Source organism: Ranitomeya imitator, chromosome 1, assembly GCF_032444005.1.
Source record: "Ranitomeya imitator isolate aRanImi1 chromosome 1, aRanImi1.pri, whole genome shotgun sequence".
Classification (NCBI taxonomy): Eukaryota; Metazoa; Chordata; class Amphibia; order Anura; family Dendrobatidae; genus Ranitomeya; species Ranitomeya imitator.
The window spans coordinates 993240651-993312739 of NC_091282.1; positions in this window are offsets into that span (position 1 = coordinate 993240651).

Here is a 72089-nt window from a genome sequence, read left to right on the forward strand (position 1 = left end):
TAAATCTGGACACAGGGTATGGTTTTGGAAAGCCTTAGTATTTCCAATTTATTCATGATGTATAAAACATGTCTGCTGTTCCTGCTGCTGAATATTCATTCCATTGCGGTAAACAGGAGATATAAAGATACATTTCAGGAAATGCCATTCTAACAGTATGCTTATTCCTCAGATGTAATGGAATATGTAGTAATAAATAGTGACACGGTAAATAAGTTGAATACATGAGTTGTGCTTGGTTTAGTTACAATTTCTAGAAAAGTCCTCTTTTTCTAATTACGACTCTCTATCCTCCTTTTCCTACAGTCTACCTGATTTAAAATCTTACTCGAGTTATGTGGAACTTTTATAGAAGTTGATGTTTCAAAACAAATAATAGAGATCCAGTAATAATATCCATTCTTTAGACAATGTGTTTGGTATATTTAATCCTTAGTCTTCAACCAAACCATTCTTTTCACGTACCAATCATTATTGGCTCTCGTCTGACTAGAATGACTACATGTATTTTCTAATGTGTCAAAATGTGACCATTACATTTACTATTTTATCTGCTGCAGATGTGCCAATTCTCTGAATACTGAGCTCTGTATAACCTCTCCCCCACACCATAGCTTTGATAGCTTTGTGTGTACACTGTGCATAGGCAGAAAGCTGCCAATCGGTGGTGGGGTAGGGTTATTCAAAGCCAGTGATATTTTATTTTTAGAAATACAGCAAGCAGCCCAATAAGTGACATTATGTTGCTCTCAGATTAGGTGGAAAACCCTGGTGACTGATTCCTTTTAAACATACATGAGCCAATCACTCCACCAATATCTGTGGGTATTACTTTTCAATGAAGGAACCAGATTCTGAGTAGAGATGAGGGAATGTTCAGGTCCCTCCTTATTCGGCAAGCTATAGCGCTTACTGAATAGACTGCAGAGTGAAACTGGCTATCTGGATCGCTCCGGCTGATTAGCTGTCCAGCACTGAAGCTGTATGTGTCGTGGCTGTTTCACTGTCACAACACATGCATGGAGACCCCAACAAACAGGCTCCCCATGCATGTGTTGTGACATTGAAAAAATACCCACTTCCACTCATCCGAGCCCTGATATGGATCCGGGAAGGTGATAAGTGAAATGCACCCGCTGTCTTACAGAACTTTATGAATTACATTTTTTCTGATATCATTGGAAGGTTTATTGCGGTATAACTTGATGACATTCTAATTTTTTCATCTGATCTGGATTTACACTATGAGCATGCTCGTTATGTTTTACAAAGACTTAGGGAAAATTTTTTGTTTGCCAAATTAGAAAAATTTACTTTCTCTGTTCAGGAAATATCATTTCTTGGGTTCATCATATCTGCTGAAGGGTTTAAAATAGATCCTGGGAAGGGTCAAGCTATAATTAATTGGGTTCATGACCTTAAAGCACTACAGCGTTTTTTAGGATTTGCCAATTAATATAGAAAATTTATTAGTGGTATTTCACAAATCACTAAACCTCTTACTGATCTCATATGTAAAGGGGCGGATCTAAAGGTTTGATTGTCAAATGCCATTGGGGCCTTTAATAGAGTAAAAGAGTGCTTCATGTCTGCTACAGTTTTGATTCAACCTGATCTTCAGAAACAGTTTATCGTAGAGGTGGATGCCTCAGAAGTAGTGGTGGGGGCTGTTTTGTCTCCAGGTTGTAAAACCGTGAAGAACTTACAGCCATGTACATTTTTTTCTGCTGAGAGAAAACTTGATGTTGGAAATCGTGAGCCTTTTTTGGAAGGAGCTAATCATCAGGTCACTGTTGTGACTGATCATAAAAATTTAGCTTATACTGAATCTGCTATTTGTTTTTCCCCTAGACAGGCCTTTTCTAAATTCAATTTTTCCATCACGTTCAGTTCGGGGTCTAAGAATGTTAGGGCTGACACTTTGTCATGCAGCCTTCATTCAGTTTCTCCTCCAGAAAAGAATTCCTCCATTCTTCCTCAGGATTTAGTAATTTCTATGATGTCCTCAAAGTTAAAGCCTGAGGTTTGTCAAGTCTAGTCTTTGGCTCCATCAGCTACTTTTGGATTTAAATTATTTGTGCCCATTTATTTCAGATTACGTAAGTTGATAGAGTTTCGGGACTCTATCTTGAGTGGCCACCTGGGTTCATTGCTATGCAGAAAGCTATATGTAGACTTTTTTGGTGACCATCTGTGCTTAATGACATTAAAGGTTTTATATCCGCTTGTGAGGTTTGCGCACAAGCTAAAGTTTGTCACAACCGGCCGGCCTGGAAATTGGCTCCATCGTCTATTCCTGAAAGACCGTGGACTCTTTTGTCCATGGATTTCATCACTAATTTGCCTTTGTCTAGTCGGAAAACTGTTAATTGGGTGGTGGTTGACCGTTTCAGTAAACAAACTCACTTTGTTCCATTATCAGGGTTACCTAATACTGAGACGCTTTCCAGGTTATTTATCAATCATGTAGTGAGATTGAATGGCATTCCTTTGAACAATGTATCCGATAGGGGGGTGCAGTTTGTCTCTAAATTCTGGAGGGCGCTACAGTGCCTTGCGAAAGTATTCGGCTCCCAGGAATTTTTCAACCTTTTCCCACATATCATGCTTCAAACATAAAGATACCAAATGTAACTTATTGGTGAAGAATCAACAACAAGTGGAACACAATTGTGAAGTTGAACAAATTTATTGGTTATTTTAAATTTTTATGGAAATTCAAAAACTGAAAAGTGGGGCGTGCGATATTATTCGGCCCCTTTAACTTAATACTTTGTTGCGCCACCTTTTGCTGCAATTACAGCTGCAAGTTGCTTGGGGTATGTCTCTGTCAGTTTTGTTCATCGAGACACGGAAATTCTTGCCCACTCTTCCTTGGCAAACAGCTCAAGCTCAGTGAGGTTTGATGGAGATCATTTGTGAACAGCAGTTTTCAGCTCTTTCCACAGATTCTCGATTGGTTTGAGATCTGGACTATGACTTGGCAATTCTAACTCCTGGATATGTTTATTTGTGAACAATTCCATTGTAGATTTAGCTTTATGTTTGGGATCATTGTCTTGTTGGAAGACAAATCTCCGTCCCAGTCTCAATTCTTTTGCCGACTCAAACAGGTTTTCTTCAAGAATGGTCCTGTATTTGGCTCCATCCATCTTCCCATCAATATTAACCAACTTCCCTGTCCCTGCAGAAGAAAAGCAGGCACGAACCATCATGCTGTCACCGCCATGTTTGACAGTGGGGATGGTGTGTTCAGGGTGATGAGCTGTGTTGCCTTTATGCCAAACATATCGTTTGGCATTGTTGCCAAAAAGTTTGATTTTGGTTTCATCTGACCAGAGCACCTTCTTCCACATGATTGATGTGTCTCCTAGGTGGCTTGTTGCAAACTTTAAATGACATTTTTTATGGATCTCTTTGAGAAATGGCTTTCTTCTTGCCACTCTTCCATAAAGGCCAGATTTGTGCAGTGTATGACTGATTGTTGTCCTATGGACAGACTGTTCCACCTGAGCTGTAGATCTCTGCAGTTCATCCAGAGTGATCATGGCCCTCTTGGCTGCGTCTCTTCTCCTTGTTTGAGATGAAAGTTTAGAGGATCTTGGTAGATTTGAAGTGGTATGATACTTTAAACTTCTCCACAAAAGTATCACGGACCTACCTGTTGTGTTTCTTGGTCTTTATGATGGTTTCTCTGCTTCAAACAGAACCCTGAGACTATCACAGAGTAGGTGCTTCTCTACGGACACTTGATTACACACAGGTGGATTATATTTATCATCATTGGGCATTTAGGACAACATTGGATTATTCAGAGATCCACAATGAACTTCTGGAGTGAGTTTGCTGCTCTGAAAGTAAAGGGGCCGAATAATATTGCACGTCTCACTTTTCAGTTTTTGAATTTCAAAAAATTTTTTAAATAACCCAAAAAATTTTAAATAACCAATAAATTTTGTTCAACTTCGTAATTGTGCTCCACTTGTTGTTGATTCTTCACCAAAAATTTACACTTTGTATCTTTATGTTTGAAGCATGATATGTGGGAAAAAGTGTAAAAGTTCAAGGGAGCCGAATACTTTCGCAAGGCACTGTGTGTCAGAGATAGGTTAATCCCCAATCGTTTTACTCTGCTTACCATCCTGAAACCAATGGTCAGACAGAGAGGACATATCAGTCGTTGGAGCAAATTCTAAGGAGTTTTCATTATGACTCAGCAGGAGGATTGGTCCTCATTCTTACCTCTTGCTGAATACACTTTTAACAGTCGGGTTAACCATTCTGCTGAAACCTCAAAACTTTTTTGTAATTATGGTTTTCATTCTCATTTTGGTGAATTTTCGAGGTTGAGCTCTGGTTGTCTGGGAAAAGAGGTTGCTATACAAAAACTAGGGGAAGTCTGAAAAGAGGTTCAGAGAAAAATTGGGGTGGCCCAGCATCACCAGAAATGGAAGGCCAATAGGAAACGTTCAGGGGTTCCCATATTCAAGGTTCATGATAAGGTCTGGCTTTCTTACAAAATATTAAATTGAAAGTGCCATCAGCAAAGTTGGGTCCTAGCTTATTGGTCCATATGAGATTTTAAATGTAGTTAACCCAGTGGCTTTCAGATTAAAACTCCCTCCATCTTTTTACATTACAAATGTATTTCATAAATCACTGATAATACAGTTTGTCCCTTCTGTTTGGGCTGCTTCATCTCCACCTCCATCGGTTTCTGTCAATAACAGTTTGTAGTTTCTCTCCAGTACCTCATTAATTGGAGAGGTCACGGACTGGAGGCGAGATCTTGGTTCCCTGCTCTAGCTGTAAATACTGATTGTCTGGTCAGGCCTTCCATCACAGGTTTCCTGGGAAACCTGGAGGTCCAATGGCCACCACAGAAGAGGGGGTACTGTCATGATTCCTCCGCTCAATGAATGATTGCTATACTGTTCTGTGGAAGCTATCTTGCTGAGCTTTCTGTGTCTTGATTAACAGCTTGGCAGTCCAATACTGTGATGGGCTTGCTGGGCTGTCTTGTGCTGATTGATAACTCTGCTCTTCAATCTGTGACTGGGACGTGGGGAACTTTCTTCAGGTGTTCAATGTTCTGGTGATTGCCCAGCTACTTAACTGAGCTGTCTGCCCCTGATCCCTGCCTGACATAGTTTGTGCTTCTTGGTGAGTGTTAGCCTAATACTGTTGCTCTGAGTTCTGATCTGCTGCAGCCTTACCCTTTGGACCATCCCTTTGTCTTGTCCTTCAGCTTTTGATCTGCTATCTCTTGTTATTGAGCCTGAACTGTGACCTGACTTATGCCTTCATCATGTCCCTTGCTTATTTACGTACTCTCTAGGTATTGACTCTTCTGCCTCACGGCCTGTCCGTGAGTAGTGACTAGCGTCACATTTCTGTTTTTCGCTCCCCTTCTTCCCAGAGCCATAACTTTTTATTTTTCCATCAATATGGCTGTGTGAGGGTTTGATTTTTGTGGAGGAAGTTGTACTTTTGAATAACACCATTGGTTTTACCATATCGTGTACTGGAAGTGCAGTGAGATTGTCAAAAAAAGTGCAATTCCACAACGGTTTTTTGGATTTTTTTTACCATGGTCACCAAAGGCTAAAACTGACCTGCCATTATGATTCTCCAAGTCATTATAAGTTCACAGATACCAAACGTGTATAGGTTCTTTTTTATTTAAGTGGTGAAAAAAATCCAGTTTGTTAAAAAAAAAATAGAATTGCGTCATTTTATGAGACCTGCAGTGTCTCCATTTTTCATGATCTGGGGCTGGTTGAGGGCTTTTTTTTGCGTGCTGAGTTGACGTTTGGCAATGATACCATTTTGGTATTGACATGATCTTTTGATTGCCCGTTATTGCATTTTAATGCAATGTTGCAGCGACCAAAAAAACCTAATTCTGGCATTTTAACTTTTTTTCACTACGCCATTTACCGATTGGATTCTTTTTAAATCTTGGTATATTGGGCTATTCTGAATGCTGTGATACCAAATATGTGTATTTTTTATTTTCTTTTAAATATTTTATTTTGAATGGGGCAAATGGGAGATGATTTGAACTTTTATATTTTTTAAATATTTTTTAAAACATTTTTTTTTACTTTACTCCATGGGAGAATAGGAGCTACAATAATCTGATCGCCTGTGTGTAGTAGAAATGCTCGCTTGCTATGAGTGCCGACCTCTTGGTGTCGCTCATAGCAATATGGCAATGACATCAACAGGGGTCTGCTGCAGACCCTGGGTTGTCATGTCAACATGCCTACCCATTGGCGACGTGACACGGGCACAGGTAGGCGGGATTAGTTACACGCTTCCAGTGTGATCACATTAAATCAATCTCTGACAGTGGCATTTAAAAGGTTAACAGCCGCAGGTGGAATGTGATTCCACTTGCGGTTGTTAGGGGCACATGTCAGCTGTTCAAAACAGCTGACATGTACTGGGAAAGATGTGGAATCACTGCCGGAGCCCACATCAAAGGGAGGGACACAACATGTGCAGTACATGTACGGTGCATGTCAGGAAGGGGTTAAAAATAAAAAAAATAAAACATTTTGTCTTAGGAAAAGCTCAACATCCAGGTTCCTACCCTATGAAGTTTCTCAAGACTTCTCAATTTATTTTGTAAGGCCTGCTTTGTGCAAAAATCGTTTCTACTACGCTACAGACACAATACCAATTGTAATGTTCATTTTTAATGAGAGAATGTCTAGAGGAGACTTATTCATCCAAACAACAATGAACCCTGACTCTCCTGTCATGGTAGATTATTTCCTTGTGCTGTCATATCTGTCTTCTACCTAGTGGAATTTAGGTCTCTGTCCCACACACAGGCTGAAAATGGTTGAGGAATGTTTGCCTTAATGCTCGAAGCCATGACTCAAGAATAGAATATCAAGTTGCAACCTTTCATCTGGATTGAATTTGGTTCATTATATCGGTACTTTATATTAAAGAAAGCACACCAGTGTGAAAATATGAAGAAAAAACAGTGAATAACTATTGGATAACCTGGAAATGATTAGAGTTAAAAGCTTGTAGGTCAAAAGGCACAACGTTGTGTTATTGAAAGAATATGGTGATGTTTAAGTATGTAACCTTTGTAGGTCTTTGAAAGCACCTGCAATGCTAATAGGTTTCACAAACTGATAATGATCCCAGCAACAGCTCCAAAAGGTTGTGCTTTATTGGTTAGCGGTAATATTTGTTTCTTACTTCACCTCGTAGTGTTATTAAATAAGGATCATTACATAGTATTCAGACCATTGCAAATTAAAATACATATTTTTAATATCTTGAATCGCAATTCTTATTTTGTAATGAAAAGTAGCAAGTGAGATGTTTCATGCTTACACCACAGTTATCACTGTTGCAACCACTATTGGTGGAAATGGTATAAACAATGCAATAATGTGTTGTCATAAGCGGGGTGTGTTAATGATCACAACTTAAAAGATTATGTATAAATGATTGTTCTTGTGAAACTTTCTCCAACATATGAACTAGGGCTGGGCAATTTACTATATAGCCAATTGACATTTCTATCCATATAAAAGGACCCATAGCAGTCCTAAAATGCTGTAATTTTATTGTTGCGCTTTTCTTTCAATAATAAAACTTAAACAACAAATGAGTTGTATTTGTGACGCTAATCACTTGTCACTGCCAGGGATTCAAGCTTGAGGAGGCTAATTTGCATATTCCAGGTGCCTTCTGGGAAAAGCGAAGAGTCTCCCTAAGCTAGAAGATCGTTGGGTACAGCCGGGACCAGCTGCTTGGAAAGAATCACCAAACCAGGGATTCAAGCTTGAGGAGGCTAATTTGCATATTCCAGGTGCCTTCTGGGAAAAGCGAAGAGTCTCCCTAAGCTAGAAGATCGTTGGGTACAGCCGGGACCAGCTGCTTGGAAAGAATCACCAAACCAGGGATTCAAGCTTGAGGAGGCTAATTTGCATATTCCAGGTGCCTTCTGGGAAAAGCGAAGAGTCTCCCTAAGCTAGAAGATCGTTGGGTACAGCCGGGACCAGCTGCTTGGAAAGAATCACCAAACCAGGGATTCAAGCTTGAGGAGGCTAATTTGCATATTCCAGGTGCCTTCTGGGAAAAGCGAAGAGTCTCCCTAAGCTAGAAGATCGTTGGGTACAGCCGGGACCAGCTGCTTGGAAAGAATCACCAAACCAGGGATTCAAGCTTGAAGAGGCTAATTTGCATATTCCAGGTGCCTTCTGGGAAAAGCGAAGAGTCTCCCTAAGCTAGAAGATCGTTGGGTACAGCCGGGACCAGCTGCTTGGAAAGAATCACCAAACCAGGGATTCAAGCTTGAGGAGGCTAATTTGCATATTCCAGGTGCCTTCTGGGAAAAGCGAAGAGTCTCCCTAAGCTAGAAGATCGTTGGGTACAGCCGGGACCAGCTGCTTGGAAAGAATCACCAAACCAGGGATTCAAGCTTGAGGAGGCTAATTTGCATATTCCAGGTGCCTTCTGGGAAAAGCGAAGAGTCTCCCTATGCTAGAAGATCGTTGGGTACAGCCGGGACCAGCTGCTTGGAAAGAATCACCAAACCAGGGATTCAAGCTTGAGGAGGCTTATTTGCATATTCCAGGTGCCTTCTGGGAAAAGCGAAGAGTCTCCCTAAGCTAGAAGATCGTTGGGTACAGCCGGGACCAGCTGCTTGGAAAGAATCACCAAACCAGGGATTCAAGCTTGAGGAGGCTAATTTGCATATTCCAGGTGCCTTCTGGGAAAAGCGAAGAGTCTCCCTAAGCTAGAAGATCGTTGGGTACAGCCGGGACCAGCTGCTTGGAAAGAATCACCAAACCAGGGATTCAAGCTTGAGGAGGCTAATTTGCATATTCCAGGTGCCTTCTGGGAAAAGCGAAGAGTCTCCCTAAGCTAGAAGATCGTTGGGTACAGCCGGGACCAGCTGCTTGGAAAGAATCACCAAACCAGGGATTCAAGCTTGAGGAGGCTAATTTGCATATTCCAGGTGCCTTCTGGGAAAAGCGAAGAGTCTCCCTAAGCTAGAAGATCGTTGGGTACAGCCGGGACCAGCTGCTTGGAAAGAATCACCAAACCAGGGATTCAAGCTTGAGGAGGCTAATTTGCATATTCCAGGTGCCTTCTGGGAAAAGCGAAGAGTCTCCCTAAGCTAGAAGATCGTTGGGTACAGCCGGGACCAGCTGCTTGGAAAGAATCACCAAACCAGGGATTCAAGCTTGAGGAGGCTAATTTGCATATTCCAGGTGCCTTCTGGGAAAAGCGAAGAGTCTCCCTAAGCTAGAAGATCGTTGGGTACAGCCGGGACCAGCTGCTTGGAAAGAATCACCAAACCAGGGATTCAAGCTTGAGGAGGCTAATTTGCATATTCCAGGTGCCTTCTGGGAAAAGCGAAGAGTCTCCCTAAGCTAGAAGATCGTTGGGTACAGCCGGGACCAGCTGCTTGGAAAGAATCACCAAACCAGGGATTCAAGCTTGAGGAGGCTAATTTGCATATTCCAGGTGCCTTCTGGGAAAAGCGAAGAGTCTCCCTAAGCTAGAAGATCGTTGGGTACAGCCGGGACCAGCTGCTTGGAAAGAATCACCAAACCAGGGATTCAAGCTTGAGGAGGCTAATTTGCATATTCCAGGTGCCTTCTGGGAAAAGCGAAGAGTCTCCCTAAGCTAGAAGATCGTTGGGTACAGCCGGGACCAGCTGCTTGGAAAGAATCACCAAACCAGGGATTCAAGCTTGAGGAGGCTAATTTGCATATTCCAGGTGCCTTCTGGGAAAAGCGAAGAGTCTCCCTAAGCTAGAAGATCGTTGGGTACAGCCGGGACCAGCTGCTTGGAAAGAATCACCAAACCAGGGATTCAAGCTTGAGGAGGCTAATTTGCATATTCCAGGTGCCTTCTGGGAAAAGCGAAGAGTCTCCCTAAGCTAGAAGATCGTTGGGTACAGCCGGGACCAGCTGCTTGGAAAGAATCACCAAACCAGGGATTCAAGCTTGAGGAGGCTAATTTGCATATTCCAGGTGCCTTCTGGGAAAAGCGAAGAGTCTCCCTAAGCTAGAAGATCGTTGGGTACAGCCGGGACCAGCTGCTTGGAAAGAATCACCAAACCAGGGATTCAAGCTTGAGGAGGCTAATTTGCATATTCCAGGTGCCTTCTGGGAAAAGCGAAGAGTCTCCCTAAGCTAGAAGATCGTTGGGTACAGCCGGGACCAGCTGCTTGGAAAGAATCACCAAACCAGGGATTCAAGCTTGAGGAGGCTAGTTTGCATATTCCAGGTGCCTTCTGGGAAAAGCGAAGAGTCTCCCTAAGCTAGAAGATCGTTGGGTACAGCCGGGACCAGCTGCTTGGAAAGAATCACCAAACCAGGGATTCAAGCTTGAGGAGGCTAATTTGCATATTCCAGGTGCCTTCTGGGAAAAGCGAAGAGTCTCCCTAAGCTAGAAGATCGTTGGGTACAGCCGGGACCAGCTGCTTGGAAAGAATCACCAAACCAGGGATTCAAGCTTGAGGAGGCTAATTTGCATATTCCAGGTGCCTTCTGGGAAAAGCGAAGAGTCTCCCTAAGCTAGAAGATCGTTGGGTACAGCCGGGACCAGCTGCTTGGAAAGAATCACCAAACCAGGGATTCAAGCTTGAGGAGGCTAATTTGCATATTCCAGGTGCCTTCTGGGAAAAGCGAAGAGTCTCCCTAAGCTAGAAGATCGTTGGGTACAGCCGGGACCAGCTGCTTGGAAAGAATCACCAAACCAGGGATTCAAGCTTGAGGAGGCTAATTTGCATATTCCAGGTGCCTTCTGGGAAAAGCGAAGAGTCTCCCTAAGCTAGAAGATCGTTGGGTACAGCCGGGACCAGCTGCTTGGAAAGAATCACCAAACCAGGGATTCAAGCTTGAGGAGGCTTATTTGCATATTCCAGGTGCCTTCTGGGAAAAGCGAAGAGTCTCCCTAAGCTAGAAGATCGTTGGGTACAGCCGGGACCAGCTGCTTGGAAAGAATCACCAAACCAGGGATTCAAGCTTGAGGAGGCTAATTTGCATATTCCAGGTGCCTTCTGGGAAAAGCGAAGAGTCTCCCTAAGCTAGAAGATCGTTGGGTACAGCCGGGACCAGCTGCTTGGAAAGAATCACCAAACCAGGGATTCAAGCTTGAGGAGGCTAATTTGCATATTCCAGGTGCCTTCTGGGAAAAGCGAAGAGTCTCCCTAAGCTAGAAGATCGTTGGGTACAGCCGGGACCAGCTGCTTGGAAAGAATCACCAAACCAGGGATTCAAGCTTGAGGAGGCTAATTTGCATATTCCAGGTGCCTTCTGGGAAAAGCGAAGAGTCTCCCTAAGCTAGAAGATCGTTGGGTACAGCCGGGACCAGCTGCTTGGAAAGAATCACCAAACCAGGGATTCAAGCTTGAGGAGGCTAATTTGCATATTCCAGGTGCCTTCTGGGAAAAGCGAAGAGTCTCCCTAAGCTAGAAGATCGTTGGGTACAGCCGGGACCAGCTGCTTGGAAAGAATCACCAAACCAGGGATTCAAGCTTGAGGAGGCTAATTTGCATATTCCAGGTGCCTTCTGGGAAAAGCGAAGAGTCTCCCTATGCTAGAAGATCGTTGGGTACAGCCGGGACCAGCTGCTTGGAAAGAATCACCAAACCAGGGATTCAAGCTTGAGGAGGCTAATTTGCATATTCCAGGTGCCTTCTGGGAAAAGCGAAGAGTCTCCCTAAGCTAGAAGATCGTTGGGTACAGCCGGGACCAGCTGCTTGGAAAGAATCACCAAACCAGGGATTCAAGCTTGAGGAGGCTAATTTGCATATTCCAGGTGCCTTCTGGGAAAAGCGAAGAGTCTCCCTAAGCTAGAAGATCGTTGGGTACAGCCGGGACCAGCTGCTTGGAAAGAATCACCAAACCAGGGATTCAAGCTTGAGGAGGCTAATTTGCATATTCCAGGTGCCTTCTGGGAAAAGCGAAGAGTCTCCCTAAGCTAGAAGATCGTTGGGTACAGCCGGGACCAGCTGCTTGGAAAGAATCACCAAACCAGGGATTCAAGCTTGAGGAGGCTAATTTGCATATTCCAGGTGCCTTCTGGGAAAAGCGAAGAGTCTCCCTAAGCTAGAAGATCGTTGGGTACAGCCGGGACCAGCTGCTTGGAAAGAATCACCAAACCAGGGATTCAAGCTTGAGGAGGCTAATTTGCATATTCCAGGTGCCTTCTGGGAAAAGCGAAGAGTCTCCCTAAGCTAGAAGATCGTTGGGTACAGCCGGGACCAGCTGCTTGGAAAGAATCACCAAACCAGGGATTCAAGCTTGAGGAGGCTAATTTGCATATTCCAGGTGCCTTCTGGGAAAAGCGAAGAGTCTCCCTAAGCTAGAAGATCGTTGGGTACAGCCGGGACCAGCTGCTTGGAAAGAATCACCAAACCAGGGATTCAAGCTTGAGGAGGCTAATTTGCATATTCCAGGTGCCTTCTGGGAAAAGCGAAGAGTCTCCCTAAGCTAGAAGATCGTTGGGTACAGCCGGGACCAGCTGCTTGGAAAGAATCACCAAACCAGGGATTCAAGCTTGAGGAGGCTAATTTGCATATTCCAAGTGCCTTCTGGGAAAAGCGAAGAGTCTCCCTAAGCTAGAAGATCGTTGGGTACAGCCGGGACCAGCTGCTTGGAAAGCATCACCAAACCGCGTGCCTGTAGGACATTATTGCAAGAGAGCTTGGCTGAGTAGATTACACAAGAAGGAAAACACATAGCAAGTCAGCAGGATCTAGGAGCAACATGGCAGATGTGACAACCTACATGGTGAGCTGCAGCATGTGCTACATGTTCACAGATCGACCAGAAGAAGAATCAAATTTCACCTGTCAGAAGTGTAGACTAGTGGCCCTTTTAGAAGAAAAAGTGCGGGGTCTGGAAGAAAGAATAGCAACTTTGAAACTCATCAAAGAGAATGAAGACTTTCTAGACAGAACAGAAGCATCTCTACTGGTCACAGAAGGTGAAAAAAGTGTCAGAGAACCTCCAAAAGCAGATGAGTGGAAGCATGTGACCAAAAGAAGCAAGAAGACCATGGAGAAATCACCAACCACACAACTGAAGAACCGATATCAAATCTTTGTAGAGGATGAAGATGGCACACCTAAGGATGAAGCAATACCAGCAAGCAAAAAAGAAAAGGGCACACAGCAACAAGTGACAGCAAAAAGTACAGCCAAGAAGCAACGAAGAGTGGTGGTGGTGGGAGACTCACTACTGAGAGGCACAGAAGCAGCCATCTGCAGACCGGACATAACTGCAAGAGAAGTATGCTGCCTTCCAGGTGCGATGATCAAGGATGTGACCGATAGGATACCAAAGCTCTTCAGCTCCAAGGACGTCCACCCATTTCTTCTGATACATGTTGGCACCAATGACACGGCAAGGAAGGACCTACCGACAATCTGCAAAGACTTTGAAGAGTTGGGGAAGAAAGTAAAGGAACTGGATGCACAGGTAGTTTTTTCTTCTATCCTTCCAGTAGATGGGCATGGCACCAGGAGATGGAACAGGATCCTTGATGCAAACAACTGGCTAAGACGATGGTGCACACAACAAGGATTCGGATTCCTGGACCACGGTGTGAATTACTTGTACGATGGACTCCTCGCCAGAGACGGACTACACCTCAACAAACCTGGGAAACACACATTCGCCAGAATACTCGCTACACTCATCAGGAGGGCGTTAAACTAGAAGAAGAGGGGACGGGAAGAAAAACATTAGACTCGAACAAAGAAGAACCAGGAAAACATACTCAGAAGGGAGGTAAGAACATTTCTAAAACAATCCACAGCGAGGAGATTGGAACAAAACAAAATCCTCTAAACTGCATGCTCGCAAACGCCAGAAGCCTGACAAACAAGATGGAAGAACTAGAAGCAGAAATATCTACAGGTAACTTTGACATAGTGGGAATAACCGAGACATGGTTAGATGAAAGCTATGACTGGGCAGTTAACTTACAGGGTTACAGTCTGTTTAGAAAGGATCGTAAAAATCGGAGAGGAGGAGGGGTTTGTCTCTATGTAAAGTCTTGTCTAAAGTCCACTTTAAGGGAGGATACTAGCGAAGGAAATGAGGATGTCGAGTCCATATGGGTCGAAATTCATGGAGGGAAAAATGGTAAAAAAAAATTCTCATTGGGGTCTGTTACAAACCCCCAAATATAACAGAAACCATGGAAAGTCTACTTCTAAAGCAGATAGATGAAGCTGCAACCCATAATGAGGTCCTGGTTATGGGGGACTTTAACTACCCGGATATTAACTGGGAAACAGAAACCTGTGAAACCCATAAAGGCAACAGGTTTCTGCTAATAACCAAGAAAAATTATCTTTCACAATTGGTGCAGAATCCAACCAGAGGAGCAGCACTTTTAGACCTAATACTATCTAATAGACCTGACAGAATAACAAATCTGCAGGTGGTCGGGCATCTAGGAAATAGCGACCACAATATTGTACAGTTTCACCTGTCTTTCACTAGGGGGACTTGTCAGGGAGTCACAAAAACACTGAACTTTAGGAAGGCAAAGTTTGACCAGCTTAGAGATGCCCTTAATCTGGTAGACTGGGACAATGTCCTCAGAAATAAGAATACAGATAATAAATGGGAAATGTTTAAGAACATCCTAAATAGGCAGTGTAAGCGGTTTATACCTTGTGGGAATAAAAGGACTAGAAATAGGAAAAACGCAATGTGGCTAAACAAAGAAGTAAGACAGGCAATTAACAGTAAAAAGAAAGCATTTGCACTACTAAAGCAGGATGGCACCATTGAAGCTCTAAAAAACTATAGGGAGAAAAATACTTTATCTAAAAAACTAATTAAAGCTGCCAAAAAGGAAACAGAGAAGCACATTGCTAAGGAGAGTAAAACTAATCCCAAACTGTTCTTCAACTATATCAATAGTAAAAGAATAAAAACTGAAAATGTAGGCCCCTTAAAAAATAGTGAGGAAAGAATGGTTGTAGATGACGAGGAAAAAGCGAACATATTAAACACCTTCTTCTCCACGGTATTCACGGTGGAAAATGAAATGCTAGGTGAAATCCCAAGAAACAATGAAAACCCTATATTAAGGGTCACCAATCTAACCCAAGAAGAGGTGCGAAACCGGCTAAATAAGATTAAAATAGATAAATCTCCGGGTCCGGATGGCATACACCCACGAGTACTAAGAGAACTAAGTAATGTACTAGATAAACCATTATTTCTTATTTTTAGGGACTCTATAGCGACAGGGTCTGTTCCGCAGGATTGGCGCATAGCAAATGTGGTGCCAATATTCAAAAAGGGCTCTAAAAGTGAACCTGGAAATTATAGGCCAGTAAGTCTAACCTCTATTGTTGGTAAAATATTTGAAGGGTTTCTGAGAGATGTTATTCTGGATTATCTCAATGAGAATAACTGTTTAACTCCATATCAGCATGGGTTTATGAGAAATCGCTCCTGTCAAACCAATCTAATCAGTTTTTATGAAGAGGTAAGCTATAGGCTGGACCACGGTGAGTCATTGGACGTGGTCTATCTCGATTTTTCCAAAGCGTTTGATACCGTGCCGCACAAGAGGTTGGTACACAAAATGAGAATGCTTGGTCTGGGGGAAAATGTGTGTAAATGGGTTAGTAACTGGCTTAGTGATAGAAAGCAGAGGGTGGTTATAAATGGTATAGTCTCTAACTGGGTCGCTGTGACCAGTGGGGTACCGCAGGGGTCAGTATTGGGACCTGTTCTCTTCAACATATTCATTAATGATCTGGTAGAAGGTTTACACAGTAAAATATCGATATTTGCAGATGATACAAAACTATGTAAAGCAGTTAATACAAGAGAAGATAGTATTCTGTTACAGATGGATCTAGATAAGTTGGAAACTTGGGCTGAAAGGTGGCAGATGAGGTTTAACAATGATAAATGTAAGGTTATACACATGGGAAGAAGGAATCAATATCACCATTACACACTGAATGGGAAACCACTGGGTAAATCTGACAGGGAGTAGGACTTGGGGATCCTAGTTAATAATAAACTTACCTGGAGCAGCCAGTGCCAGGCAGCAGCTGCCAAGGCAAACAGGATCATGGGGTGCATTAAAAGAGGTCTGGATACACATGATGAGAGCATTATACTGCCTCTGTACAAATCCCTAGTTAGACCGCACATGGAGTACTGTGTCCAGTTCTGGGCACCGCTGCTCAGGAAGGATATAATGGAACTAGAGAGAGTACAAAGGAGGGCAACAAAATTAATAAAGGGGATGGGAGAACTACAATACCCAGATAGATTAGCGAAATTAGGATTGTTTAGTCTAGAAAAAAGACGACTGAGGGGTGATCTAATAACCATGTATAAGTATATAAGGGGACAATACAAATATCTCGCTGAGGATCTGTTTATACCAAGGAAGGTGACGGGCACAAGGGGGCATTCTTTGCGTCTGGAGGAGAGAAGGTTTTTCCACCAACATAGAAGAGGATTCTTTACTGTTAGGGCAGTGAGAATCTGGAATTGCTTGCCTGAGGAGGTGGTGATGGCGAACTCAGTCGAGGGGTTCAAGAGAGGCCTGGATGTCTTCCTGGAGCAGAACAATATTGTATCATACAATTAGGTTCTGTAGAAGGACGTAGATCTGGGGATTTATTATGATGGAATATAGGCTGAACTGGATGGACAAATGTCTTTTTTCGGCCTTACTAACTATGTTACTATGTTACTATGTTACTGCCAAGCTATGAGTCAGGATAGTCAAGATGTCCAAGGTCAGAAGCTAGAAGGGTACGTCATAAACAGAAGGAAGAGACAAAAGCGTAGTCAGGTAATGTTCCGAGGTCAGAATACTAGGAGGATAGCTGATCAGAGCGGAAGGGGTTAAACAGATGGATGCTCAGCATGAGGTCCAATGTCAGGCAATGATCAACATACAGAACTTTAGGCACAGAGGAAACAAACCACACTAGCTGAATGTACATGTGTGAGGGGTCTGGAAGAAATATCTGAGTTAAGTAGCATGGCAGTCAACTGGCATAATGAACATTTGGAGATAGCCAATGCCTCCCAGTCTCAGATTGGATAGTTGAGCTGTCAATTAAAGTACTGACAGCTTCAACACGTCCCTATACCAGATTGGACATCTGAGCTGTCAGTACTGCATCCCAGGCACACAAAGGGGTGGAACCGTAAGAGTGTGGCTTTTTGTGTCATTTTATCAAATGCATATGTAACTACCTTTTTGATATATATTTATAATCATGAATAATCTATTCACTGTATTGTACAGGTTTGTTACGTTTATGTCATGATCCAGGTGGGGGTTTGCTTCTTGCTTCTCTTTCCCCAGCGTGAGCAAGGAGGGGTTAACTTTTCCTGCCTCTCTTTGGTTCTTGGATGGCTATTTATTGGTAACATAGTAACATAGTTTTTAAGGTTGAAGGAAGATTTTAAGTCCATCTAGTTCAACCCATAGCCTAACCTAACATGCCCTAACATGTTGATCAATAGTGCTATTTTAGGTAGCCTTTGTCAGTGGTAGTTCATGCTTCCAGGCTAGAGCAGCTGATCCGTATACCCTAGTGATCCTTCTGCCTCTGACTTCCAGTGTGCGTGTGAGACTTGTTCCCTATCCTTGACTCAGTGTACGTTTGGTGATTTACCTACAGTGTATGACTCGGCTTCAACTCCGAACTCCGCCTCCAGTTTTTCTGTTTCTGGTACTGTGTTCCCACGACTGGCTTTTGACCCGCTGGCTTGTACCTTGACTCATCTTTCCGTCTCACGTTTTGGATTCCGCTCTCCCATCTGGCTCTGACTTTTGGCTCAACTCTGACCTCGTGCTTTGCTGTGACCTCTGGTACTTCATCTCCCTGTTTGTTGCTGACTTCGGCCTGCCTGACTACTCTATCGCCTCCTGGTGAGGGCCTGCACTTTTCCACCGAAGTGCTTCACACTAAGTGTAACCCTTTTTCGGATAACATCGCCCCCTGGTGGTGGCTGAGCGCCACTGCCCCGCAGTTGCATTACGGTTTATAGGAAGACCGTATCTGTCCATTTTTTTTATACTGGTTAGCAACATTTATTTAATAAAATTTGATTGTTGTAGTTGTTTTTCATTTGTTTTGAAATTTTACAATACAAATTGTATCACTTTTATTGCATCTACAGTACAGACTAAAAGTTTGGACACGCCTTCTTATTTAAAGACTTTTCTGTATTTTCATGACTATGTAAATTGTAAATTCACACTGAATGCATCAAACCTATGAATTAACACATGTGGACTTATATACTTAACAAAAAAGTGTGAAACAACTGAAATTATGTCTTCTATTCTAGGTTCTTCAAAGTAGCCACCTTTTGCTTTAGAATTTAAGACATATGTTCAGTTGTTTCACACTTTTTTGTTAAGTATATAATTCCACATGTGTTAATTCATAGTTTTGATTCCCTCAGTGTGAATTTAGTCATGAAAATACAGAAAAATCTTTAAATGAGAAGGTGTGTCCAAACTTTTGGTCTGTACTGTATGTGTACCTGTAATATGTCTGCATAGATTAGGAATAGCAACATTTTATACAGCAGGAGGAGCTAAGCATATTGATAAATAGTTTTGTGAGAAAAGATTGAGTATAACCTGTGATTTAATACTTTAGTCTTATGCTTTTGCTGAGATTTTTGGTGCAGTGGGTAGTCCTATCATTGATTGACAGCTCTCTCTGTATGCACACTTATAGAAATAAATCTGTCATTCCCTAATAGGACCATAAACTGAATGAAAATCTCAGAAAGAGCCAGAGGTTTAAATGATTAAGGCGAGCTTCACACTCCCTTTTGGCAGAGCTGCGGACAGCAACCTGCTTTCTCCGTGAAGCCCCGCCCACTGCGGCGCCTCTTCCTTCAGCTCCGCCTATGTGTGCATACATTCTGCGTACCCTATCTTTAGCATTGGGTTCGCAGGCCATGCGGATGTATGCAGATGCCAGCAGCAGAACATAAACTTAACCCCTTAGTGACAGAGCCAATTTGGTAATTAATGACCGAGCCAATTTTTACAATTCTGACCACTGTCACTTTATGAGGTTATAACTCTGGAACGTTTTAACGGATCCCGCTGATTTTGAGACTGTTTTTCGTGACATATTGTACTTCATGTTAGTGGTAACATTTCTTCGATATTACTTGCGATTATTTTTGAAAAAAATGGAAATATGGCGAAAATTTTTAAAATTTTGCAATTTTCTAAATTTGTATTTTTATGCCCTTAAATCAGAGAGATATGTCACGAAAAATAGTTTAAAAATAACATTTCCCACATATCTACTTTACATCATCACAATTTTGGAAACTACATTTTTTTTTGTTAGGGAGTTATAAGGGTTAAAAGTTGACCAGCAAGTTATCATTTTTAAAACACCATTTTTTTTAGGGACCACATCTCATTTGAAGTCATTTTGAGGGGTCTATATGATAGAAAATAATGAAGTGTGACACCATTCTAAAATCTACACCCCTCAAGGTTCTCAAAACCACATTCAAGAAGTTTATTAACCCTTTACGTGCTTCACAGGAACTGAAACAATGTGGAAGGAAAAAATGAACATTTAACTTTTTTTTGCAAACATCTTAATTCAGAATCATTTTTTTATTTTCACATGTGTAAAAACAGAAATGTAACCATAAATTTTGTTATGCAATTTCTCCAGAATACGCCAATACCCCATATGTGGGGGTAAACCACTTTTTGGGCGCACCGCAGAACTTGGAAGTGAAGGAGCGCCGTTTGACTTTTTCAATGCAGAATTGGCTGGAATTGAGATCGGACGCCATGTCACGTTTAGAGAGCCCCTGATGTGCCTAAACAGTGGAAACTCCCCACTAGTGACACCATTTTGGAAACTAGACCCCGTAAGGAACTTATCTAGATGTGTGGTGAGCACTTTGAACCCCCAAGTGCTTCACGGAAGTTTATAACGTAGAGACGTGAAAATAAAAAATCGCTTTTGTTTACACAAAAATGATCTTTTCGCCCACAAATTCTTATTTTCACAAGGTTAACAGGAGAAATTAGACCACAAAAGTTGTTGTGCGATTTCTCCTGAATACGTTGATACCCCATATGTGAGGGTAAACCACTGTTTGGGCGCACCGCAGAGCTTGGAAGGGAAGGAGTGCCGTTATTCTTTTTCAATGTAGAATTGTCTGGAATTGAGATCGGACGCCATGTTGCGTTTTCAGAGCCCCTGGTGTGCCTAAACAGTGGAAACCCCCCACAAGTGACACCATTTTGGAAACTAGACCCCTTACGGAACTTATCTAGATGTGTGGTGAGCACTTTGAACCCCCATGTGCTTCACAGAAGTTTATAACGTAGAGCCGTGAAAATAAAAAATCGCATTTTTTCTACAAAAATGATCTTTTTGCCCCCAAATTTTTATTTTCACAAGGGTAACAGGAGAAATTAGACCACAAAAGTTGTTGTGCAATTTCTTCTGAGTACGTCGATACCCAATATGTGGGGGTAAACCACTGTTAGGGCGCACCGCAGAGCTTGGAATAGAAGGAGTGCCGTTTTACTTTTTCAATGTAAAATTTGCTGCAATTGAGATTAGACGCCATGTCGCGTTTGGAGAGCCCCTGATGTGCCTAAACAGTGGAAACCCCCCACAATTGACACCATTTTGGAAACTAGACCCCTTAAGGAACTTATCTAGATGTGTGGTGAGCACTTTGAACCCCCATGTGCTTCACAGACGTTTATAACGTAGAGCCGTGAAAAAAAAATCGCATTTTTTCTACAAAAATGATCTTTTTGCCCCCAAATTTTTATTTTCACGAGGGTAACAGGAGAAATTAGACCACAAAAGTTGTTGTGCGATTTCTCCTGAGTACGTTGATACCCAATATGTGGGGGTAAACCACTGTTTGGGCGCACCGCAGAGCTTGGAAGAGAAGGAGTGCCGTTTTACTTTTTCAATGTACAATTGTCTGGAATTGAGATCGGACGCCATGTCACATTTGGAGAGCCCCTGATGTGCCTAAACAGTAGAAATCCCCCACAAATGACCCCATTCTGGAAACTAGACCCCCCATGGAACTTATCTAGATGTGTGGTGAGAACTTTGAATGCCCAAGTGCTTCACAGAAGTTTAGAATGCAGAGTCGTGAAAATAAAAAATATTTTTTTTTCAACAAAAAAGATTTTTTAGCCCCCAAGTTTTTATTTTCACAAGGGTAACAAGAGAAATTGGACCCGAAAAGTTGTTGTCCAATTTGTCCCGAGTATGCTGGTACCCCATATGTGGGGGTAAACCACTGTTTGGGCGCACGACAGAGCTCGGAAGGAAGGAGCGCTGTTTTGGAATGCAGACTTTGATGGAATGGTCTGCGGGCGTTATGTTGCGTTTGCAGAGCCCCTGATGTACCTAACCAGTAGAAACCCTCCACAAGTGACCGTATTTTGGAAACTAGACCCCCCAAGGAACTTATCTAGATGTGTGGTGAGAACTTTGAATGCCCAAGTGCTTCACAGAAGTTTAGAATGCAGAGTCGTGAAAATAAAAAATATTTTTTTTTCCACAAAAAAGATATTGTAGCCCCCAAGTTTTTATTTTCACAAGGGTAACAGGAGAAATTGGACTGCAATAGTTGTTGTCCAATTTATCCCGAGTACGCTGATGCACCATATGTGAGGGTAAACCACTGTTTGGGTGCACGGCAGAGCTCGGAAGGGAAGGAGCGCCGTTTTGGAATGCAGACTTTGATAGAATGGTCTGTGGGCGTTATGTTGCGATTGCAGAGCCCCTGATGTACCTAAACAGTAGTAACCCCCCACAAGTGACCCCATTTTGGAAACTAGACCCCCAAGGAACTTATCTAGATGTGTGGTGACAACTTTGAATGCCCAAGTGCTTCACAGAAGTTTAGAATGCAGAGCCGTGAAAATAAAAAAAAAATTTTTTTCCACAAAAAAGATATTGTAGCCCCCAAGTTTTTATTTTCACAAGGGTAACAGGAGAAATTGGACTGCAATAGTTGTTGTCCAATTTATCCCGAGTACGCTGATGCACCATATGTGAGGGTAAACCACTGTTTGTGCGCACGGCAGAGCTCGGAATGGAAGGAGCGCCATTTTGGAATGCAGACTTAGATAGAATGGCCTGTGGGCATTATGTTGCGTTTGCAGAGCCCCTGATGTACCTAAACAGTAGTAACTCCCCACAAGTGACCCCGTTTTGGAAACTAGACCCCCCAAGGAACTTATATAGATGTGTGGTGAGAATTTTGAATGCCCAAGTGCTTCACAGAAGATTTTGTAGCCTCCAAGTTTTTATTTTCACAAGGGTAACAGGAGAAATTGGACCCCAGAAGTTGTTGTCCAATTTATCCCGAGTACGCTGATGCCCCATATGTGGGGGTAACCCACTGTTTGGGCGCACGGCAGAGCTCAGAAGGGAGGGAGCACCATTTGACTTTTTGAGCGCAAAATTGGCTGTCGTGTTTGGAGACCCCCTGATGTATCTAAACAGTGGAAACCCCCCAATTCTAGCTCCAACCCTAACCCCAACACACCCCTAACCCTAATCCCAACCCGATCCATAATCCTAATCACTAACCCTAACGATAATCACAACCCTTACCCCAAAACAACCCTAATGTCAACCCTAACCATAACCCTAATCAAAACCCTAAATCCAAAAGCACCCCTAATCCTAATCTCAACCCAAACCTCAAACCTAACCCTAATCCCAATACACCCCTAATCACAACCCTAACCTTAACTCTAATCCCAAACCTAACCCTGATCCCAAGCGTAACCCTAATGCCAACCCTAACCCTAATCCAAACCCTAACCCTAATCCCAACTCTAACCCTAACTTTAGCCCCAACCCTAACCCTAGCCCTAAGGCTACTTTCACACTTGCGTCATTTGGCATCCGTCGCAATCCGTCGTTTTGGACAAGAAACGGATCCTGCAAATGTACCCGCAGGATGCGTTTTTTGCCCATAGACTTGTATTGCCGACGGATCGTGACGGATGGCCACCCTCCCTGCGCGATGCTTCCCCGCACCGTCGGCAGACCGCGATCATGTTTGATCACGGTGTGCCGAGGGTTAATGTGCCGGGGGTGGTCCGTGACCGCTCCTGGCACATAATGCCGGATGTCAGCTGCGATAAGCAGCTGACACCCGGCCGCGATTTCCCCGTGAGCGCGGCCAATCACCCTGGACGTACTATTCCATTCTTGGGAAGTAGGGCCCACCCCACATGGACGGAATAGTACGTCCATTGGCAGAAAGGGGTTAAAAACGTATCAGTAATTTTTCATTTTTTCAAGGAAATTTTCAAAATTTATTTTTTTAGGGACCTATCCATGTTTGAAGTGATCTTAAGGGTCCCATATATTAGTAAATCCCCAAAAGTTATACCATTTTAAAAACAGCACCCCCTGACATATTGAAAACTTCTATCAAATAGTTTATTAACCCTTCAGGTGATTTTCAGGAATTAATGCAAAGAGGCATGACTGAAATGAAAAAGTGTATTTTTACCACCTAAATGTTGCTGACTTCTGAATAGGTTACAACAGCCATCAGACACTAAGGCCGCTATTTGGCTGTGAATTGCCAAGACAAACATTAGTACCTCACAATCATGATCTCAGAGTGCTGATGGGGATAAAGAGGAAGCCTCCACACTCTGTTAACCATTTATATGATGTAGTCACTATTGACAGCAGCATCTAAGGGGTTAAACAGATTTGGACAATGATCGTGGCTAATGCAGCAAGTTGTCAGCTATAGTGTACAGCTGACAGTTGCTGGATTGTCCCCTGTATGGGGGTGATATTCTCTTATATCTCAGGTCAGTTAAAAGGCGTATTGGCGGTCATTAAGGTTAATATTCTTCATTTAACCATACTTACCATACTTCAGCGCCTGCAAAAAAATAATAAACCGTATACTACCTGTCCGACGTAGTCCAATTAATAACGAGTGTCCCACGACGATCTCCCCTATAGAACAGTGACATCGGGTGATGTCACTGCTCTATAGGACCTTCAGTGACACACTGACAGGAGACATTGGCTCCTGCAGTGCATCACTGAGAGGTTACTAAAGTTCAAAGTCTAACTTTATGGCAATTGCTGCATGGGAAAATTTCTCACACAATGCCAAAAGTGAGACTAGTGACTATTTTTTTTTAACAGCGGTGGAGGAATTCAGTGTGGATGGATACCTTCCTCCCGTCATTGTGTTCCTAGAGAGCGGTCGCATCAGCTGATGCTGCCGTTCTCCACGGGAGATCGTCGTGGGACCCTCGTGGATTTCTACGGGTCAGGGAGTATAATGGTTGTTTGTTATTTTTATCTTTTTTACAGGTGACACTGGCTTCGGGGATCAAAATGACAAGTGACGGTGAGTATGTACTCTATGTTATATGTACTGTATGTCTGTATGTATGTATTGTATGTAATGTAGGAATGTATTGTATGTAGTATGTATGTAGTATGTATGTATGCATGTAGCATGTATGTATGTGGTATGTATGCTGTATGTAGTATGTATGTAGTATGTATGTAGTTTGTTGTATGTATGCAGTATGTTGTATGTATGTAGCATGTATGTATGTAGTATGTATGTAGTATGTATGTATGCATGTAGTATGTAAGTTTGTTGTATGTATGCTGTATGTAGTATGTATGTAGTTTGTTGTATGTATGTATGTATGTAGTATGTTGTATGTAATGTATGAATGTATTGTATGTAGTATGTATGTATGTATGTAGTATGTATGTAGTATGTATGTATGTAGTATGTATGTATGCATGTAGTATATATGTAACATAGTAACATAGTAACATAGTTAGTAAGGCCGAAAAAAGACATTTGTCCATCCAGTTCAGCCTATATTCCATCATAATAAATCCCCAGATCTACGTCCTTCTACAGAACCTAATAATTGTATGATACAATATTGTTCTGCTCCAGGAAGACATCCAGGCCTCTCTTGAACCCCTCGACTGAGTTCGCCATCACCACCTCCTCAGGCAAGCAATTCCAGATTCTCACTGCCCTAACAGTAAAGAATCCTCTTCTATGTTGGTGGAAAAACCTTCTCTCCTCCAGACGCAAAGAATGCCCCCTTGTGCCCGTCACCTTCCTTGGTATAAACAGATCCTCAGCGAGATATTTGTATTGTCCCCTTATATACTTATACATGGTTATTAGATCGCCCCTCAGTCGTCTTTTTTCTAGACTAAATAATCCTAATTTCGCTAATCTATCTGGGTATTGTAGTTCTCCCATCCCCTTTATTAATTTTGTTGCCCTCCTTTGTACTCTCTCTAGTTCCATTATATCCTTCCTGAGCAGCGGTGCCCAGAACTGGACACAGTACTCCATGTGCGGTCTAACTAGGGATTTGTACAGAGGCAGTATAATGCTCTCATCATGTGTATCCAGACCTCTTTTAATGCACCCCATGATCCTGTTTGCCTTGGCAGCTGCTGCCTGGCACTGGCTGCTCCAGGTAAGTTTATCATTAACTAGGATCCCCAAGTCCTTCTCCCTGTCAGATTTACCCAGTGGTTTCCCGTTCAGTGTGTAATGGTGATATTGATTCCTTCTTCCCATGTGTATAACCTTACATTTATCATTGTTAAACCTCATCTGCCACCTTTCAGCCCAAGTTTCCAACTTATCCAGATCCATCTGTAGCAGAATACTATCTTCTCTTGTATTAACTGCTTTACATAGTTTTGTATCATCTGCAAATATCGATATTTTACTGTGTAAACCTTCTACCAGATCATTAATGAATATGTTGAAGAGAACAGGTCCCAATACTGACCCCTGCGTTACCCCACTGGTCACAGCGACCCAGTTAGAGACTATACCATTTATAACCACCCTCTGCTTTCTATCACTAAGCCAGTTACTAACCCATTTACACACATTTTCCCCCAGACCAAGCATTCTCATTTTGTGTACCAACCTCTTGTGCGGCACGGTATCAAACGCTTTGGAAAAATCGAGATATACCACGTCCAATGACTCACCGTGGTCCAGCCTATAGCTTACCTCTACATAAAAACTGATTAGATTGGTTTGACAGGAGCGATTTCTCATAAACCCATGCTGATATGGAGTTAAACAGTTATTCTCATTGAGATAATCCAGAATAACATCCCTCAGAAACCCTTCAAATATTTTACCAACAATAGAGGTTAGACTTACTGGCCTATAATTTCCAGGTTCATGTATGTTGTATGTATGCTGTATGTAGTATGTATGTAGTTTGTTGTATGTATGTAGTATGTTGAATGTATGTAGCATGTATGTAGTATGTAAGTATTATGTAAGTAGTATGCATGTAGTATGTATGTCGTTTGTTGTATGTATGTAGTATGTGTGTAGTATGTAGTATGTATGTAGTATGTGTGTAGTATGTAAGTAGTATGTATGTAGTATGTAAGTAGTATGTATGTAGTATGTATATAGTATGTAAGTAGTATGTATGTATGTAGTATGTATGTAGTATGTATGTTGTATTTATATTGTATGTATGTATGTATGCTGTATGTATGTAGTTTGTATGAATGTATGTAGTATGTATGTTGTATGTATGTAGTATGCTGTATGTATGTTGTATGTAGTATGTAGTATTTTTTTTATTTTTTTTACATTCAACACATTAGCCGGATGATGGGACTACTACAGTCCATCATTGGCTAATGTTCCAATCACTGCCATTTTAGCAGGCATAGCCCGATGGGACTTGTAGTCCCATCGGACGATGCCTGCACACCCGCACAGACCCCCGGCAGGCCGCACAGACCCCAGAGAGGCCCGTACAGGCCCCCGGCATGCCGCACAGACCCCCGGCAGGTCGCACAGACCCCCCGGGAGTCCCGTACAGACCCCTGTCCAGTCGCACAGACCCCCGGCAGGCCGCACAGACCCCAGAGAGGCCCAAACAGACCCCTGGCAGGCCGCACAGACCCCCGGCAGGCTGCACAGACCCCCCGAGAGGCCCGTACAGACCCCCGGCAGGCCGCACAGACACCCGGCAGGCCGCACAGACCCCCGAGAGGACCGCACAGACCCCTGGCAGGCCGCACAGACCCCCGTCAGGCCACACAGACCCCACCGAGAGGCCCGTACAGACCCCAGCAGGCCACACAGACCCCCGGCAGGCCGCACAGACCCCGAGAGGCCCATACAGACCCCCGGCAGGCCGCACAGACCCCTGGCCGGCCGAATAGACCGCGAGAGGCCCGTACAGACCCCCGGCAGGCCCGCACAGACCCCCAGACGGTCACGCACAGACCCCTCCGCACACACAGATGCAGTCTCCGCCAATGCACAGCCCACACTCCATTATAGAGCATCATTGCACTATAGGAACTTCTGATTCCGGTATCCGATATCTTAAAAATATCGGAACTCAGTATCGGAAATCCGATACAGCGAATATCGGCCGTTACCCGATATTTGCAGTATCGGAATGCTCAACACTAGTTGTTACCGACATCTGGTGCGAGATTCATTTCCATAGCACCTTTAGAAATATTTATTTTATTAACTATTATTTATTTATAATATTTATATTTAAATTGGTGACATGTTCAATACTTATTTCCCCCACTGTATATTATAATGTTTTGCACATACTTCCACCATATATGCATATTGGACTACGTTACATAATGTAATATGATGACAAGGCATTGAGTGTTGATATAAATATATACAGTACTTAATTTATGTTATGTTCTAGTAGGAATGTAGGGAGGGTTCGGAGAATCTTTATTTGTTCATATATTTAAAAACACTCATAAAAAAACTGACTTTAGAAAAAATCACAGAAGTCCAATATTTTTTAGATCAAATGCATATTCAAAAGACGTTTGAACATGGTAGCAGCTATTACAGGGGAAATATATGCATCCTAATGTAAATCTTTATTTATATTAGGGTTAAATTAGACACTAGACATGCAAAATAGTCAGGGCTACAAAAGCACCTGTAAGCAGGAACCTTACCATATCTTCAATCTCTTGTAAAATCAGACATTGACATCTTTTGCGAAAGGAATTTATTTCTTAGGGAAATTAAGGTCTATTATATCATATTGTATTACAAAGACTAGCCATATCGTATTTTTAGGCTCTGCTGTTTTCTCAAGCTTTGCTAAACATTAAAGTGTTTCCACAAAGGAGAGGGGAGAAAACAACTTCTAAACACCCGCATAGGGTGGTGGCTAGAGTTGAGCGACTTTTACTTTTTTAGGATCGAGTCGGGTTTTGTGAAACCCGACTTAGTCAAAAGTCGGGTCGGGTGAAATCAGACGATTATTTCGAAAAGTCAGGGGCCGACCGAAACACGAAACCCAATGCAAGTCAATGGGGAATCAAAGTAGGCAGTGAGTGGAGGACAGGAAAACACCTACAGTGCCCATTTTAATGTAAAAAACATCAATTCCTATTCCTTAAGTGTGTCAATCTTAATTTACTTGATAATAATAGTTAGGCATTGAAAACAGGGGGTCATTTGGCTAAAGTTGTGGGGGGGTAGGGCTGGCTTCAGATTTTCGTGGGCCCAGGAAACGCGGAATACGTCACGGCGGTCACTTGGCACAGGCACAGGGCTCCTCATAGTACGGCGGTGTATTTGACAGTGGGTGGCGCCTCCCACTGGCAGAGACACTTTTGCATACTATGAGGGGCCCTGTGCCAGTGATGATGCCAACGAGTATGCCCCACCACCTGATGAAGGAACCTGCACTTTCATCTGCACCTTCCTCTTTGTCCCCATGTAAGGTGGTATAGTATGCGTGAAGGGGAACCTGAATTTCAGCAGGGTCAGATTCAGGCTGTGTAGAGTGCAAGGGGAATGTAGTGGTCTGGGTCAATGTACCAGCAGACTCATCTAGCAGTGGCTGGGCAATGGGCAGGATGAGGAGGAAACACAGATATAGGCCCAAATAATAAAGTAGGCTAAATGCAGATCAAAATTGGTAACAGGACTAAACAGGCGGCATAGCTTTGTTCAGTGGAGGACAACTGTAATGAGTGGTGCAGACACAGTTAGTAGGCCCAAAATAAAAAAAGTAGGCTAAATGCAGTTCAAAATTGGTAACAGGACTGAACAGGCGGCCTAGCTTTGTTCAGTGGAGGACAACTGTAATGAGTGGCACAGACACAGTTAGTAGGCCAAATAATAAAGTAGGCTAAATGCAGTTCAAAATTGGTAACAGGACTAAACAGGCGGCCTAGCTTTGTTCAGTGGAGGACAACTGTAATGAGTGGCGCAGACACAGTTAGTATGCCCAACTAAAAAAGTAGACTAAATGCAGTTCAAAATTGGTAACAGGACTAAACAGGCGGCATAGCTTTATTCAGTGGAGGACAACTGTAATGAGTGGCACAGACACAGTTTGTAGGCCCACAATAAAAAAGTAGGCTAAATGCAGTTCAAAATTGGTAACAGGACTAAACAGGCGGCATTGCTTTGTTCAGAGGTGGACAACTGTAATGAGTGGCACAGACACAGTTTGTAGGCCCACAATAAAAAAGTAGGCTAAATGCAGTTCAAAATTGATAACAGGACTAAAAAGGCGGCATAGCTTTGTTCAGTGGAGGACAACTGTAATGAGTGGCGCAGACACAGTTAGTAGGCCCAAAATAAAAAAGTAGGCTAAATGCAGTTCAAAATTGGTAACAGGACTAAACAGGCGGCCTAGCTTTGTTCAGTGGAGGACAACTGTAATGAGTGGCGCAGACACAGTTAGTAGGCCCAAATACAAAAGTAGGCTAAATGCAGTTCAAAATTGGTAACAGGACTAAACAGGCGGCCTAGCTTTGTTCAGTGGAGGACAACTGTAATGAGTGGCGCAGACACAGTTAGTAGGCCCAACTAAAAAAGTAGGCTAAATACAGTTCAAAATTGGTAACAGGACTAAACAGGCAGCATAGCTTTGTTCAGTGGAGGACACCTGTAATGAGTGGTGCAGACACAGTTTGTAGGCACATAATAAAAAAGTAGGCTAACTGCAGTTTAAAATTGGTAACATGACTAAACAGGCGGCATTGCTTTTTTCAGTGGAGGACAACTGTAATGAGTGGCGCAGACACAGTTTGTAGGCGCACAATAAAAAAGTAGGCTAAATGCAGTTCAAAATTGGTAACAGGACTTAACAGATGGCATTGCTTTGTTCAGTGGAGGACAACTGTAAAGAGTGGTGCAGACACAGTTTGTAGGCCCACAATAAAAAGTAGGCTAAATGCAGTTCAAAATTGTTAACAGGACTAAACAGGTGGCCTAGCTTTTTTCAGTGAAGGACAACTGTAATGAGTGGTGCAGACACGGTTAGTAGGCCCAAATACAACGTAGACTAAAAGCAGTTAAAAATTGGTAACAGGACTAAACAGGCGGCATAGCTAGGTACTGGGATGGACTCCTCTGCTGAGTAGCAGACAGTGGTAGTAGGCGCAAAGTATTAACTCGTCTAAATGGAGGCCAGGGCCCCTGTATATTTTAACTATCATCTATCATTTAAAAAAATTTGTATTGGCAGTGCCATTGAAGGATTTAACAGCACAGACTACACAGTGGTGGAGCAGGGAGAGGTAAGTATTGCAAGTGGTAGAGCACTGTTCGAGCTGGGAGGAACACTCTCTCGTGGGCGGCGGTACTGGCACAGGTCCCCTCATATTACGATGGTGTGTCTGACGTTGGTTGTGCACCACCACCGTCAGAGACACTTCATTGTACTATGAGGGACCCTGTGCCAGTGCCGTTGCCCAAGAGTGGGCGCACCCACCTGTCCAGGCAAATGACACTCGCACGGGTGCTTGTGCCAGGTGGTTACCACGGCCCTGAGGGGGGGGTCAGCCCATTTAGGGAGGTATAAAAATGGCCTTTGGTGGACATTCAGCAGCTACAAATAAAGGAATTGGAGAAGTCAGTAAGAGGAGGCCAAAAGCAAGACATTTTTCAGGCAAGCTACGTGTCAGCAGGAGAAGGTGGGGCAAAATAACTGGACAAATGCTGTCTCCGGTCACTTTGAATCAATGCAGTGGCAGAAAGTGGCTGGAAGATATATGAAAAAATACAAAGACTCTAGTACAATTTCAATCTCCCTACAATGACAGGAAAAGTATGGCAGCAATAAAAAGGACTGCTGCACACAAAAGTGTGGACAAATAAACAAGATAACTGTGCAGAAAGGAGCAACAGGATTTTTGCTTTTAAAAAAGCAGTTGGTTTGCACAGCGGCATGCAAACAGCAATGCAGCTATCAGGGAGACTTATAATGCAGCCTAAAAAGCTACAGAGCTGATGCACAAAAATATAGCCTCCACTGTCCTTGCAAACAAATGGTGGTGTTGGACAGTGGAAATCGCTACAGCACAAGCAGTTTCGGGGCTTAATCTTCCCTCCCTAACTATATCCCTTCTGATGAAGCTGTGGCAACCTCTCCATATGCTACGATCGGCAGAAGTAAGATGGCAGTCGGCGTGCACGCCCCTTTATAGCCCCTGTGATGCCGCAGAAAGCAAGCTAATCACTGTCTTGCCCTTCTCTAAGATGGTGGGGACCGAGGCCTATGTCATCACGCTGCCCACACTCTGCATCCTCCTTCATTGGCTGAAAAATGGCGCTGAAAGCGTCATACGAAACGCGACTTTGGCGCGAAGATCGCCGACCTCATGGCCGATCCCACAATAGGATCGGGTCGGGTTTCATGAAACCCGACTTTGCCGAAAGTCGGCGATTTTTGAATTTGTCCGATTTGTTTCGCGTAACCCTAGTGGTGGCTTATTTCTTGGGAGAACAAAAGGATTGGGCATTTATATTCAATCTGTCTGATCTACTCTGACATCATTGGTCATGGGACAATTGGGAGGCCCATGTACACAGTTGATGGAGAGTTCCTGACAGTATTTGTATTTCAAGATGAATTTAGTCAAAAAGTAGTTCAAAAAGTTCAAATAAAATGGCCATTAGTAGCTCACAACAGCTTTATGTTTGCACAATACAAAAAAACCTATTGTGCTGAATCTGGCCATGCCAGATAGGTTGATATTGCCCCTATGCCAACACTTGCATATGTGTCCAGTTTAGATATTTTCACTTGTTTTGCTTCTTAAACCTGAAAAGCCTTAAATTATTAAATATTTACATTAATATCAGCCAGTCAAACAAATAGAAGAATAGTTTATTTCAGTCAATATATAAACAACCTTGAACTTAAATGATTGCATTTGTTTTTGTGGTGTCTGGAAAATACCTCCATGTAGAAGTTTCAGGCACTGCTGTAAATTTAAAACGATCAGCAGCTGAATTAAATTAATGGCAACCTTCGTAGCAAACAGATGAAAACCTTATTGGGTGCCAGGGAATAGAATTTCCAGAAGCTGCTTTTTCTCAGCTTGACTACATTGGCACAATCATGTTAACCTGTTGCAGTTCAGCAATTACTTTAAAAGCCCAATTAGGTCAGAGCGTAATACAACTTTCACAAATAACTGATTAGCTGGTTGTGTATTAGAGGATAACAATCCACACAAGCAAAATACCCCAAAAAGCAAACATTTAAAATACAGTTATATGAAAAAGTTTCTTAAGCTTAATGTTTTATAAAAATTGTTTTTTTTTTGCAACAGCTATTTCAGTTTCATATATCTAATAACTGTTGGACACAGTAATGTTTCTGCCTTGAAATGAGGTTTATTGTACTAACAGAAAATGTGCAATCTGCATTCAAACAAAATTTGACAGGTGCATAAGTATGGGCACCCTTATCATTTTCTTGTTTTAAATACTCCTACCTACTTTTTACTGACTTACTAAAGCACTTTTTTTTTGGTTTTCTAACCTCATTGAGCTTTGAACTTCATAGCCAGGTGTATGCATCCATGAGAAAAGCTACTTAAAGTGGCCACTTGCAAGTTGTTCTCCTGTTTGAATCTCCTCTGAAGAGTGGCATCATGGGCTCCTCAAAACAACTGTCTAATGATCTGAAAACAAAGATTATTCAACATAGTTGTTCAGGGGAAGGATACAAAAAGCTGTCTCAGAGATTTAACCTGTCAATTTCCACTGTGAGGAACATAGTAAGGAGATGGAAGAACACAGGTACAGTTCTTGTTAAGGCCAGAAGTGGCAGGCCAAGAAAAACATCAGAAAGGCAGAGAAGAAGAATGGTGAGATCAGTCAAGGACAAACCTCAGACCACCTCCAGAGAGCTGCAGCATCAACTTGCTGCAGATGGTGTCACTGTGCATCGGTCAATTATACAACGCACTTTGCACAAGGAGAAGCTGTATGGGAGAGTGATGCGAAAGAAGCAGTTTCTGCAAGCACACCACAAACAGAGTCAGCTGTGGTATGCAAAAGCACATTTGGAGAAGCCAATTTTCTTTTTGGAAGAAGGTCCTGTGGACTGATGAAACCAAGATTGAGTTGTTTGGTCAAACAAAAAGGCGTTATGCATGGCGGCCAAAAAACACATCATTCCAAGAAAAACACTTGCTACCCACAGTAAAATTTGGTGGAGGTTCCATCATGCTTTGGGGCTGTGTGGCCAATGCCGGCACCAGGAATCTTGTTAAAGTTGAGGGACGCATGGATTCCTCTCAGTATCAGCAGATTCTTGACAATAATGTTCATGAATCAGTGACAAAGTTGAAGTTACGCAGGGGATGGAACTTTCAGCAAGACAATGATCCAAAACACCACTCCAAATCTACTCAGGCATTCATGCAGAGGAACAATTACACTGTTCTGGAATGGCCATCCCAGTCCCCAGACCTGAATATCATTGAACATCTGTGGGATCATTTGAAGAGGGTAGTCAATGCTCGGCGATCATTAAACTTAACTGAACTGGAATTGTTTTGTAAAGAGGAATGGTCAAGAATACCTTCATCCAGGATCCAGGAACTCATTAAAAGCTACAGGAAGCGACTAGAGGCTGTTATTTTTGCAAAAGGAGGATCTACTAAATATTAATGTCACTTTTCTGGTTGGGTGCCCATACTTATGCACCTGTCAAATTTTGTTTGAATGCAGATTGCACTTTTTCTGTTAGTACAATAAACCTCATTTCAAGGCAGAAACATTACTGTGTCCAACAGTTATTAGATATATGAAACTGAAATAGCTGTTGCAAAAAAAACAATTTTTATAAAACATTAAGCTTAAGATTAATAGGGGTGCCCAAACTTTTTCATATAACTGTATGTCAATAAAAAAGTATCTTAAAACTATATTTCCTAATATCAACTGAATGTATGCACTTTTAGCATGATGTTGTTTATTCACACAAAGCTAGAGGAATTCCAGATACTTTTCTTACTTTTGTATAATATAGAAGTAACATAAAAAACATGTAGGATCGCGCAAAGCAAAGGTTAGGCCATACACTTGGTATTTGGCTGTGCATGGCAAAAAAAATCTATCTCTCTATACAGACTCCCACACCGCGCACTGCCACACAGATCTTCTCTATCCAGATGACTGATGAAGGTCAGTTATTGACCAAAATGTCTCATTTATTTCTGGAATTTCTTCACTCAATAAATAAGTTCTTGAACACACCTATACAAGTGCCAAGTATTTCTACATTATATGAAGAAAAACCTGACCAGCACCTTTTAAATGCATTGGCTGCATTGCATAGACTATCCACCACCCTCGGCTCCTTCAGACAGAACCTGAAAACCCACCTCTTCAAGAAAGCCTACAACCTGCAATAACCATTCTGCCGCCTCGCCATCGCCAGAGCTGCCGCCTCGCCCCTACCTTCTGTCTCTTCCCCACTATCCCATAGAATGTAAGTCCGCAATGACAGGGTCCTCTCCCCTCTGTACCAGTCTGTCACTGTAAATTTGTTTACTGTAAACAATATCTATAACTTTATATGTAACCCCTTTCTCATGTACAGCACCATGGAATTAATGGTGTTATATAAATAAATAAATAAAAATAATAATAATAATAATAATAATAAATAGAAAAAGAAAACACAGCAACACTCTGCATAGCCAAGCTATGTGAAAACACTAAAAACATTCAATCTAGACTACGTTACTACTCAAAAAGATGTACTTACAAAAATGAAGGTTCTTAGCGCTTAAATTGACCAATTCATATGTGCTCATCAACCATGGCAAGGTGACCTTCCTTTGATGGGTTCTATTTCTAATGTACATACCACTCTTGGGATATCAGTCTACAGTTAAATGGACAAACTTTTTTTTCTTCCAGGGTATGATCCAATAATTTAAATGGGTATGTTCTGTCCTCACTAAATGAGGCAGGCTCATATATAGCTATACAGGCAGCTAAACCGCTATACCGGAGTCCAATAAGGAGACTGTGGTTGAGTCTGTGCTTTATTGAACTTAGTAGTATATTGACGTGGTGAAACTGTAAACAATCATATACATACAATCAGTGAATGGTATAGCAGAAATACATACTAAACATGTTGTACATTATGCATGAACATTTACAAGGCTAGTAACTGAACTAGGAGTACAACTGACTAAGCTAGGCTAATATTAGAGCAGAAATTACCTACAGAAAGCATAAAGATATACTAGCAATGTAATCGTAAGGGGGATGAAGCGGAAGCGTCTTTACTTGAAAGGAGACTGAAGGAAGTGAAAAGAAAATGGAGGGAGATGTAGGCTGAGCTACCATAATGCTTTGCAAAGGGGAGGAGAATCAGACATGGAAAATAGAAAAAACTGAAAATAGAACTGTGAACATGACTCTGACCGCTAGAGGGAGCCAAAACACTACAGACAAATAAAGGTATGAATATATCAATTAATGTATACTTACTGGCTACAGAGAAAACTGCAAATTATGCAAATATGCAAACAGATAATCAGAGGTAACAAATTAGATGGTGGAGACAGAACAGGGCAAGTAGAACCGATTACGATCTCCTGTAGGTCAATGGGAGGAGGGCAGAATCAGTCTGGAGACAGCACAACCTCCAATAGTTAAATATACAGAAAAACCTGACCAGCACCTCCTAAGTGTGAACAGGTGCAAGCTGCGATGGATGCATTATATAGAAAAAGAAAACACAGCAGCATAAATTAGCTAATTCATGTATGCCCATCAACAACGGCCATGTGACGTCCCTCTGACATGAAACTTCAGTTTACAGTGAAAAAATGTTAAGATACATTTTTTCCTGTATAATGACTTGTATATAACCCAAAACTTAAAAAGGATTTTTAAAAATACATACATTTAAGTAAACCAAAATTGATTCTTTTTTTTATTAAAAATAGGATTTTTGGCTTTATTGATGAAGGAACCAAGAACTGCCACAAATAAGGGACTCAGATACACCCTGTATTAGACATGAAGGAGAGCCTCATACACATTCTGCTCAAATTGTCATGTATTGGTACTCCTAGTCTCATGAAGGCTATGCACTTTTGAGTGTTATATACCAAGGAAATGTACTCCATACTAGTGATGAGCGAGCATACTCGTTGCTCGGGTTTCCCCGAGCACGCTCGGGTGACCTCCGAGTATTTATGACTGCTCAGAGATTTTGTTTTCATCGTGGAAGCTGAATTATTTACATAAGTATAGATGGAAAAGAGTAGGGGCCCCAGGATGGAGCCTTGAGGGACTCTAACAGAGAGAGGGTGGGATGAGGAGGTAGTGTGGGAGTGGGAAACGCTAAATGTGCTGTCAGATAGGTATGAGGCAGTCCAGGACAGGGCAAGGTCTTTGATGCCAAGGAAGATATAATCCGTAGCAGTAGGCAGTGGTCTACTGTGTCAAAGGCAGAGGACAGGTCGAGAAGGAGGAGGATGGAGAACTGTCTGTTAGCTTTGGCTCTGAGTAAGTCATTAGTAATTTTGGTCAGGGCAGTTTCGGTGGAGTGGTGGGGGCGGAAGCAAGATTGGAGTATACCAATCAACTTTTTGTATCCAAGAAGATGTAATACCCTATGGGTGAGGAATATGATAAAGTGACTTGAGGGTTATATACCAATGAAATGTACTTCAGATGACGGAAGAGTCTATGGATGAGCATTTAATACCAATAAAATTTTGAAAAAGTTTTTTGAGGCTTTTGCAACAACAAAATTAGCTTCAGACCATGGAATATTGTATGGGTGAGCAATTTAATACCAATAAATTTTTTAACAAGTTTTTTGAGGCTTTTATAGCAATGAAATGAACCCAAGAAGATGTAGTATCTTATGGGTGAACAATATGATACCTATAAGTTTTGAAAACATTTTTTAAAGGCCTAGATAGCAACTAAATATACCCAAGAATATGTAATAAACTAAGAATGAGCAACATAATAACAATACATTTAAAAAAAAAGTTTTTTAAAGCTTTTAAAGCAACAAAATGTATCAAAGAAGATCTAATACCTTATGGATAAGCAAAATAACACCGATAAATTTAAAACAAGTTTTTTGAGGCTTATATAGCAACTATAGGTACCCAAAATATGTAATACCCTATGGGTGGGTAATATAATACTGATAAATTTGAAACACGTTTTTGGAGTCTTATATAGCAACTAAATGTACCAAAGAAGATGTAATACCCTGTGGGTGAGCAATATAATATCAATACAAATTTGAACAAATTTTTTAGAGTTATATACCAACAAAATATACCCAAGAACATGTAATACTGTATGGCTGAGAAATGTAACTCAGCAAAATTTTTAAACATATTTTTTGAGTCTTGTATATCACAAAAATATACCCCCAGAAAAACGAATAGTGTTTGGGTAATAAATGTGAAGAAACATGCTACATTTTCAAACGCTTTTTTTCCCTGTTATATACCAAAAAAAAGTGACATAAAGCACGCAAAACTGTATGGCTGAGTAATCTAATCCTGAATTATTTTTCTACTCTTTTTGTACGTTTTACGTAACACAGTAATGCAACAATAACCATGTTAAACTAAACGGATGAGTCATTGATTCCATAACATTTTGAATGAAAATATTTTGAAAGTGTAGTTGATGTACTTATATAGTCATATAAAGGCCTTGCAGAAAGTGCAAAGCCAGACAGAAAATATCATTCGGGCCATTCATAGACCCCTGAAGGGCAAAAACTGGCAGGCCTCATTAAACATTGAACATTACAAACACTTTATGTGCTGCTGTTATCTGATGGTGTGGAAAAGTATGGGCTATTCCAGGATTTGTTCATTGTTATGAGAGTGAGCCTGTCAGCATTCACTGTAGACAGGAGAAAGCGCCTGTCAATTATGACCCCACCATCGGCAATAAAAAATGGCTCACACAAGACGCTAGCGGTAGGGAAGCACAACACCTCCAAAGCATACATGGGCAGCTCATGCCAGATGTCCAGTTTTGAGACCAAAAGTTGAAAGACGCAGTGGAATTAGGGAGTACACTGGTTTATTAGGTCAGATATTACCTGACTATCTTTAAAAATGTTTCCCTCCTTGTCAAAAGTGCCCGGTCATCTGGCCCTGGGAGCTGGGATGGAGTCATGAAATTGGTCCATGCCTTTCACAGTGTACCCCTGCCTCTGCTGTGTGCCTCTCTGGCCTCTCCTCATTGGTCGGGCAAGGAAGCTTGCCCCCTGCTTCTAGCATTGCCTGATGGGAATTTTTTCAACACATTTTCTTCAATGGCCTTCTGGTATTACACCATTTTAGGAAATGTGTCCACCTCAAGAAGAACAGAGGCAAAGTTCCACTTGTAGCATGGGTCTAGCAGAGTGAACAACCAGTACACATTTTTGCCAAGATCAATGTTAACTCTAGGGTCACGGGAAAGGCAGTGGTACATAAAGTTGGCCATATGTGCCAAGCTCCTTACAGCCAACACTTCCCTGTCTCCATCATGATGACGACTTTCCATCTCCTCCCTCTCTTCCTCCTTGTTTTCATCTTCAGCCCATCTATGTAGGAGAAATGGAATGAAGGTTGTTTGGCTACTGGCCTAGGTTGTGCTAGCCACCAGCTCCTGTTCCTCCTCTTCCTCCTTCTCAATGCCTCTTCCTCCTTGTTACCCAATCCATGCTGAGCAGATGAGATGAGGATGGGCTGGCTACAATCTCTCTGTGTTATGTCTTCCTCCATCCCCATCTGTTCTAGATGCAAAGCTTAATGTTTAATTGTGAGCAGTTACTGTTTAAGTAGGCACAGAATTGAGATAGTTGTGCTGACTATGGCATCATCGCCACTCACCATCTTTGTTGAGTACTCAAGGTTTTAGAGAACCCAACAAATGTCAGACTTCCATGCCCATTCTTTAGTTGTTATGTGTGGAGGGTAACCACAATACTAACAGGCATGTGGGAGCTTGTACTCAACTCACAAATCCTCGCAGCAAGTGAAGTGTGGAGTTCCAGTGCGTGGTGATGTTGCATACCAGTCAGTGAGCTGGCACTTGCATGCACTGCTGCAGGACGGCCAGAGCAGCGGCAGCTTTAAAAGACTTGCGGAAATAAGCGCTGATTTGGTGTACCTTGACCAGAAGCTCTGGCAAATCTGGGTGGGTTTTCAGAAACCTCGGAACTAACAAGTTGAGCACATTTGCCAAGCATGGTATGAGGGTGAGTTTGCCAAGCTTCACAGCCACCACCAGGTTGCACCCATTATCACACATGACCATGCCTGGTTGGAGGTTCAGTGGCAAAAAGCAAGAAATCTGTCTGTTCTGTTATTACTTTAAGTAACTCTGCCGCGGAGTGTGGATTGTCTCCTGGACAAATTAGCTTCATTAGTGTCTGTTGCCACTTTGCTGAGGCAGTGCTGCAGAGTTTGCAGCTTCCGTCTGATGTGGATGACATGCTCTGAGACAGCATATCGGAGATGGAGGATTAAAAGAAGCAGAAAGAGGTGCATGAACTGCTGTAGGAGGTGGAGGAAAGGCGGATAGAAGTAGAGCCAGCAATCCTTGGTGTTGGGAGCACATGTGCCATTCCACGGTATGATTCGGCCCCACCCTCCACAATGTTCACCCAGTGTGCCATTAGGAAAATGTAGCATGACTGGCCACAAGCACTTGTCCACCTATCATTTGTTAAGTGAACAATGCCAGTAAGTGTGTTAGAGCGACTCATTCGGCTGGACACAGAAGAATAACTGGAACACTGTCAACATTGTAGCACCATAAACCAAGCTGGGAAAGCATTCAGCCTGTTCACAGGCAGCAATGTCCACGATTCAGATTGAGCACACAATTTCCTGGAGTGTCCACTCTCCAGGCAACCAATGAACACTGGAAGCTCTGGCAATCAGCCATTTAAGCCCAGACCATGTGCATCCTCCATCATATGATCCATCACATGATCTTTGGGAGCGTGTCTAGCTACCAAAGGAGAAGCAATTTAAGGTTAAAGGGTATCCCCGATCAATTCTGCCTGAAGCTCTGATCCCAAAAGCCACTGAAATTTTTCGGGCCATTCTGGTTCCTACGGATCCATAAGAGATTGACATGGTGAGAGTTCACAGAGCGTTGAGGCCCAAACTGAAACCTGATGGGCCGCCTAATGATGTTCTCTGCTGCTTTCTGGACTACAGAACCAAAGACCTCCTATTAAAAAGAGCCAGAGAAGCAGATTCGATTGTTCATGGAGGAACTCCAATCCAAAACTTCCAAGACCTTTCAGCGTCTACATTGTACAAGAGATGCCTTTTAAGGCCCTTTACCTCTATCCTCCAACAAAAACACTACCCATACTGTTGGCTATTTCCTTTTGGACTATCCATTTCAGCTAAGGAATGGGAGTTTCTAATAAGATCCACTGCCGATATTAAAGATACCTGCAAGGAGCTGGAGATTCAATTGGACCAATTCCCAGTCCTGGAGACAGCTTGTGATGCCCGCTGTCTGAAGTCTCTCCCTCTTCCTCCTTGCCTACCCCAGGACTCGCCTACCTCGAAGTCTCTACGCTCTAGACATCATTCTGACAAGGTCACACCACCAAGAGATGAGGATGATGACCAAGGCGGATGAGGACTTGACTGCTTTCTATAACTTTTATATGCTTATTCTAACTTCTGTTTTAGGTTGCTTTGCTTATTTAGATTTTTGACCAACATATTGTGACATATAATTGTGTTGCGCTATTGTTGCTTCTGTTGGAGATCTTATTCTCCGGTTATCAATCACATTGAATCACTTATTTTCCCCGTTTTGATTCTTCTACCCTTCCCCATGCAATGTAGCTTGGATAAAGCTATTACGTCTATTTGTTCTTGTTTACTAATCTTAGTAGACCCTATTTACACATGTTTTTCTCATTCTAACCATCCTTTTCCTTGTCCCACCCCATTCACGCTTATTCTTTGATTTTTCTTTGATCCGATGGATGAGCCATCCTTCCTTCGAATTGTCTTCAACAGCCACCATGACATAAATTCATAAGTCTTTCCAGATTGTATCCCACAATGTACATGGTCTGAACTCCCCAATCCCAAGGTTGCAAACTTTGAACTTATTTAAAAAATGTATGATATTCTACTCTTACAAGAGACTCATTTCACCTCTTTTGAGAAATGTTTTTTGATAGATGGTATCATGCTCACTCCCCCGAGAAAGGTGCAAGAGGAGTCTCGATAGCTTTTGCTAGGGATATTCCTTCTCCTGAGCTGCTTAGCAGATCCCAAAGGTTGTTATATTTTTATTAACCCTTTAAGCTCCAAGGGTGGCTTGCACGTTAATAACGGGGCCAATTTTTACAATTCTGACCACTGTCCCTTTATGAGCTTATAACTCTGGAACGCTTCAACGGATCTTGGCGATTCTGACATTGTTTTCTCAAGACTTATTGTACTTCATGATAGTGGTAAAATTTCTTAGATATAATGTGTGTTTATTTGTAAAAAAATGGAAATTTGGCGAAAATTTTGAATATTTTGCAACTTTTCAACTTTGAATTTTTATGCCCTAAAATCACAGAGATATGTCACAAAAAATAATTAAAAAGTAACATTTCCCACATGTCTACTTTACATCAGCACAATTTTGGAACCAAATTTTTTTTTTTTGTTAGGGAGTTGTAAAGTTGACCAGCAATTTCTCATTTTTACAACACCAATATTTTTTAGGGACCATATCACATTTGAAGTCATTTTGAGGGGTCTATATAAAGAAAACAATCAAGTGTGACAACCTTCTAAAAACTGCACCCCTCAAGGTGCTCAAAATCACATTCAAGAAGTTTATTAACCCTTCAGGTGTTTTACAGGGATTTTTGGAATGTTTAAAAAAAAATAGACTTAACTTTTTTTCACAAAAAAATTATTTCAGCTCCAATTTGTTTTATTTCCCCAAGGGTAAGAAAAGAAATTGGACCCCAAAAGTTGTTGTGCCATTTGTACTGAGTACGCCGATACCCCATATGTGAGTGAAAACCACTGTTTGGGCGCATGGCAGAACTCGGAAGGGAAGGAGTGCCATTTGACTTTTCAATGCAGAATTGACTGGAATTGAGATGGGACGCCATGTTGCGTTTGGAGAGCCCCTGATGCACCTAAACATTGAAACCCCCCACAAGTGACACCATTTTGGAAAGTAGACCCCCTAAGGAACTTATCCAGATGTGTCTTGACAGCTTTGAGCCCCCAAGTGTTTCACTACAGTTTATAACGCAGAGCCGTGAAAATAAAAATCATTTTTTTCCACAAACATTATTTTTTAGCCCCCTGTTTTGCATTTTTCCAAGGGTAACAGGAGAAAGTAGATGCCAAAAGTTGTTGTCCAATTTGTCCTGAGTACACTGATACCCCATATGTGGGAGGAATCAATGTTTTGGCACATGGCAGAGCTCGGAAGGGAAGGAGCGCCATTTGGAATGCAGACGTAGATGGATTGGTCTGCAGGCGTCACGTTGCATTTGCAGAGCCCCTGATGCACCTAAACAGTAGAAAACCCCCACAAGTGACACCATTTTGGAAACTAGACCCCCCAAGGAACTTATCTAGATGTGTTGTGAGAACTTTGAACCCCCAAGTGTTTTACTACAGTTTATAACGCAGAGCCGTGAAAATAAAAATCATTTTTTTCCACAAAAATTATTTTTTAGCCCCCTGTTTTGCATTTTTCCAAGGGTAACAGGAGAAAGTAGATGCCAAAAGTTGTTGTCCAATTTGTCCTGAGTACACTGATACCCCATATGTGGGAGGAATCAATGTTTGGGCGCATGGCAGAGCTCGGAAGGGAAGGAGCGCCATTTGGAATGCAGACGTAGATGGATTGGTCTGAAGGCGTCACGTTGCATTTGCAGAGCCCCCTGATGCACCTAAACAGTAGAAAACCCCCACAAGTGACAGTATTTTGGAAACTAGACCCCCAAATGAACTTATCTAGATGTATTATGAGAGCTTTGAACCCCCAAGTGTTTTACTAAAGTTTATAACGCAGATTCGTGAAAATAAAAATTATTTTTTTCCCGTGAAAATGTTTTTTAGCCCCCCAAATTTTTAATTTCCCAAGGGTAACAAGAGAAACCGGACTGCAATAGTTGTTGTCTAATTTGTCCTCAGTAGGCTGATACCCCATATGTTGGGGTAAACCTCTGTTTTGGCGCACAGGAGAGCTTGGAATGGAATCAGCACTGTTTTACTTTTTCGACACAGAATTGGCTGGAGTTAAGATCGGACGCCATGTCACATTTGGAAAGCCCTGATGTGCCTAAACAGTGGAAACCCCCAATTCTAACTGAAACCCTATAACAAACACACCCCTAACCCTAATCCCAACCATAACCCTAACCACACCCCTAACCCTGACACACCCCTAACCCTAATCCCAACCATAAATGTAATCCAAACCCTAAACCTAACTTTAGCCCCAACCCTAACTTTAGCCCCAACCCTAACTCTAACTTTAGCCCCAACCCTAACCCTAACTTTAGCCCCAATCCTAACTGTAGCCCTAACCTTAACTTTAGCCTCAACCCTAACCCTAACTTTAGCCCCAGCCCTATCCCTAACTTTAGTCCCAGCCCTAACTTTAGCCCCAGCCCTAACTTTAGCCCCAACCCTAACTGTAGCCCTAAACCTAACAGTAGCCCTAACCTAGCCCCAACCCTAACCCTAGCCCCACCCCTAACCCCAACCCTAACTCGAACCCTAGCCCTAACCCTAGCCCTAGCCCTAACCCTAGCCCTAACCCTAGCCCTAACCCTAGCCCTAACCGTAACTCTAGCCCTAACCCTAGCCCTAATCCTATCCCTAGCCCTAACCCTAGCCCCAACCCTAACCCTAACCCTAACCCTAATGGGAAAATAAATACATTTTTTAAATGTTTTTATGTTTCCCTAACTAAGGGGGTGATGAAGGGCGTTTGATTTACTATTTATAGCTTTTTTTAGTGGATTTTTATGATTGGCAGCCTTCACACACTAAAAGACGCTTTTATTGCAAAAAATATTTTTTGCGTTACCATATTTTGAGACCTATAATTTTTCCATATTTTGGTGCACATAGTCATTTGAGGTCTTGTTTTTTGCGGGACGAGTTGATGTTTTTATTGGTACCATGTTTGGGCATGTGACATTTTTGTATCTATTTTTATTCCGATTTTTGTGAGGCAGAATGACCAAAAACCAGCTATTCGTGAATTTCTTTTGGGGGGGCGTTTATACTGTTCCACGTTTGGTAAAATGGATAAAGCAGTTTTATTCTTCAGGTCAGTATGATTACAGCGATACCTCATTTAGATTATTTTTTTATGTTTTGGTGCTTTTATACGACAAAAACTATTTTATATAAAAAATAATTATTTTTGCATCGCTTTATTCTGAGGAGTATAACTTTTTTAGGTTTTTGCTGATGATGCTGTATGGTAGCTCGTTTTTTGCGGGACAAGATGACGTTTTCAGTGGTACCATAGTTATTTATATCTGTCTTTTTGTTTGCGTGTTATTCCACTTTTTGTTCGGCGGTATGATAATAGAGCGTTTTTTGCCTGTTTTTTTTTTTGTACGGTGTTCACTGAAGGGGTTAACTAGTGGGCCAGTTTTATAGGTCGGGTTGTCACGGACGAGGCGATACTAAATATGTGTACTTTTATTGTTTTTTTTTTAGATAAAGAAATGTATTTATGGGATCAATATTTTTTTTCTCTTTATTTAGGATTTTTTTTTATTTTTTTTACACATTTAAAACATTTTTTTTACTTTTTTACTTTGTCCCAGGGGGGACATCACTGTATAGTGACAGATCGCTGATCTGACACTTTGCAGAACACTGTGTCGGATCAGCGATCTGACGTGCACTGCTCCTGGCTTACCAGCGCCTGCTCTGAGCAGGCACTTGGTAAGCCACCTCCCTGCAGGACCCGGAAGTAGCCCCATGGCCATTTTGGATCCAGGGCCTGCAGGGAGGAGACGCTCAGTACAAGGTGAGCACATTGCCTTGTACCTATCATCTCAGGGAAGCACGCAGGGAGCCCCCTCCCTGCGCGATGCTTCCCTGTACCGCCGGAACACTGCGATCATGTTTGATCGCAATATGCCAGGGGTAAATGTGCCAGGGGCGGTCCGTGACAGCTCCTGGCACACAGTGCTAGATGTCAGCTGCGATAGTAAGCTGACACCCGGCCGCGATCAGCCGCGTTCCCCCCGTGAGCGCGGCCAATCGCATATGACGTACTATCCCGTCACTGGGAATTAAGTCCCAGGTCACCTTGACGGGATAGTACCTATACATATGGGATTAAGGGGTTACAGGCCTGATAGCTTGTAACATGGTGACCCTAGGCAGTCTATATGCTCCCAACAAACATCATTTGAAGTGGGTGCGATAGGCCCTGGCTAAATTACATTCCTTCAAGAGGGGGCAGTTATTATAGGATGTGATTTAAACATAGCGATGGAACCTCTCCTTGACACATCGACAAAAAAGCTCTACATCTCCAAAAGACTTAGCCCATCTCAAAACAATCCTCCACTCTTTAGAATTAATTGATGTTTGGAGATATCTACACCCTGCAGATATTGATTTTACTTATTATGTACATCTGCATAACTCTTACCACTGTTTAGATTACATCTTGATTTCTAGAGCTATTTTACCTTCAACTTCAAAAGCTGATATAATTCCAGCCCTCCACTCCGATCATTCTATTGTGTTGGTTAATCTGGAATTCCCCAAGCCCTATTCCTGTTTTAGAACCCGGAGGCTCAATGAATCACTGTTACAGCGGGAGGACATCAAAACTCGAATTCACACATCCCTCCAAGCATTCTTTAAAATCAATATCAACCGTGACATGAACCCTACTATGTTGTGGGAGGCACAGAAGGCCACAATTCGTGGTGTATTCATCTCGTTAGCTTCTTATCTGAACAAACAAAGAAAGCTAGAAATGCAAACTTTATACAGTGATATTGTTGCCCTGGATGCTCTTCACAAAAAGGAATTATCACAAGCTACCCTTATCTAACTTACTGAAAAAAAGGCAATCCCTCGAATATCTATTAAATAAACGTTCCTCAATACATTACATCTCTAGGAAGAATAGGATCTTTGCCCATGGTGACAAAGCTTCCAAACTCATGATTTCTCTGATTAAGAGACGCTAAACCCGGAGTTTTATCCATCAAATCAAAACTAAAGACGTCCAGGCTACTCAACATTATAATCAGATTATCGACACTTTTCTGACCTTCTATAAAGATCTTTACCAATTACGTCACAACGAATCGGTGGTAGATAGAAGTCAAAATAGAATTGACATTCAATCTTTTTTATCCTCTCTGCACTTACCCAAATTATCTGACCTTCAGCAGGATTGCTTAATTAGGCCCTTTGATCTACTTGAACTCCAGTCCATCCTGTCTGGGAGCTCTAAGGGGAAATCTCCAGGCCCTGACGGGTTTTTAAAAAATTACTATAAGACGTTTTATTGTGATCTGGGCCCTCATTTACTAAATATGTGTAACGCGGTCATGGGTGGAAAATCCTTCCCCTCTCAGTCTTTTGAAGCACATATTTCCCTTCTTCATAATGAGGGAAAGGACAGGGGAGTTATAGGCCCATATCTCTGCTCAATGTTGATTTAAAAATTTATGCAAGCCTTATAGCTAAAAGACTTGTGGAGTTATTGCCACAACTCATCTGTTTTAATCAAATGGGTTTTGTGACCGGTAGAGAGGGAAGGGATAATACATGTAGAATCTTGTATTTGATTCAGTATGCAAAAATTCATAAAATTCCACTTGTCTTGTTGGGGACAGATGCCGAGAAGGCTTTTGACAGGGGGGACTGGACATTCTTACGTGAAACTCTCCTTTCATTTCATATACCTAAACAACTGGTAGATGCAATTTTTCAAATGTATACCACTCCCTCGGTCAAACAAAAAATTAACAATCTATTGTCTGATCCCTTTCAGATCCAGAACATTATGAGGCACGGTTGCCCCCTTTCCCCGATTTTGTATGTGTTAGCCATGGAGCCTCTTATTCAAAGCATTCCAACAAGATGGATTAAAGGGATTTCAGAGGGTGGTTTCCAACATAAATCAGCGGCATTCGCGGATGACCTTTTAGTGTTTTTGTTGGAGCCCAACAAGGGCATCCCTGCTTTTGTTCGTTTATTAGATCTATATGGGAGGCTTTCTAATTTTAAAGTAAACCCAACAAAAACATAAGCACTTAATCTTAATATCTCTAAATCCTCTGTAGACAAACTCAAAAAACTTTATCCCTTTAATTGGCCATCTAAGTTTATAACTAATTTGGGTATCAAGATTTGAAGGTCGGCTGGGGAGCTTCTTGAACGTAATATTATGCCTATATTGAATAAAGTTATTTCCACAGTCCAATCTTGGAAAGCACCTTTCCTATCTTGGATTGGTAGAACAAATCTGCTGAAAAGCATAATCCTGCCTAAATTCTTATACTTATTTCAGACACTCCCTATCTACATTCCAAATCACTACCTTTCTAAAATCAATTCTTTCTTTACTAATTTTATTTGGGATAATAAACGCCCCCGAATTAATGCTAACACACTCACTCTACAGAAGTCTGAAGGAAGAATAGGTGCCCCAGATATCTTTAAATATTACAGAGCTGCTATGCTTTCTAGAGTAGTGGACTGGATCAGAAAACCACCAGAAACATTTTGGTTATCTATTGAGGAACACCTGGCCCCCATCCCCTTGAGATGTTTGGTCCTATGATATGATTATATTAATTTGACTCCTTTAACACAAATGAGATTATGATAGCTATCCTTAAAATATGGAGGTCGGTATTTCTCCGAACAACTCCCCCTCTATCCCCAGTTTTACATTACAAGATGTCACAGGCCCTATTCCCTCTAATAATAATCTTTATTTTAATAATCTTTATTTTTTAATAATAATAAAGACTCTGCCAACACTACTTGGGAATTGACCAATCTGCCAATACCAATAGACCAATTATTCATAGATGGTTCCCTGATGACTTTTTCGGAGCTTCATGTATTCACACCGCAACTTAATATTTCTTTTCTTCATAATAATAGAGTAAAAGATTACTGTTACAAATATAAAGGACAGTTTTATTTGTTCCGCCCAATCACACACTTTGAACAACTCTGTACACAGCAAAGTCCACCAAAGAAAGTTTTATCCAAAATTTACAATTTTTTTGTTTTAGAAAGAGAGATGGAGAGGGATCTTAATATTCATTTCACAGAAGAACAGATTGCTTCTATTTATAACAGATCTCATAGACATTCCCAATGTGTTGAAATGCAGGAAAATTCTTACTTAACCTACCTTTATGGCCAGAGAACTCTTTAGCCTCAAAATTGGCTACTAATATAATAGCAGCTGGCAAGTTCTTAATTCCTTCTCTCTGGAAAACAACCCAAACCCCCACTAAAAACAAGTTCTTGAGAAAATTGATTTACTACATTACATTGAAGAATTAGTGGCCAATACACAAAAATCACTCAATTCTTTCCATAATATATGGGAACCTTGGGTTCAATTCAGATCTTGTCCTGAGTTTATTCTTGAAGTTTCAGACTCTGGAATAGACTAGCAACTATGCTAGTTTTCTCTGGATGGCTCTTCATCGGATCGTTCCCCTCCCCCCTCTACTCTCTTTTTCCTATCATTCCTCCTACTGTCCCCCCCCTCATTCTCCTATCCCCAAATCTTCTTTAGGTGTTTAGCTTTATTTAGTGATTACTCATGAGTCACCCAACATTCCTCCTAGACTATTATGTTTGGTCTCTCAAAGGCATTACTTGTTGAGGAACCGATTTTTAGTTATGTTTCGGTATGATTAATGCTCTGTGACTCAATCTAATATGTTTTTTTCTTTTCTGTTCATCTGTTATACTTTTTCTCAATAAAAAGAACATTGAAAGAAAGAAAGATCACATTATCTTGACATCACACAGGTCCTGTCAGGACACTGCAGGTGAAGATACGGTGGAGATACAGTGGACCCCTCCCACCCGCTATAGGGAGATCCACTAATACCAGCCCATAACATAATTCTCATTTAAATCTCTCAACGCGTAGTGTGCTGGAGAAAACTACTCTAGTTTCACATCACTGATGCCATTGTGCACAGTGACACGTATCTCCCCTCCATCACTTCACCAGTGACTCTGTCACATATTCCCCCCTCTCCCCAAAGCTCGGGGTGTTGGCACCTTCACTGGCTAAGATGGAGACTCTGGACAGGACATCTGCATTCCCATGCAACCTCTTTGGCCAGTGCTCCACATGGAAAGTGAAGTCCTGGAGCACCAGAAACCACCTAGTTACCCGGGCATTCTTCCCCTTCTTTTCCCTCATCCATCTCAGAGGCGCATGATCAGATATTAGTCTGAACCTTTTGCCTAACAGGTAATATCTTAAGGTGTTGATTGCCCACTTGAAGGCCAAGCACTCCTTCTCCACGATGGCATAGTTTTTCTCACAAGAGGAGAGTTTCCCACTCAGGCATAGGACTGGGTGCTTGTTGCCATCTATTACCTGCTGTATCACAGATCCTAACCCGACTTCAGAGGCATCCATCTGGAGCACAAACTCCTTTGTGAAGTTTGGTGCGACCAAGGCTGGCTGTCGGCACAGGATGAGCTTCAACTCCTGGAATGCCATCTCTGCTTCTGAGGACCATTTGACCATCATCAGCTTTGTGCCCTTGAGAAGATCAGTCAGGGGGGAAGCCATCATGGTGAAGTTCAGGATAAATCGCCAATAATATCCTAAACTAACTTCGGAGGCATCCATCTGGAGCACAAAGTCCTTCGTGAAGTGTGGTGCAGCCAAGACTGGCTGTCGGCACAGGATGAGATTCAACACCTGGTATGCCATCTCCACTTCAGAGGACCATTTGACAATCATCACTTTGTGCCCTTGTGAAGATCAGTCATGGGGGAAGCTATCATGTGAAGTTTGGGATAAATCGCGATAATGTCCCACAATTGCAAGGAAGGCCCTGACCTGCTTTTTGGAGACCGGCTATGGCCACTTCTGGATTGCCTCCACTTTGTCTACTTGCAGCTATATCTAGCTTCTTCCAATGAAATAGCTCAAGTACTTCGCCTCCTCTTTCCCGAGGGTGCACTTCTGTGGGTTTATGGTAAACCCCGCTTTCCTTAGTGCATTGAGCACCGCCTGGACCTTTTTCAGGTGTCTTCGCCAATCAGAAGATCATGATGTTGGCCAAGTAAACGGAGGAATACTTCAGACTAGTATCCAATCCATAGCCCTCTGGAAGGTAGCTGGGGCTCCTTGTAGTCCGAACTGCATCGGGATGTACTGAAAGCCCCCCTCAGGTGTAGAGAAGGCCATCTTCTCCTTGGCACTTGGCTGACCCTAGACTCTCAATAAGCTCATTGACCCAGGATATTGCATGCAGATCGAACTTGGACACCTCTCATTGAGCTTCCTGATCTCGCTACAGACGTGCCACTCTCCATTTGGCTTCGGTGCCAGGACAATAGGGCTGGACCAGCCACTCTTTGACTCCTTGATGACACCCAGGCTCAACATTCTCTTCACCTCCTGGGAGATCACCTCTCGGTGAGATTCAGGAATCTGATATGGCTTTTGGTTCACCCCCACATGTGGTTCAATCAGGATCTCATGCTCCACCACCTGCCAACATCCTGGTAACTCCGAAAACAAGTCTCGGTTCTGCTGAAGCAGCTCATGGCACTATTGTTTCTGGGTCGATGACAGTGTCTCTGCCACTGTGACATCCTTGACCTTGGCTTCAGGATGGGCCCCCAGGCACATTGCTTCTACCGGATCCCTGTCATGCCATGGTTTCAGCAGGTTGATGTGGTACGGCTTCCTTCTCCCTGGTTGATGGACCATATAGTTGACATCACTCAACTTCTCGACCACCTCGTATGGCCCTTGCCACTTGGCCAAGAATTTTCTTTCCATGGTGTGGATCAACACGAGCACACAGTCCCCAGGGCTAAACTGTCTCAGCCTTACTGCCCAGTTGTAGACCCTTTCCTGGGTTTCTTGTGCTTTAAGGAGATTCTCCTTCACAATCGGCATCACCCTTGTGATTCGGTCCTGCATTTGGGCCACATGCTCGATTATGCTCTGGTGGGGTGTAACTTCTGCTTCCCAAGTCTCCTTGACAACATCTAGAAGTCCCCATGGGTGCTGTCGGTATAACAGCTATAAGGGTATGTGCACATGTCAGGATTTCTTGCAGAAATTTTCCTGACAAAAACCGGACATTTTTGCCAGAAATCCGCATGCATTTTTGCCGCGATTTTGACGCGTTTTTGACGTGTTTTTGGTGCGTTTTTTGTGCATTTTTTCCAAAATGCATAGAATTGCGGAAAAAACGCAGAAAATCCGCAAAAATAATGAACATGCTCATTTTTTTACCGCGATGCGTTTTTTTCGCGGAAAAAAATGCATCCATGTGAACATAACATGCAGAATGCATTCTAAATGATAGAATGCATAATGTATGCGTTTTTAATGAGTTTTTATAGCGCTTTTACCGCGAAAAACCGCAAAAAAAACGTGAAAAAACCTGAACGTGTGCACATAGCCTAACGGTGAGAACCCCATAGAGGCATGTGGGACTTCACTGATAGAGAACAGTAGGTATGGTAGGAGACAATCCCAATCTTGGCCATCCTTCTCCGCGACCTTCCTTAGCATGGACTTCAAGGTCTTATTGAACCTCTCCACCAGGCTGTCTGTCTGCGACTGGTACACTGGTGTCCTAAATTAGTTAATCTGGAGGGCTTTCTGTTATGAACTGGTGATTTATAACCAAAATGGACCTGATAGTTACTAATAACATAGGATGAGCTCTGAGACGTGGGAACTCTGCTGACCGCAATCCCTAATCCTATCACACCACACTAGAGGTAGCCGTGGAGCGCTCCTGACCAGACCTAGGCGCCTCGGGCACAGCCTGAGAAACTAGCTAGCCCTGAAGATAGAAAAATAAGCCTACCTTGCCTCAGAGAAATTCCCCAAAGGAAAAGGCAGCCCCCCACATATAATGACTGTGAGTAAAGATGAAAATACAAACACAGAGATGAAATAGATTTTAGCAAAGCGAGGCCCGACTTACTGAATAGACCGAGGATAGGAAAGATAGCTTTGCAGTCACCACAAAAACCCACAAACAACCACGCAGAGGGCGCAAAAAGACCCTCCGCACCGACTAACGGTACGGAGGTGCTCCCTCTGCGTCCCAGAGCTTCCAGCAAGCAGGACAACCAATATAGCAAGCTGGACAGAAAAAATAGCAAACAAAAGTAACACAAGCAGAACTTAGCTTATGCAGGGCAGACAGGCCACAAGACGATCCAGGAGAGAGCAAGACCAATACTGGAACATTGACTGGAGGCCAGGAACAAAGAACTAGGTGGAGTTAAATAGAGCAGTACCTAACGACTTAACCTCGTCACCTGAGCAAGGAAACTCAGAAGCCGCAGCCCCACTCACATCCACCAGAGGAAGCTCATGGACAGAACCAGCCGAAGTACCACTCATGACCACAGGAGGGAGCTTGACCACAGAATTCACAACAGTACCCCCCCTTGAGGAGGGGTCACCGAACCCTCACGAGAGCCCCCAGGCCGACCAGAATGAGCCAAATGAAAGGCACGAACCAGATCGGCCGCATGAACATTAGAGGCAAAAACCCAGGAATTATCCTCCTGACCATAACCCTTCCACTTGACCAAGTACTGGAGTTTCCGTCTCGAAATACGAGAATCCAAAATCTTCTCCACCACATACTCCAACTCCCCCTCAACCAACACCGGAGCAGGAGGGTCAACGGATGGAACCACAGGCGCCACTTATCTCCGCAATAACGACCTATGGAACACATTATGGATGGCAAAAGAATCTGGAAGGGCCAAACGAAATGACACAGGATTGATAACCTCAGAAATTTTATATGGACCAATGAAACGAGGCTTAAACTTAGGAGAGGAAACCTTCATAGGAACATAACGAGACGACAACCAAACTAAATCCCCAACACGAAGTCGGGGACCCACACAGCGCCAGCGGTTAGCGAAACGTTGAGCCTTCTCCTGGGACAATGTCAAATTGTTCACCACATGAGTCCAAATCTGCTGCAACCTATCCACCACAGTATCCACACCAGGACAGTCCGAAGACTCAACCTGCCCTGAAGAGAAACGAGGATGGAAACCAGAATTGCAGAAAAACGGCGAAACCAAAGTAGCCGAGCTGGCCCGATTATTAAGGGCGAACACAGCCAAAGGCAAAAAGGACACCCAATCATCCTGATCAGCAGAAACAAAACATCTCAGATATGTTTCCAAGGTCTGATTGGTTCATTAAGTTTGGCCATTTGTCTGAGGATGGAAAGCCGAGGAGAAAGACAAATCAATGCCCATCCTAGCACAAAAGGCTCGCCAAAACCTTGAAACAAACTGGGAACCTCTGTCAGAAACGAATGCCATGCAAACGAACCACATGCTGGAAAAACAATGGCACCAAATCAGAGGAGGAGGTCAATTTAGACAAGGGTACCAAATGGACCATCTAAGGGTGGTTTCACACTTGCGTTTTTGTCTGCAGCGTTTTTTTTTCAAAAAAAACGCATGCGTTTTTTTTCCCTATCTTTAACATTGAAAACGCAGGTGTTTTTTTGTGTACGCGTTTGGTCACGTTTTTTGACGCATGCGTTTTTTTACTGCATGCGTTCATTTTCTGAAATGCTACTTGTAGTATTTTAGAAGCGTTTTTTGGACCATAAAAAAACGCATGCGTTTTCATGCGGTTTTTTTGGGTCAAAAAATACATTGGAGTCAATGGGGACGCATGCGTTTTTTGGTGCATGCGTTTTTTGCGGTAAAAAACGCATGCGTTTTTTTATTAAAAAAAACAGAAAACACACTGATATGCCACCCCCCAACATAAAGGTGATAAAGGGAACCTAACCCTACCCCTAACCCTACCCCTAACCCTAACCCTACCCCTAACCCTAACCCTAAGGGATCCTAACCCTAACCCTACCCCTAACCCTACCCCTAACCCTAACCCTACCCCTAACCCTAAGGGATCCTAACCCTAACCCTAATCCTAATCCCTTTATGGTTAGGGTTAGGGGTAGGGTTAGGGGTAGGGTTAGGGTTAGGATCCCTTAGGGTTAGGGTTAGGGGTAGGGTTAGGGTTAGGTTTAGGGTTAGGATCCCTTAGGGTTAGGGGTAGGGTTAGGGTTAGGGGTAGGGTTAGGGTTAGGGTTAGGATCCCTTAGGGTTATTGTTAGGGGTAGGGTTAGGGTTAGGATCCCTTAGGGTTAGGGTTAGGGGTAGGGTTAGGGGTAGGATCCCTTTAGGGTTAGGGTTAGGGTTATGATCCCTACCCCTACCCCTAACCCTAACCCTGTTTCTGTTTATAGTGGGTTTTTTTACTTTTTTTTGATGATTGGCAGCTGTCACACATTTCTCAGCATGCATTTAAAAAACGCAAACGCATGTAAAAACGCATGTAAACGCGTCAAAACGCCGCGTTTTTTTCACCACATGCAAAAACGCATGCGTCAAAAAAACGCAGCGTTTACACGCGTTTACATGCGTTTTTTCACCATGCGTTTTTTTGCGTTTTTTACCGCAAAAACGCACCCCAAAAAACGCCAATGTGAAACCAGCCTTAGAGAAGCGATCACAAACCACCCAAATGACCGACATCTTTTGAGAGATGGGGAGATCCGAAATAAAATCCATAGAGATATGTGTCCAGAGCCTCTTCGGGACCGGTAAGGGCAAAAGCAACCCACTGGCGCGAGAACAGCAGGGCTTAGCCCGAGCACAAATCCAACAGGACTGCACAAACGAACTCACATCCCGCAACAGAGACGGCCACCAAAAGGATCTAGCCACCAAATCTCTGATACCAAAAATTCCAGGATGACCAGCCAACACCAAACAATGAACCTCAGAGATAACTCTACTCGTCCATTTATCGGGGACAAACAGTTTCTCCGCTGGGCAACGGTCAGGTCTATTAGCCTGAAATTTTTGCAGCACCCGCCGCAAATCAGGGGAGATGGCAGACAAAATTACCCCCTCTTTGAGAATACCCGCCGGCTCAGGCAAACCCGGAGAGTCGGGCACAAAACTCCTAGACAGGGCATCCGCCTTCACATTTTTAGAGCCCGGAAGGTACGAAACCACAAAGTCAAAACGGGAGAAAAACAGCGACCAACGAGCCTGTGTAGCATTCAACCGTTTGGCAGACTCGAGATAAGTCAAGTTCTTGTGATCAGTCAAGACCACCACGCGATGCTTAGCTCCTTCAAGCCAATGACGCCACTCCTCGAATGCCCACTTCATGGCCAGCAACTCTCGATTGCCAACATCATAATTACGCTCAGCAGGCGAAAACTTCCTGGAAAAGAAGGCACATGGTTTCATCACCGAGCCATCAGAACTTCTTTGCGACAAAACAGCCCCTGCTCCAATCTCAGAAGCATCAACCTCGACCTGGAACGGGAGCGAAACATCTGGCTGGCACAACACAGGGGCAGAAGAAAAACGACGCTTTAACTCCTGAAAAGCTTCCACAGCAGCAGAAGACCAATTGACCAAATCAGCACCCTTCTTGGTTAAATCAGTCAACGGTTTAGCAATACTAGAAAAATTATTGATGAAGCGACGATAAAAATTAGCAAAGCCCAGGAACTTTTGCAGACTCTTCAGAGATGTCGGCTGAGTCCAATCATAAATGGCCTGAACTTTAACAGGGTCCATCTCGATAGTAGAGGGGGAAAAAATGAAACCCAAAAATGAAACCTTCTGAACACCAAAGAGACACTTTGACCCCTTCACAAACAAAGAATTCGCACGCAGGACCTGGAACACCATTCTAACCTGCTTCACGTGCGACTCCCAATCATCCGAGAAGACCAAAATATCATCCAAGTATACAATCAGGAATTTATCCAGGTACTCTCGGAAGATGTCATGCATAAAGGACTGAAATAACTGATGGAGCATTGGAAAGCCCGAATGGCATAACCAGGTACTCAAAATGGCCCTCGGGCATATTAAATGCTGTTTTCCATTCATCGCCCTGTTTAATACGCACAAGATTATACGCACCACGAAGATCTATCTTGGTGAACCAACTAGCCCCCTTAATCCGAGCAAACAAATCAGACAGCAGCGGCAAGGGGTACTGAAATTTGACTGTGATTTTATTTAGAAGGCGGTAATCAATACAAGGTCTCAACGAACCATCCTTCTTGGCCACAAAAAAGAACCCTGCCCCCAATGGCGACGACGACGGGCGAATATGACCCTTCTCCAAGGATTCCTTTACGTAACTCCGCATAGCGGCGTGCTCAGGTACAGACAAATTAAACAGTCGACCCTTAGGAAACTTACTACCAGGAATCAAATCGATAGCACAATCGCAATCCATATGCGGAGGTAGGGCACTGGACTTGGGCTCATCAAATACATCCCGGTAATCTGACAAGAACTCTGGGACCTCAGAAGGGGTGGATGATGAAATAGACAGAAATGGAACATCACCATGTACCCCCTGACAACCCCAGCTGGACACAGACATAGATTTCCAATTCAATACTGGGTTATGGACTTGTAGCCATGGCAACCCCAACACGACCACATCTTGCAGATTCTGCAACACCAAAAAGCGAATATCCTCCTGATGCGCAGGAGCCATGCACATGGTCAGTTGGGTCCAATACTGAGGCTTATTTCTGGCCAAAGGCGTAGCATCAATTACTCTCAATGGAATAGGATACTGCAAAGGCTCCAAGAAAAACCCACAGCGCCTAGCAAACTCCAAGTCCATCAAATTCAGGGCAGCGCCTGAATCCACAAATGCCATGACAGAATAGGATGACAAAGAGCAGATCAAAGTAACGGACAAAAGAAATTTCGACTGTACCGTACCAATGGTGGCAGACCTAGCGAAACGCCTGGTGCGCTTAGGACAATCGGAGATAGCATGAGTGGAATCACCACAGTAAAAACACAGCCCATTCCGACGTCTGTGTTCTTGCCGTTCTGCTCTGGTCAAAGTCCTATCACATTGCATAGGCTCAGGTTTATGCTCAGATAATACCGCCAAATGGTGCACAGTTTTACGCTCACGTAAGCGTCGATCGATCTGAATGGCCAAAGACATAGACTCATTCAGACCAGCAGGCATAGGAAATCCCACCATGACATCCTTAAGGGCTTCAGAGAGACCCTTTCTGAAAATTGCTGCCAGAGCACATTCATTCCATTGAGTGAGCACAGACCACTTCCTAAACTTCTGACAATATATCTCTACCTCATCCTGGCCCTGACACAGAGCCAGCAAGATTTTTTCTGCCTGATCCACTGAATTAGGTTCATCATAAAGCAACCCGAGCGCCAGAAAAAACACATCAATATCGCATAATGCAGGATCTCCTGGCGCAAGGGAAAATGCCCAGTCTTGAGGGTCGCCACGTAATAAAGAAATAATGATCTTTACTTTTTGAACTGGGTCACCAGAGGAGCGGGGTTTCAAAGCCAGAAATAGTTTACAATTATTTTTGAAATTCAGAAACTTAGCTCTATCTCCAGAAAATAACTCAGGAATAGGAATTTTAAGTTCTAACATAGGATTCTGAACCACTAAATCTTGAATGTTCTGTACACTTATAGTGAGATTATCCATCAAAGAGGACAGACCTTGAATGTCAATGTCTACCCCTGTGTTCTGAACCACCCTGATGTAAAGGGGAAAAGAAAGACAAAACACAGTGCAAAGAAAAAAAATGGTCTCAGAACTTCTCTTTTCCCTCTATTGAGAAGCATTAGTACTTTGGGCCTCCAGTACTGTTATGAACTGGTGATTTAGAACCACAATGGACCTGATAGTTACTAATAACATAGGATGAGCTCTGAGACGTGGGAACTCTGCTGACCGCAATCCCTAATCCTATCACACCACACTAGAGGTAGCCGTGGAGCGCTCCTGACCAGACCTAGGCGCCTCGGGCACAGCCTGAGAAACTAGCTAGCCCTGAAGATAGAAAAATAAGCCTACCTTGCCTCAGAGAAATTCCCCAAAGGAAAAGGCAGCCCCCCACATATAATGACTGTGAGTAAAGATGAAAATACAAACACAGAGATGAAATAGATTTTAGCAAAGCGAGGCCCGACTTACTGAATAGACCGAGGATAGGAAAGATAGCTTTGCAGTCAGCACAAAAACCTACCAACAACCACGCAGAGGGCGCAAAAAGACCCTCCGCACCGACTAACGGTACGGAGGTGCTCCCTCTGCGTCCCAGAGCTTCCAGCAAGCAAGACAACCAATGTAGCAAGCTGGACAGAAAAAATAGCAAACAAAAGTAACACAAGCAGAACTTAGCTTATGCAGGGCAGACAGACCACAAGACGATCCAGGAGAGAGCAAGACCAATACTGGAACATTGACTGGAGGCCAGGAACAAAGAACTAGGTGGAGTTAAATAGAGCAGCACCTAACGACTTAACCTCGTCACCTGAGGAAGGAAACTCAGAAGCCGCAGCCCCACTCACATCCACCAGAGGAAGCTCATGGACAGAACCAGCCGAAGTACCACTCATGACCACAGGAAGGAGCTTGACCACAGAATTCACAACAGCTTTCCACAACTCCCTCATTACCATAGACATAAACAGTGTCCCCTGGTCCATCAGAATCTCCTTCGGCATGCGCATTCAGGAGAAAATATGGACTAGCTCCGGGCGGATGAGTTTCTTAGTGGGACTGCTTCAGGGTACAGCGTAGCATTTTCCATTTCCACCAAGATGTATTGATAACCCCTAGCAGACTTAACTAAGGGCCCAACGAGGTCCATGGCAATCCGGTCAAGCAGGACCTCGATTAAGGGAGTGTTCTCTCTCCAGGCAATCACTCAACATTGGAAGCTCTGGCAGTCAGCCATTTAAGCCCAGACCATGTGACTCATCCATCATGTGATTGATCACATGATCTCGACATCACCCAGGTCCTGTCAGGAAACTGCAGATGGAGATATGGTGGAGATACCTTGGACTCCCTCCCACCCACTCTATGGAGGGTCACTAAAACCAGCCCGTAGCATTACTCTCATTTAATCCTCTCAGCACATAGTGTGCTGGAGGAAACTACTCTGGTTTCACATCACTGATGCCATCATGCTCAGTGACAGGTATTTCCCCTCCATCACTTCACCAGTTATTCTGTCACAGTGTGTAGTAGGGGAAATGGGTGGTGTTCCTGTACACGTGCTGTTACAAGGCAGATCACTGCACCTGGAGAAAAAGTGTCCGCTAAGGAACGAGTACCAAAGGACGGGTGCCACCATGAATAAACTGAATTCAACGGCAAGCAGCCTGGAAATGTGCCCATGTAGCATTTGGGCCTTTGGGTGGCTGGCTGGGAACTTTCTTTTTCATTCCAAGGCCTGGGGTAGGGACAGCTGAAAGCAGACCTGGGACAAGGATTTGGAAGACACTCATGATGGTAACTCAGAATGTGCAAGGATAGGTGCAGAGCAGGAGGCATCTGAGCCAGGGATTTGGACAGGGGATTGGGAAATATCAAGCACAGGGGGAGATGCAGTTGTGTCACTCGAAAGCATCAATCTTGTACCCAGGTGTTCAGCCCACCGAGTCAGGTGCTTAGATGACAAGTGCCTGATCATGCTAGTGGTGGTTAGGTTTTTAGAGGTCAGGCCCCTGCTGATTTTTGTATGGCAAAGATGGCAAATGGCCAAGTTCTTTATCTCAGAACTCTCTTTAAAAAAGTCCCAGACTGGGGAACACCTTACTCTTTGACGGATAAATTAAGGACTGTCGGTGCTCTGCAGAACAGTTGCCTGCCTTCTCCCTGGTGCTGCCAATCTCTCTCCCTCAGTGCTTCTGACCTCGCTCTGCATGCCAATTTCCAGGTCGGATAGGAGACTTCATCTTCCATCACCGCACCCTTGTCCTCCTGACTTCGTGTCTTCACAACAAGACTTAGCGGCGACTGTGTCTCATCATCAACCTCCTCCTCCTTATCCCAAATTTGCCATTCCCCACCATCATGTTCTTGTGGCCATGGCTGCTCTAAGTTTTGTGCATCACTAAACAGCGTCCCTCTTGGAGCATAAATGTCAAAAAATGTTGTGGTAAACAGCTCCTCAAAGTGTCCTAGTGTGGGATCACTAGTTTCCTGGGACTCAACATGGTGGGAGGAAGGAGAATCAGGGTGAGGATTAAGTGATCCAGACTTTAGGCTGGTGAGACTGGACTGTGTGGAAGACTGGGTGGTGCTGTCAAGCCTACTGGAAGCATTGTCTGCTATCAAACCAACTACCTGTTCATACTGCTCTGGCTTCAGAAGTGGTGTAGTGTTCCTCCCTGCACAGTGGGACAGAATTCTCTGTGATGTGGATGGGCACGTGTGCTCTAACAACAGGCATAGTCACACCTGCCCCACGTCCTTGGCATCAGTGTGCACCAGCATCAGCACTTCTACTTTCCCATCCCTTAATGCATGCCTAATGCATTTTCTAATTGCTAGGTCTCTTGAAACCAAGTTTATTTTTAATAAAAGAAAAAAATTGGTCACCTGCTGCAATCAATGTGGTTTTTGTGAGTTTACTCCACCTTAATATAACAGAAAGGAATGCAAAAGTGTATAGATTTATTTCAGAAAAATGTTTCAATGCTTTTTTTGAGTTTTAGAAATCACAGAAATGCTCGCAGACCACATTTAACTGTATGCCTGAGAAATGGAAGCCTACAATTTTTGTAAAGGCTTTCGTTCACTTTTAGAGATCACAGAAATGTTCACAGACCACTTAACACTGTATGGCTCAGAATTGGACTGTCAGCATTTCTGTGATCTGTAAAACTGCTAAAAAGCTTTATAAATGTTGTATGCCTCCATTTCTGGGACCTACAGTGTTACGTGGTCTGTGAACATTCACTTTTAGAGAGGACAGAAATATTCACTTTTCCATCTAACACTGTAAGTCTGAGAAATGGAGGCCTACAAAATTTTTAAAAGCTTTTCATAAGTTTCACAGATCACAGAAATGTTCACAGACCACGTAATACTGTATTTCTATCAAATGGAAGCCTACAAAAGTTTTAAAAGCTTTTTTCAGTTTTCAAGTACTCACAGAACATGTAACTCTGTATGTCTGAGAAATGGAGGCCAACAACAAATTTAAAAGCTTTTCATAAGTTTCACAGATCACAGAAATGTTCACAGACCACGTAATACTGTATTTCTATCAAATGGAAGTCTACAAAAGTTTTAAAAGCTTTTTTCAGTTTTCAAGTACTCACAGAACATGTAACTCTGTATGTCTGAGAAATGGAGGCCAACAACAAATTTAAAAGCTTTTCAGAAGTTTTACAAATCTCAAATCTTCACAGACCACAAAACACTGTATTTCTAAGGAATGGAAACCTATGTAAGATTTAACAGCTTTTGTTCACATGTAGAGATCACAAAAAATTATTCCGCACTATGGAATAGTGTATGGCTGAGAAATGTAGCCCAGGAAAATGTTTCAGTGATTTTTGGGTGTTCTTTATAACCCAAAAAGGACCTCAAAGCATATTATACTTGATAGATCAAAATATTTTCAATTTTTCCAGCATCGAAAAAAAAAACTGCCAATGGACCACACAGGCCTAATCCCTGTCTACAAACTGGATTCTGTCACTCTTCCCGCTTCTGCGACTCTCTCTCCTTCCCTAGGCTAAATGCAGATTGTATGTGATGCAAACAATTAGCCCTTAGAAGGGCTGTTAGTGGAGCGCCCCGTCAGGGCAAGGGGGTACTCGGTACCGGGTCCTGCGGTTCACAGGGGGATGTCACGGTGGCTGTGACCAGGTCCGTAACCCTGGGTCATCCGTATAAAAGGGGAAGATCTTTAAATGGATAAAGTTTATGTTCATGATGCCACCTGTGGTGTTCGGTCAGGGTGACCCCTGCTTTAAGGGGTCTGCTGGGGTGATGTTATGGCAGTTAGATGGTATACCTTCCCACAGGCGAAGTATATCCCCAGGGCTCCTGGTGTGTAAATGGTGGCATGGTGAGAGGTGCAGAGAAGAACGAGGACACAGAATTGCAGTCTCTTTACCTTGTTTTATGTTGGTTTCAGCAGCCACAGTCCAGGGCACCAGACCACAGGGCAGGCAGAGAAGTCCGGGCAGTCCAGAGACAAGCGAGTTCCCCTGGGTAAGTCAGGTGGGCGCTTTCTGTCTCTAAGTCCCTGCTGCCACTAGGTGTCTCAACAAGGTCTTTAATCATTCTGAGGCCTAGGACAGGTACCTGCATGGCAGGCAGCTCGAGCTGTAGGTTCTGGGGTCCGTTCTTGGTGACTCCGGGCTCCTAGATGCTGTTGTGCCACAGGTAATTTTGGGCAAAGTCCTTGTAGAACAATACCCTCCGGTTCTGCTCTGTGTTTTATGATCCACAATACCCTCCGGATTCTTGCACTGTAACTCTTCAGAGGCCTGCTCGTGGCCTCCTGAAACTTTCACTTCCCTCTGTGCTCCCCTCCTCTCTGTCCTCGCACACAGACTCCTACTCCAGACTGAGTTCACTCCGCCTCCAAACCAAGATCTTTATTCAGGTAAGCTGCCCTAAAACAGGGCTTGGAGCTCCCCCTCCTAGCCTGGAAGTGGAAGGTGTTGTGTGCGTGTAAACCTACCAAAGGAAATCCCACTTGTCTCCAGAAATAGCATTATCCTCCCCGTGAGGAAGACAGCACTACTGTGGTACCTGAACTCCTGGGGTGCTACATTAGTATGATGGCTCAGCTTCAGCACCAGTACTAACACTACTGGCCTTTGATTCATTATACTGTCCACACAGACATTGACTAGCTCTCTCTGTCTCCAATACGAAGTGTCACAGAGCTGTGCAATGGTGTCAGTGTGCCGAGCCAGGCAGCGCCTGTCCTGTTATAACCTCTGATGATGTCTCATGGCCAGCCAATCACAGTAATGCCACAACCAATATGGTTACGGCATTACAGTCAGGGTATGTTTCCACGTTCAGGAAACGCTGCGTTTTTGACGCTGCATTGAGCCGCAGCGTCAAAAACGCAGCGTCCAGATGTTACAGCATAGTGGAGGTGATTTCATGAAATCCCGTCTCCACTATACATTAAAAGACGCATGCGGCATACCCGTGAAAACGCACATGCGGCGCGTCTTTTAAGAACGCAACATTTCCTTAGATTGCAGAAACAACGCAAGGACAGCGCAGGTGACCTGTCAGTGACCTCAGGTGCAGATTTGGTCAGGATTTTACCTGCATAAAATCCTGACCAAATCCTGATGCAATCCCGAATGTGGACATATACCCTTACTCACAGGCAATCCTCGCATGCTTTTTGGCTGCATAACAGGAGCCTAAGATGCGGGGTGGGGATTCGAGATTTAAATTGTGCACTATCCAATTCTCGCTGAGTAACGAGCAAATCCAAGCACCATGATATTTGAGTGATAACTAAATCCCTACTATCTATCTGTAAGGAGAAGAACCCAGCTAGGCGTGCTCCCTCTGTGACAGGTCTGGAATCGTTGGGGCTGTCACCTATATTGCAGGGGGGAAAGCTTAAGGCCCTGGACTGTTCCTGGCAGTTGAGAAAAGGGGGCATGGCTAAACTGAGGGAATTGCACAGCGGGTACGTGCAGTGTGGGCACTCCTAACGCAGAGTATTGTGAGAGAGCACACCTAAGACTTGAAGGCCAGAGGGCGATAAACGGAGTCTGTCGTCAGAGCCATGTACCAATATCGCTGACACCGCTGACACCATTGACATCGCTGACAGTGAGACAAAGGGCCCGTGTATGGGACATAGCCTCACGCCCACGCAGACCGGAGAATCGTACCACCCATTGTGAACTTTATCCTGTTAAGCTTCTAAACAGACCCCACATAGGGGAAACCGCCATGCAGGACAGAGACATTGCCTTGTGTATTCCTTCTCCTTCCGGACCCAAAGCCAGCATCAGGACCACAAGGAAACATCACCGACAACAGGACCCAAGACGCCATCCTCTCGAGGACAACGCCGAATTTCCACAGTGCCATTGCCATGGCATCACCATTTGCACCCAGGGAATACACTTAGGACTGAGTTGGATTGATAAGTCTATTTCCTCTGAACGTATTGTCTCAGTTACTTGTTTTACTACCATATTCCAAGTTGCAGTAATTTTTATTAAGAACATTTCCCTCTACTTCTCCCTGAGTTGAGTATCCACTTTAGAATTAAATCCCCTGTTAAACCTTGCTCTGACTACTTTCCGTTACTGCATCCTACATGCCTGCTGTCTCCTTACACTTCTATCTATTTATCTATCCCATATCTATCTATCTATCTGTATGCCTGTCTGTCTATCTGTTGGTGCCTTCCAACTACAAGAGTATTTCTTATTACTTTGACTCTATGGGGTTTAAATGTGTTTTGACCAAACATTTATTGTTTGTCAAGCTAGAACTAGATATAGATACAGACTCATCTAAAATCATCTGATATCTTTCAGGCATCTAAGTAGCTACACCAGGCTACTTAATGCATCCAATTGTTGAAGAGTTTTCTGGTAAGCTTAAATGGTAAAACTTGTGCAAGAATATCCAAGTAAGGCCGGAGTCACACATGTGAGAAACACGTCCGTGTCTCGCATGTGAAAAGCAAGCTCTGGCGCCGGCACTTGGGAGCGGAGCGTGCGGCTCCATGTGTTGCTATGCGGCTGCACACTCCCTCCAAAGTGCCATGGACGTGTTTCTCGCATGTGTGACTCCGGCCTTAAAGTACATATTCATCATTAAGCACTAACAGTCGAGTGCTGTGAACGTCTATGTTCTGCTGACTTTTGCCATAGCTTCTTAACAGCACAGCTCTGCATCTTATGATCAGGTGGGCTATTAAGGAAATAAATCTGCTGGCATCTTCAAGCACCTTCAAGTTTGTCACTAGTGCCATTTTTTTTTTCCTGGCCACATCTGACGATTTACTAAAGAGCTACAAATCATTAAAAATATGTACAGTTGAATAATAGTTCATCTGACTATGGGGGTTTGAATGAATTTTCATCATTGACAGTAGGTATGTTGTCTCTACTGTATTATGTTAGGGGTCTGCTTTTGAGGTCTGAATTATCTTTCAGGATCTGAATCTGTGCTCTGTATTATATTGGAGGTCTGACTACAATTTGATCCTCGTGTCTGTATTGCTTAGAGTGTCTGAGTCTGATGTGTGTTTTACTTTGAGGTTCTGAATCTGGGAGTCCACATTACATTGGGTTTAAGTCTTGAGTCCATTATTTTGGGAGTCTGTGTCTTAAGTCTGAATTATTTTAGGATTCTGAGTCTGAATCAATTTTGAGGGTTTTTGGCTGTGGTTTAAATTCATTTTGCAGGGCTAAGACTGGCAGTCTGAAGTATACTGAGAGTCCAAACATAAAGTCTAAAATAAGGTTTGGGTCTGAATCTGGAATCTACTGCATATTTCAAACAACTTCATGTGAAAAGGAGAATGAGAAGCCTAGAAGAAAACGTTGGCCATTTTTGCAACTCTTAGAAAAGTATGTCACATTTCAAGTGCCAGCAACTAGAAGTAAGGTAAAATGGGGGTGAATTCAATCTATCTCACTGGCTAGGGCAGTATGAGTAAAAAATGTGGCTGTGGAACTGAAACTGTTTATTATGGCTTCGAAATTTCTGCAACAAATCTTCCATGTGTGAATGTTCCCTAAAGCTAACATTTTTCTAATTATGCATAAAAGGAAATGAATCATGACCTGTGTTACTATTACTAATCCTATACTGTTAGTGTTAATAGTTATTATGTATCCTAGACTGTAATAATTTTTCTTTCAGAGCTTTAGAGTCCTGCAGAGACTGTCATAAATGTATCAGAGATTAATCACGAAAACGGAAAATAAATACATTCAGGTATCCATAGAAGAACCAGTGTTTTTTACAATGTACTTTTGAAGACATTTGAATTTCGATTATGTTCTTAAAACTCCACTGAGGCTCATTACAAGCGTCATTGGCATACTTGACTTAAATTCTCTTTCTGCAAGAAAAAATACAAGAGATTTATGCCTCCTTAGTACATGCAAGATCCCCTTTGTCTTGTATCAGTCTTCTGAAGTCAAAACATACTAAACATTTGGAAGCCAGGTCAGATTTATCTATAAGAGTCTGCAATTATACAATGACATGATTGTGGTACTCTGGGTATGATAAATGCATTATGGTGCCATAAACCCTCAGTTAAAAATTATAATCCAGCATGTAAAAATAAATCCAGCTAGTCATTTTAAAGATTGGAAAATACTTTTCTCTCAAATAAGGGCTGAGTCTTGCAAAGTGCTGGATGAAAATCTCCCTGGGAAAAGTGAATATTCCGTTTACAGCTGTCTGGAGGCTAGTCGCACCTTTGGTATCATAAGTAAAATGTAAAATTTAGCTAAGATGATTGGTTCGAAAACTATGTATAAGCAATTGTCAGTGATGAGATATGTCTTTGTTGCTCTTTTGCCACATTAATTTAGTTTATGTTCAGAGCCCATGCACCTATTAAACCCAGCCATCCAAATGTATGTTACATTTCAAAAGGCACATTTTACACCCCAAACGCCACGTGGGGTGCCAGAAGGACCCCAGTGACTAATGAGGTCATTTCACCAGGATAAATAGAACAGCTGCTATATTTGTTCAGGTGGCATTGATGTTATCTGAAGGATAATTCTAATACTTTTTATTTCTATAGAGCCAACAGGTTCTGCAGCACAGTACAATTCAGAGGGGACATGTACAGACAGCAAAGATATTACAGAATAACACAAAACTCAACAAAGCCCGAGAGGAATGAGGGCCCTGCTCACAAGCTTACAATCTATTTGGAAATAGGGAGTATTGTATGTTCCAGCCATTAGTATAGTAAAGAGGGTATTCAAATAACGTTGCATGAACCGGTCACCAGCCGGTATGTGTACAGTGCAGGCACAGAGTGCTATTAAGTGCGTGAAGTGTGTATAAACAGATGCTACAAGGAACCAGATTTGGGAGGGCAACACAGGAATAGTCAGATAAGAGAGGTGAGATGATAGGTCAGTCTAAAGAAATGCATTTTTAGGGCACGGTGAAAACTATGGGTATTAAGATTAATCGAATTGTCCGGGGTTGTGCCTTCCAGAGAATTAACGCAGGACACATGAAGTCATGGAGAAGGAAGAGGGAGGGTCGGATTATTAAGGATGTTAGTCTAATGTCATTAGCGGAACAGAGGGCACGGGTAGGGTGCTAGACGCAGATGAGGGAGGAGACATGTGGTGGTGCAGAACTGTGGAGAGGTTTGTGGGTGAGAATGAGATGCCTCATTTTTTACAAGATGCAAGTCAGCATCAAAATGCCTTGTGGCCATAAAAACCTTCACCTTTACTGTGTCAACAAAATTTTATTCCAACAACAGCACAGCCTTCTATATATGTGACTCATCCACACTGGTGAATTGATAGCATGTACAATGATATCTTTAGCACAGCACCAAACCTAGCCTATAGTTACATTTTTAGCTTAGTCCATAGCATAGGTGGGTTATGTTCTCACTTATAAACAAAATAAAAGTATACACAATGTTGATGATGTTTTTTTCTCACTGAAACCATGGAGAATCAATAAAAATATTTTGTAGATCTTTTTTTCCTATAATTTTTTGTTATATAGTGATAGTTTTCCACTCTGCAAGAAAATGTAGAACATAACATCTGGTTTCCAAAGGAATGAGTACACAATGCAGTCATAGGTCCCAGTTTTTATGAACAACATCCATATTTTCCATTAAACAATTTAGCAGACACCCGTGTTAACTCCTGAGTCCTGAGGAAGCTGTGATTTACAGGACTTTACTATAAGATTAGCTGCCATCTGCACATAGAAAATCAAATATATATGGGAAATTGAAAAGTGTTCTATTCCCAGGCTCAGGATGGGTATTGTTAAACAGGAGAGAATCTTAATTTATATATAGACTGTTATAGGGACTGCTTTCTCAGGATCTGAAGATACTCTAAATAGGACTGGTCATCTTTACAGCCACTTTTAAGGAGGATAAATGTCATGCTACCCTTTAAGGTAAAGAGTCAGGGTATATGCACACGATGCAGATTTAGTGCAGAACTGGAGCAGATTTTTCTGCAGCAGAAACGCTGCAGAACTGCACTCTGATTTACAGTACAATGTAAAGCAATGTGAAAAAAAAGCTGTGCACATGGTGCAGAAAAATCTGCGCAGAAACGCTGCAGATTTCAAAGAAGTGCATGTCACTTCTTTTGTGCAGTTCTGCAGCGTTTCTGCACCCCTCCATAATAGAAATCCATTGGTAAAATCTGCACAAAAAACGCACAAAAAACGCATAAAAACGCACCTGCGGATTCTGCCAGGAGATGCAGATTTAAAATTCTGCACCAAATCTGCATCGTGTGCACACAGCCTAAGACTGTGTACTTACATTCTATAACTATATATAACTATAGCTATATATATATATATATATATTTATATAGATATATACATATACGGTATATATACAACACCAACAATAACACTTTACAAAAATAACTATTAAATGAATGGATTTTATTAATGCAATAAATATAAAAGTACCACAAGGGTTAATAAAAAATAAATGAAAAACTAATGGGGATAAAAACCAACAAAGTACAGGAGAATGAGAGTGGGTATGGCTTAAAATGGCATAATATACAATGCATAAATAAGGGGGTGTAAAGTTACATTACATAAAGTGCAAATGTCCATACAAAGTCATATATAATATAACATAGGTAAATGTGCAAACCAGTGCTCTCAAGATACAGTGGATCTGCTCAGTCCATGGAGAAAACCACAACACCACGTAACATCAACAATATAGAAATGCACCACAGGCAGAGTGGAGAAAATCATATAAGACACTAAACAATAATAAGTAAACCCACAATAGATACACAGCAATGATAGTTACCTAGTAAAATCCGCAAGCCAGGGACCCACTACACCCGACGTGCATTTCGCTATGAAAAGTTTCGTCCAGGGGTGAAAATGCACTGTCATTTTCCCACAGTCCAGAGTTTATCGCAGTTCAGGCTGTGAGGGAGCTTCAGTGACATCACCGCTAGTCACTGAAGCGCAGATCGCAGCGTCTCATTCACCAGTGGTTTCCAGTCGGGACGGTCACATCTTGGCACCATCCTGGTTGAAAACTGTATATCCCTCACATATGGATTACTGTGTGGGACACAATGACGGACAGGTATGGGTATATTGTTGGTTTATTATTTTACTTTTATTACAGGAGAGCGGGTGCTTCAGGGAATTAGGTGTGGCAGTAAGTATGGTTTCATTTAGAACGTTAAAGGAGTCTGTGTCTTTATTTCAATTAAAGGATTTTTTACTGTGTGTCTGTGTTTTCTTAACAATTTGACTATGAGGTTAGCAAAGGGGACCTCTTATTGACGCCTCTCTATTACTAACCTTGGGGCTTGATGTCACAAAGGTGACATCAACCCCCACAACTATTACCCCACTTGGCACTACTACTAGAGCGAGGCTAAGTGCCAGAATTGGCGCATCTTAGAGATGCACCTTTTCTGGGGCGGCTGAATGCTGATGTTTTTAGCTGAGGGGGGCAAAGTCCATGGCCCCTTCTTTGGCTATTAATATCAGCCCGCAACTGTCTGCATTGCCTTTGCTGAATATTAATTCTAGGGGGATCCCATGTCATATTTGGGGGGTCTCCTATTTTAATAGCCAGTAAAGGCTAAGTATACAACTGTGAGCTGATATTAATAGCCTGGAAAGCTCAATGGGTATTACCCCTTTCCCAGGCTATAAACATATGCCCCCAGTTGCTGGCTTTCCTCTGCTGGTTGTGAAAATTGTGTGGGAGCCCATGCCATTTTTCCCCAAAATAATCTTTTATTAATTAAATACATGTCCAGTAATTTGCACACACACTGTACTAATTGTGTTTGCCACTGACATCTATACATCTACCTATTCTATATGTATTCAATATATATAATCCATCTCTCCTATCCTGTCGGCTCCTGCAGAGATTTTACAGAAGCAGATGTATTACCGGCATCTCTTCTATCTGTGCAATATATATATATATATATATATATGTGTGTGTGTGTGCGCTACTAACATGTATATATAAATGTATTCTATGTGTATATTTCTATTCTATCTATTCTATTCTTTTCTAACCTGTCACTCTGTGATTATACTGTACGCGGCAGATCATTTGCCGGCTATTAATCTATCTATCTTTCTATCTAAGAGAAAGATAATTAGAGCAGCACAAAGAAAGAGTCTGGGCGCAGAGCCCCCCAGGCAAATACCAAACCTCAATTATAACTAGATGGGTATTTCCTGAAGGAACTACAGATAGTGCTTTGGAATGGTACCCGGGCTGCCTCTGCAAGACTTTCACACTTGGGTGCCCTTCAGGCGCTGGTTTGGTGGGCGGGGCCCCTCAGGGGCCTATTTGGTGGGTGGGGCCACTCTGGGTCCGATTTGGTGGGCGGGGACACTCTGGGTCCGATTTGGTGGGCGAGGCACCATAGGAACCGATTTGGTGGGTGGGGCCACTCTGGGTCCGATTTGGTGGGCGGGGCCACTCTGGGTCCGATTTGGTGGGCGGGGCCACTCTGTGTCTGATTTGGTGGGCGGGGCACCATAGGAAACGATTTGGTGGGCGGGGCCACTCTGGGTCCGACTTGGTGGGCGGGGCCACTCGGGTCCAATTTGGTGGGCGGGGCCACTCGGGGTCCGATTTGGTGGGCAGGGTCCGATTTGGTGGGCATGGCCCCTGGGGGTCCAATTTGGTGGGCGGGGCTCCTGGGGGTCTGATTTGTCGGGCGGGGCCCCTCGGGGTCCGATTTGTGGGTGGGGCCCCTCGGGGTCCGATATGCGGGCGGAGCCCCTGGGGGTCCGATTTGGTGAGCGGGGCCACTCTGGGTCCGATTTGGTGGGCGGGGCCACTCTGGGTCCGATTTGGTGGGCGCGGCCACTCTGGGTCCGATTTGGTGGGTGGGGCCACTCTGGGTGCGATTTGGTGGGCGGGGCAACTCTGGGTCCAATTTGGTGGGTGGGGCCACTCTGGGTTCGATTTGGGTGGCGGGGTCACTCGGGGTCCGATTTGGGGGCGGGGGCGCTCTTACTTTTGCACACACGGGACCTGGGTGCACTTACTTTTCACCCACGGGACCAGGGGTGCACTTAGTTTTCACACACGGGACCCGGGGTGCACTTACTTTTCACACACGGGACCGGGGGTGCACTAACTCTTCACACACGGGATCTGGGGTGCACTTACTTTTCACATATGGCAGCGGGGGTGCACTTTTCACCCACGGGACCGGGGATGCACTTACTTTTCACCCACGGGACCTGGGGTGCACTTACTTTTCACCCACGGGATTGGGGGTGCACTTACTTTTCACCCACGGGACCGAGGGTGCACTTACTTTTCACCCACGGGACCGGGGGTGCACTTACTTTTCACCCACG